Raw genomic sequence first — 72,089 nt, 5'->3', positions numbered from 1 at the left:
GGGGATTATAGGAGCCCACTAGGAGAGGGTCTTGGGTGGGGAGGGGGATGTTCTTTCTGTCAAGTGCTATGGAAGCCTTCAAGCAATGCACTGGAGTGGGGAGGAGCAGAGGTTCCCTGGGGCAGCTCTGGGAATGAGGACATTGCACAATTAGAAACAAGGCAGAGAGTGAGGCCAGCCACCTTGAAAAGCTGCTTGGAGGATGATATTTTAAAAATCAATGTTCAGAGCCATCTGTTTTATATTCTGAAGGACATATACTGATTTAACATGGTTAATCTAGAAAAGGGCCTTTGAATCATCTTTCCTTATAAAAAGGTGTTCTGTCTTTTGTTCACTCAGGGTTTCGTGCCCTGCATTTTAGTTGCTAGATATTAGTGGTCAGTGGCCCACACTCGAAGAATGTTGATCACAGAACTCCATTGGATGCCTTCTCCTTGGTGTTTTACCAGGACCCATACCTGAGCAAGGATCATATATGATGCACAGTGAAGACAGAGCCCCTTTCTGCCCAGGCAGGAGATCCCTTGCACCACCAGAAAGGAGCAAAGAAGATGAGCTGGTCTTGCCCAACGTGACACGCTGCTTACCTTGAACAGAGCTTCGGGAGATGGCCGATCTAGATGAAGTGAATGACAGTCTCTGGTCCCATCCAGGCATGGATCCACGTGGAGAAAACCCTCAGTGCTGTGTGCCATGGGTGGGGTCAGGGCTGTTTGCCAGTGTCACTAACCTGACCGCTGTGTGAGTTTGGTTCACATTCCACTCTGGGAGTCTTAAGGCGAGCAACAGCCAATAAATCCACGTTCCATACCTGCCTGTTGACATCCATATCGCCCCCATTTTTGCAAACTGCTCTTTTCCAACTTTTTCTGAAATGTAGTACCCTAAGTTCATGAGAACTTTTGATCCAGGTCCTACAGTAAAGATTTAAAAAAAAAAAGTTGATCCCTGTGTTTATAGAGATTATCTGTTCTGTTCTATTTTCCAAACTAGTAAAAATTGTCAGATCTATTTATAAATACTGGAGTAAAATTAGTTACTGGCTAATTCAGGCGGAGCTTTTAAGATTATTTAAATAGTAGGTGAAGATTTTGAGGCCAGATTAAATAAATAAAAAGACTTTTAGTTTAAAACATCACCTGAACCCCCGCTTGTTTTTCTTTATAGTAAACATGTGTTTGTAGCTACCAGCTCTATAACTTCCAGTTGTGTGAACACAAGTAAATTGTACTTGAACTTTTTAAGCCTTCATTTCTTCATAATTAAGTTGTGAAGAATAATAATAATCAAACACGGCTATGGTAAGAAAAAATATCTGATGGCATTATCACAGCTCTAGAAACCCAAGTTCCTTACCTCAAAAATACATTTGTCCTCAAATCTCAAAAATAGTCTCTTCTTTTTTTTTTCCATGAGTGAAAGATTTGTTTCATCTGTTATGGCACGTAATATTCAGACTTCTGTCTGTGAGCAGCAGTTTGGCAGCTTGCACAAAGACTTGAGTCATGGGCTGCACATGCTTGCCGGGGTCTGGATGGCTCTGCCATGCCTGTTTTATTAACAACTCTCTCTGTAAGGCACCATTACTGTCCTGGTCATGGGAGTTCCAATTAGCTTACCTTCTCACTGCTGCATCCAATGTTGCCAAGTGCAGTGGCCACTCTATTAAAACATTCTTAGACTTCTCTTTTCTTCTTTATTTTCACTATCTGGATGCTCATCGATTCATGAGTTTAGTTACTTTCTATTTGTAATTTTCCTTGATTATATTTCCTCTTGAGTCCTTTTTATGCATTGTTATGTATGCAATATATTATTATATATTTTATAAGAATTATTAAATATATGCATATTTTAAATTATGCAATATCTTAAGTCATCTCTTTAAAATGTTATGATCATGGTTCTTCCTGTTGCCCTTCACCTTGGTATTCTGGTAGATGTGGCCAGTCTGGCCAGCACTCTGCCTTCATTATACCAGCTTTGTATCAGTCTGCAATGCTTTTGGCTCAAGTGTCAGAGAAGCTTGGAACTAACTGCCTTCAGTAAGAGGGCAGCTTGCTATGTCATAGAACTTGGAGTCTGGAATGAGAAGGTACACATTTCTTTTGGGAATTCAACAATGGATTGAAGGTCCTTGGCTCCACCTTCTGTCATTGTCTGCCGTAGCTGGCCACCACAAGAGTGGCTGCACAGCTGTTAGCAAGCAGCTGACAGTTCCTGCCACCTACCTCTTCCCTATCCTGCACTCACTGTCATCTTTCTCAGACAGGCCTTTTGTACTTTTACTTGATGTAGAATCATCTCTTTACCTTTCTAGGCCACATACTCCTCCTTCAAGGCCAAATCATTGTCTCTGCTAAGCCTTCCTGTATTCATTACAGTCTCTTATTTTCTGTAGTCTTAATACTCTGGATTCAGGGGGTCCTCCTGACTGTGGAGAGAATTTCTAGAGTCAGCTAATTCCTACAGGTAGCAAACACTTCCCAAGAGTGTGCCTTTCGTATGCAAAGGGAACTAACGCAGAGCCCAATCTTGTTCATACACTCTAGCCAATCTTCTTCTGCCTTAATTACCTGAAGACCAGGGACCAGACAACTCAAGGCGAAGCCTGTACCTGAAACAGCTTAGCCTGCTTACTCTGCCTTGTCCATTTCTTTCCACAACAACCACAATAAAAGCTCGTACCCACCTTTTCTCCTCACTCTCTCTGTCTCCTGACGGACCCCATGCTTCCCCATGTGGCCCTAGTGGTGTGGCGTGCCCCCACTTGGGATTTGTAAGTACAAAATACTATCTTTTTAATGGAAGTCATCTCTACATCTGTTGGCCTCGCTTTACCTGAATCATAAAAAAACCTGCGTTTTAAAACACTTCCCAAGCTAGCTTTAGGATTTCTCTTTACCAGGGAAAGTGTCTTGCCTTTATGTCTGTGCAATCCTCCACCCAAAATAGGAAAGGAAGCTGATGGGCACAGTGGCTAAGGAAGACAGAGAGCTGTGGAGGAAGGCCAGACGGTCAAAAAGATGGCAGCATTCTCCTGTCATGAAGATGCCTGAAGAGAGAGAAGGGTGATGAAACCCACAGTTTGTTGCTAGGTAGAAACTAAAATTAATAAGACGAGAAAAATTAATTCAACTTACACTCAAGACATAAAATGAGAAGCTCCCCAGAAAGTCCATTCATCAGGCTTGAGAGGGGAGAGAGAAATGAGCAAATAACTTACTGTAATCTGATAATGTCAGAATGTGGTGCCAGAAACAGTGGCTCGGCCTTGGGAGTTGGATTTCCAAGATCCAGGCTCCTAGAGGAGTGGCTTGTTGACTAACAGGGAATTAGATGTTAAATCTGTTATCCAGATGCCACGTGGGCCAGACTAATGGGGAGACTGGTATAACTTTGTATTTCAAGATTTTTACAAAAGCCAGTCACTCCTCTTTTTCCCCACCAAGAACTTTTTCTCTGCTGAGGCACTGGCTCCAGGTTCCTGCCTCTGATAAGTTGTCTTTACCATGCCATGTCTTGTTCCGTCTCATCCTGAGAACCCCGGTGTGCACCACTCCTTCTATTGGTTGCTATGCACAGATTCGATCCCAGCAGGGCTAAAGCAGTTAGGACAGAGCTCAGCTGAGAATTAGAATGGCCAACATTATAGCAGCTTAAACCAGGGCTTCTCAGACTTTAATGTGCACAGGAAACACCCCATGATTGTGTTAAATGCAGATTTTATTACTGTGCACCTCAGCAGACTTGAGGAAGAGTGAGATTCTGAAACCTGAAAGCATCTGCTCAGTCAAGGATCACACTATAAGGGCATCAACAGCACAGACACTCAGTTCTGTTTCCCAGGAAAGGCCTGGTGCGGAGTCCTTGGGGACCTAGGTGACTTCCATATTGTTGCTCCATCATGGAGCCTGCATTCCCAAAGTCACCTCAGAGTACAAAATGGCTGCTGGGGATCCCACCATTGTGGGATCCAGCCTGCAGAGAGGAAGAGGGGTGAAGAGGCAGAGGCAAGGCGGCCACTCAGATGTCTCTTAAGAAAGGCTATAGGTAGCTGTTCCTTGACACATAGGGTTTCAAAAACTTTGCTCAGCTCTGTCAAAGGAAGCAGGGAAGACTGCCCGCGTGATAGGCGCTGTGTTCTCAGGTAATAGGTGGGGATCCTGTAACTCTGTAGACTCGGTGGATGGATACTGGGAAAGCCAGGCTTTTGTGTGTGTTTGTGAGGGTTCAGGAAGGTGTCAGACATTTATAAGAGGTGTATTACTATTATTACGTAAATAAATCTAACAACAACAGCACCAATAACGGGTAACAATAATATAGTAGGTACTCTGTGCCAGGTAATGTTCTAAGTGTTTTACAATTTTTGATTGATGTAGTCCTCAAAATAACCATATGGGAAAAGTGAGGCAGAAGAAGATGAAATGACTTGCTCAGGTCACACAGCCAGCAACTGACTGAGCTAGACCTTCAAGTGGCTGCTTCCAGACACTGTGCCCTTGACCCACTGGCTCACTGGTAGAAGTTTAATGACCCGCTCTCCAAACAAAAACGCTCTGGTTTGAAGCATTTGCCAAATCCCGTGATATAAATCCTTCAGGCTACCAATATGACATCACTGAGCAGAGTCCGGGAGGAATTAGAGTGCGTAATGTTACTATATAATACTTTATTATCATATTGTACAGTGTTTCCCCGGGACATACAGTATAGACTTCAGTAATCTCAAAAGCATAGGTTTACAATGTAGTGAAATTATTAGAAACTGATATGTTTTTAGTATTTATCTTCTTAAAAATGTGGTTTATTTAATTTAAAATGTATGTTGTTTAACCTTGAATAATTGCTAGGTTTAACGACTCCCCTGTAAAATTCCTGACAATTTAAAATTGGCTCTTGTGACCCAGTACACGCTGACTCCAGGCTCCACTGCCCCAACCAGGATGCCTTACAAAAAACTTAAAACTAAATATTACACATGTGTGCCCCTTAACAACTAATGACCTGTTGCCTCTTCAGCCAGCTGGAGCTTTGGCCTCCAGGGCAATGTCCTATCTTTCTGCTCCATTTCTGACTTCTCAGTTCCCAACATCTAAGAAGTAATAAATAAAATTGAACATACATTTTTTTAAAATCTCATGTTCCTAAGGAGAGTAATTCCTCCCTTTGCTTTCCCATTTCTTGCTGACTCGTTCCCTCTCTGACTCACTAGCTGTGCATATGAGTCAGAGTCACTAGCTGTGGAAATGGAGCCCCTTCCAAAAAGGCATTTTGATCCAGCTCTTAATGTTCCTCCTACATTGTTTTGGAGTGGTCCTTCTCAGGATAGCTGGTGGTAGGAGTAATTTTCTTTAATTTATGGAGCGGTATCTAAGTCACGTAGACTCACAGTGAAGAGAGTGTATGTCTCATAGCACAAGGGGATGCCCTTGCACTGGGGCTGCCTTGGACAAAAGAGGACGTGATGCTGCCAGATTTGGGAGAAAACTTTGAACTGAGACTGTGAGTTTGACAAGGAGATTATTCCAAAGGGAAGGACGGTGTTCTTCATCTCCACTCCTCAAATTCCCAGAGCCTCTCAGTTGTACTTACTGGGCATTCCAAGAAACTTGTGTTTGAAGCAGTTGTTTTGTTTCTTTATTTTATTTATTTATTTTGAGACGGGGTCTCACTCCCCTTGCCCAAGCTAGAGTGCAATGGCTTGATCACGGCTCACTACAGCCTCGACTTCCCTGGGCTCAGGTGATTCTCCCACCTAGGCCTCCCAAGTAGCTGGGACTACAGGTGCGCGCCACCATGCCAGGCTGTTTTTTTGTATTTTTTAGTAGAGATGGGTTTTTGCGAAGTTGTCCAGGCTGGTCTTGAACTCTTGGGCTCAAGTGATCCATCCGCCTGGGCCTCCCAAAGTTCTGGGATTACGGATGTGAGCCACCAGGCCTGGCCTGTTCTGTTTCTTTAAAAAAAAATTTGAAAAATCACTGATCTAGCAGATAAACGGGTGTATTTCACAAGTGCCGCTTTCTCTGCTCGAGACACCTGGTCCTTCTGATGAGCAAAGCTCTATTCTTCACCCTTCAGTTCACTTCATCCTGGGAAGCTTCTTTGCTGCTGAAGTCAGGGACCCGCAACCCTCCTGGGCTGTCACAGTGCTGAACATTCTTCTTTCATGGCCCTTATCTCATGCATCATAATGATCATTTGTGTCTTTCTCACTAGAGTATAAATTTTGTGATGGGCTGTGATGATGGACTTTATATCTCCTAAAAGGCCTGGCACCAAATAGGTGATCAGTCACTCATTATTTAACTAACTTGATGAATAGATACAATGCAGTGCATTATTTTATTAGCTATTACATTGGTGCAAAAGTAATTGCAGGTTTTGCCATTTACCATTAATGGCAAAATCCGCAATTACTTTTGCACCAACCTAATAATTATTAAAGCACAGGAGGGAAATCTTTCATAAAAACCAGAGTTGTCCAGAAGTCAAAAGTAAGTGGACCCTATTAGATTATAGAATTATGTTTCTTCTGGTCTGCTGTAGAAGGCAAGGCCAGGGTTAGTGCATGAAAGATTCAAGAAAGACAGGGCAGTGCAATCTATGCAAAAGCCTTCCTCATTTTACAGTGTCATAAAATGGACAGCGGTGATTCTGGCAGCTTTGAAGTTTATATACACTATTTTTCTGTAAAAATACAAAGTGATATGTAATATATTTACAAAACCTTACCTGGTGAATTGAAGAAAGGAAATCTCTGGATTCTGCAGGCAAGTGTTGAATTCAGGAGAATATCTTTGTGTTCCTCCAGAACCAGACCTGAGAGCAGATTCAATGCATGTAGTTTATTTGGGTCATGATCCTGGGATTGAACTATATAAACAGAATAAGTTTGGAGCAATCTAAAAATAGAATTGGAGTCATGGTAGGCTTTTCCCCTTTTGTTCCTACAGCCAGTATTTACTCCCAGACTAAAGGCAGAAATGCCTGCTTAGGAGAGAAGCTAGGGCTCCTAAAACAATAGAGGCCCTGAGATAGGGCGCAGTTTGGTATCTGATGCTTGAGTAGGCCTGCCAATTTCCCTTATCATTATTTATACCCTTAAAGAAGTCACTAGGTGATGATGTATCTTACCTGTACTCAGTCCTTGCAAGAAGCCCTCAGACCCTGGAAAAAGACCAAAAAATAAGAGTAATGGTAGAAGAAAACCTTGTGAACTCTCTGAATAAATCATCCGTATGATTTATTTATAAACTCATACTCCAAGAAAAAAAAATCAAAGGAAAAAGAAAGAAAAAAACCGGGTCTAGGAGGGAATGAACGGAATTGATCCCAGAAGAAACAAGGATAATCGGACAGGCATGGTGGTTCATGCCTGTAATCCTGGCACTTTGGGAGGCCGAGGCAGGTGGATCACCTGAGGTCAGGAGTTCAAGACTATCCTGGCCAACATGGTGAAATCACGTTTCTATTAAAAATAAAAAATTAGCCAGGCGTGGTGGTGCACGCCTGTAATCCCAGCTTCTCTGGAGGCTGAGACAGGAGGCCAGGAGTTCAATACAAGCCTGGGCAACTTAGTGAGAACTTGTAAGCAAACAAATAGAGAGATAAATAAATAAATTTTTAAAAGAATTTTTAAAAATTAGCCAGGTATGGTGGCTTACACCTGTAGTCCCAGCTACTTGGAAGGGTGGGGCAGAAGGATCACTTGAGCACAGGAATTCGAGGCTGCAGTGAGCTATGATTGCACTGCTGCACTACAGCCCCGGCAACAGAGCAAGTCCCCATCTCATAATAAAAATAATAAAATGGGGAGAAAGAACATAAATAAGAAACACTGTGAACTATTCTACAAGCTGTCATTAGCTCACCCCCAAGAGGTTTTCTCTCCCATGTTCATCTCTGCTCTCCCTACATCTCACAAGTCAGACAGGGTGGAATCGATAGGGTTGGCCAGACAACACCCACTGAGGAAATTTCCCTGAGAGAAATGTCAGGTTTCAGTTACCATGGATGCACACACAAAATGCCCCTACTTGATGGCATAAATGACCATTTGACTATACTTGCAGATTCTGTGGTTGGGAGTTCAGACACGTGCTGCAGAGATAGCTCGTCTCTGTTCCACGATGTCTAGGGCTTCAGCTGGGACAACCTGGAACTTTGTGGTTTGCTTGGCCAGCTAGAGGCTGGAACCATCTGGAAGCTTTCTCACTCACATGTCTGGTGCCCAGAATGCAATGATTCAAAGGTTGGAATCAGCTGGGGCTCTGTGCCTGCACATGGCATCTCCATGTGGCTTGAGCTTCTCACAGCCTGGAGGCTGAGCTCTGAAAAGGAGAGTTTCAAAAGGGTTCGTCCAGACAGCAAGTGTCCCAAGAGAACTGGGCTGAGGTCCATGCTTTCTGACCAAGTTCCTGAGGCCAGCCCAGCTTCAGCAGGGTGGCTTTAGTGGGGACTAGGATGGCCACATTGAAGAAGAGCATGGAGGATGAGATGTGTATAAATCTACTTGGGCTGCCATAACAAAATACTGTTGAGTTGGTAGCTTAAACAACAGAAATTTATTTTCACAGTTCTGGAGGTTGGAGGTCCAAGATCAAGGTTCTGGCCAATTTGGTTTCTAGGAAGGGCTCTCTTGTTCGTTTGCAGGCGGCTGTCTTCTCGCTGTATCCTTACATGGGGTGGCAATGGAGAGGAGAGAGATTTTCCTCTTCTTATAAGAAGGACACCAATTCTATCACATCAGGGGTCCATTTTTATGATCTCATTTCCTCATTTAGCCTTAATTACTTGAGGCCCCATCTCCAAATAAAACCACATTGGAAATTAGGGCTCTGGCATATTAATTTCAGGGGACCCAAATGTTCCATCATAACGGGATATTGTTGGGTCTGTCATTGATAAATACAGTCTTCCCAAGCCAGTGCCATTAAAAGTAAAAAGGAGAAGAAGAAGAAGGAGAAGAAAGGGCCAAAAATCTTTTCTTTTTTTTTTTTTTTTGAGACAGAGTCTTGTGCTGGCTCCCAGGCTGGAGTGCAGTGGCACGATCTCATCTCACTGCAACCTCCACCTCCTGGGTTCAAGCAATTCTCTGCCTCAGCCTCCTGAGTAGCTGGGATTACAGGTGCCCGCCACAATGCCTGGCTAATTTTTTGTATTTTTAGTAGAGACAGGGTTTCACCATCTTGGCCAGACTAGTCTTGAACTCCTGACCTTGTGATCCACCCACCTCAGCTTCCCAAAGGCAAAATCTTATAGAATAATGCATTAGTCCATTTTCTCTTGCTTATAACTGGATACCTGAAATTGGTGGTTTATACCGAAAAGGCATTTGCTTCTTATGGAAGCTTGGAAGTCCAAGATCAAGAGGGAGCATCTGGTGAGAGACTTTTTGCTGGTAATGTCTCTCTGCAGAGTCCTGAGGCAGTGCAGGCATCACATGGTGAGGGGGCGGAGTGTGCCAGCTGAGGTCTCTCTTCCTCTTCTTATAAATCTGCCAGTTCCCCTCCCACCATAACCCATTGACCTATTAACCCATGAATGGAATAATTCTTTCATGAGGGAAGAGCTCTCATGACCCAATCACCTCCTAAATGTCCCACCGCTCAGTACTGCCACACTGGGGATAAAGTTTCAACATGAATTTTGGAGGAGACATTCAAACCACAGCAAATATATAGTGCTGAATTACCTTTGAATTACAAAAAGAAAAATGCAGTCAATGAAGAACAGTTACCTGGGGAAAAGTTAGAGCATGCTTTGGTGGGGGAAGAAAATCTCTGAATTAAGTTTCACTGGATTCCACCAGCTTGACTACTAATTGTGAGACATTCTGCAATCATTTGACAGAATTTTCTTGTCTACAAAATAAAAGGTGCCTGGGCAATTACCATGAGCCCTGCTGTCTCCAAAATTATAGCTTCCTGCCTCCAACAGCTCGACTTCTTCTCCCATAGCTCATGCTATATTTCCCTATAATTCTCTGCTTCCTTCATCCTCCTGCCACAAAAATTAACCTTTATGCTTTCTTTTGACACCACTCAAATATCATGCTCTCAAGGAAATTGTTGATTTCCTTTATAAAATGTAATACAGCTTGTGCCTATGTGTGCAGCACCGTTTATTTTATGCAGCTGGTATGATCTTTCTCTGGACTCATGGTGATGGCATTTGGGTTAAAGGAAAGAGCATGCTTTTTTTTTTGGTTAATAGTAAAAACAAAAACTTGTTTTTTACCCAAAATTCGAATATCTTCCAGTTTAACTAGTCTCTCACCAATAAATAGAAACATACAATTTTAACTTGCTTGTCAAAGCTATTGATTGCTTCTCTCCAAGTTTCCCGTCTCCTTCCACCTTCCGAAGTGGCAAGAGAAGATTCCACAGCCCAGAAAGTGAGCCCTGAATGACAGGAGCTTCTGGATGACACCAGGGTTCTGGCCTGGTAGAGCTGATGGTCTGGTCCCTGGGCAGCATGGACCAGACCACTGAAGTGTGATAAGATCATCTGCCCCTCTTGATGCTGTGCTGGTCCCACTGATGAAGGGTGTGACTCTGGGGAAGCATCCTCCACTGTGCAGCATGAGCCCCAATCTCACGTGATTCTCAGGTTCTCTTAGCTCTTTCTGGTCCCCTACCTACTACCACAAGAGGTGAAACAAAAAACCCCTCAGGTAACCAGTTTATTGAATGAAGAGGACTCAGATCAGGAAAATACCAGAGAAGCTTTATTGTGTCTAATCCCTGCATGCAAAATTCACTCTGTGAACCTGTTTCTTTTCTGCTTACCTCTCAATTAACATCTTGGATAGGTACCGTGGCTTTCTGGTGCCTTTGGTTATAGGAACAGTCTCATCTCAGTCATTGTGTTGGTCAATCCAATGTAATGATCAAACTCCAATTATTATTACATTAAAATTGATTTCTGGCTGGGCATGGGGTGGCTCACGCCTGTAATCCCAGAACTTTGGGAGGCCGAGGTGGGCGGACACGAGGTCAGCAGATCAAGACCATCCTGGCCAACATGGCGAAACCCTGTCTCTACTAAAAATACAAAAATTAGCCGGGAGTGGTGGTGTACACCTGTAGTTCCAGCTACTCAGGAGGCTGAGGCAGGAGAATTGCTTGAATCCAGGAGGTAGAGGCTGCAGTGAGCCGAGATCTTGCCACTGCACTCAAGCCTGGGCAACAGAGCGAGTCAAAAAAAAAGAAAGTTTTCTTTGCCAGCTTGGGCTTGTTTCAGGACTAAAAAGTTGCAAGGGAATTGAGACAAGTGTGGGTCGGTCCTTTTTCTCCATGCACTGTCTCCTGCAGGCTAGTGAGGCCCGAAATCAGAAAAGGAGCAGTTTGCTCCAAAGATTGCTGTCTTTACCCTTGTGTGCTGGGCATAATCAGCCACAATTTCTGACCTCTGTGCTTTTTCCAGACAAGTCTCAGAAACCAGGTCTCGTGGCTCTCAAGTTCCAGGAGGGACAGCCAGTGTCTCTCAGTGGTGTCTGGAAGCCCCCTAGCTTGATGGGAAGGGTGATGCGAGCACCCTCCTCATCCTTATGGAGAGGGCATAGTGGCACAGCGACAGCTTCTGAAGAATTATGCCTGACTATGCCAGCCTTTTTCATCATTTACACCCTGCAAGTGGGTGACCGGCCAATCCTGACTATCTTAGTTTCAAATTCACAAACCTTAGCTGGCTGTCCACAGTTAATGTAACTCCTTGCTTTAGTGTTTGGCATTGATTTCAATGTTCTAGACTGTGATGACTACTGTGGTACCACTAGCCACATGTGGCTTTTCAAAACTTAACATGCGGTTAGTCCTAACTGAGCTGTGCTGTCATTTAGAAAATACCAATTGTAATAATTTGGTAAGATAAAAATGTAAAAAAAATCATCAATACATTTTAGATTGGTTTTGTGTTAAAATAATAACACTTTGCATATATTAGATTAAATAAAATATAGCATTAAGATTACTTTCACCAGTTTGTGTCTATATTTTTAAAATATGACCACTAGGAAATTTGAAACTACCTACGTGGTGTGTTTATACTTGTATTGTGTGGGCAACTGCTTTATCAGATCCAGCCAGAGTCCCATTTAAACAGGAAATTTTATCACCCAACCACCTTGAGGATCAGGGGACTAGTTCAGCCTATCTGATTAAAATATCCGTTAGTAGGCTGGATGTGGTAGCTCATGCCTGTAATCCAAGCACTTTGGGAAGCCAAGGCAGGCGGCTTATGAGGTCAGGAGTTTGAGACCAGCCTGACCAACATGGCGAAACCCTGTCTCTACTAAAAAAAAAATACAAAAGATAGCTGGGCATGGAGGCAGGCGCCTGTAATCCCAGCTACTCAGGAGGCTGAGGCAGGAGAATCGCTTGAACCCAGGAGGCTGAGGTTGCAGTGAGCCGAGATTGCACCATTGCACTCCAGCCTGGGTGGCAGAGAGAGATAATGTCTCAAAAAAAAAAAAATCCATCAGTAATTTCTAAACTACTCCCTGTGCTGACATCATGATGTTGTAGCACCAAGTTGAACTTCTATAGATGCTTACAAGTTTCAGGAACTTACAACCAGGAAGGACCTTGGTAAACACCCTAGGTTTTGGTTGGAACTCAGAAGTCTCCACCTTAGGAGTGAGAATGCCCTGGAAACAGCCCTCTCCAAAGGTTCAGGTTCCTGAATTCCTGGTTCTCTAATTGGATGAAGGTAATGCAGGAGTGCTAATGCTTCTTTTTCTAGCTTCCTGACAGAAGCAATATCTTCCTGCAGGAAGATTTTATCCTCTAGAGACCAGAATGAGCACTACAATTTTCTATCACGTGTTTCTCACTCAATCAAAAATAATTGGGCATTCAAGGAGAGAAAATCTGACCCAACAAGAAAAGAAAAGAAACAATGAAAAGAGATCCACAGAACATTCAAATGATGAAGTTATCAAGCAGGGACATTAAAACAAATACAATTAATATGTTGGAGGCATTAAAAGACAGGATTGAATGCTTTAGCAGAGGACAAAATATAAAAAAATAGAGTACACATACTGGAAATAAAAAATACAGCAGCTGAAACTGAAAGAAATTAGTGGGTGAGTTTAACAGCCATTAGAGAGAGTGAAAGCATGAACTAATGAAGTAGAAGGGAGTTTTTTTTTCTCTGCCATTTTGTCAGAAAACGAAGTCATTACTAGAGATTTCTTTTTTTAAACTGGAAGCTTTATACCAAAATATGCTTTATACCGAAATATACCGAAAGGATATACTTTCTCCCCTCTGTTCTGTCAAAAAAGTTCTATTTTTTCTCATAATAGGTCCTTGTACATGTGCTATTGTGTTCTTACTAAGTATTTGATAGGATTTTTGCTACTTGCTATCACGAATGAGACATTCTTAGTAAATTATTCTAAGATGTATTCAATTGATTCTCTTGAACTGTTAAAGTAAAATCTTGGGGGCAAATCAGGATATGTAGTCTTGTTCTTTCCAACAAACATAACTGCTTCTTAATTTACAGATATGATCCCATTTCTAGATTAAACACTTGTGGTAAATATTTTTTAAATAATTATTAAATTTGATATCTGCTGCAGATTTTGGTATATATATTTTATTGGGTTCAGAGGTTTTATTTTATCCTAAATTTCCTTGTTTGATTGTATAACAATGAGAATCAATGTCAAATTTTACCCATTGCTTTCTTTTCAGGAGATTTATTAAGATGTTCTAATTGCTTAATATAGTGGATTTTATCAATAAAATTTCTAATAATGAGCCACTTTCTATTCCCAAGATAGTCCTTTAGGTCATGAGATATGATTGTTTCACTATGCTGCTGTTTTTTGCTTGTAGTTGCATCTGTGGTAGCATTATTGCATCTATTTTAAGAAGTAGAGTTTTTCTGTACGTTTTGTTTTGTGTGCTATTCTCATCTACTTTTGATATCCAAATTATGATAGCCTCATAGAATAATGAACTTGAAGTCTTTCCTCGCTCTGGAGAAAATCTGGAAGAAACAGAAGCCAACATTAAAATCATGTGTGCTGGATCTCTTTTAAAAAACAGACCTTTCACATGACTCTCTTCTTTTTCATTTTTCTATCTTAAAAATCCTCTCTAGCTTTCTATAACTTCTTAATGCTAACATTGCCAATTTAACCATCTTTAGGAAATAACTCATTCCATTTCAGTTTTCAAATATGTTGGCAAACACTTCAATATCCTTCCCCAAATTTGTAAACATTATGTATCTGTAATATAATGTGTGCGTGTGTTGAGAGAGAGATTAGATTTACTGAAATCTAAGTTGCTCTTGATTAAAAGACATATAATTATTTTATGAATTGCAAAGAAATAATAAAAGTTGCTGGCTGCCAGTTTACCTATAACAAATGCATTTTGATCATTTAGAATATTTACTTTAACATAGTTGATAGAGATCTCTTACTTAGTCTTCTTTAGATGTGTAGAGTTCTGGTGCAATGGTATGGTCATACACACATAAAAGGGAAAATATGCTGGCTAAAATGTCCCTAACGCACCCTTACAGCAGGGGCCTCTGCTCTGAATCACTTCTGGAGCTGCCTCCTCCATTATCTCCCCGGCTCTTCTCTTGGCTCCATCCTTCCCCTCCTCTGGAACTTCTCTCCGCCACTGGGCTTTTCTCAGAAGGACATCTGGTGCTGGGGTCCAGAGCCCCACAGGCACTGTGCCCCAGGGCAGATGTGCCGAGTTCCAGGAGGAAAACTTCAAAGATCCCTTTTTTATGTTTCCCTCCTATGAGGGTCTGGCTGCCAAAGTCACCAGCCCTGTGCAAGCAAGCTGAAGACAGAACCTGTCACCTCAAGGGATTCTCACAGTGTCCTTTCAGGTTTGATGTTTTCCCTGATAGGGAGGGAACCACAAGTCAGGCTCCTTTGGAGGCTTTTCACAAAGCCTCTCCTATGATAACCTTTGGTTTCATAGAAGCAACTTCGAATTGTAAAATGGTGGAGTTCAAATAACAAGCAACTTTAAAAGGCAATAAAATACCAAGATTATACCCTTAATGGAAGTGGCAGACCTAATTTTGAGGACTACTTTAAAGAAGGGTTATTTTGTTCTTAACAGATAACATGGAGACAGTGTAATACTTTCTTAATGTGCAATGACTTAAATTTATTGCTGGAGAAAAAGCACCATCTTAAACGTTGATCTGAAGCATCTTATCTCACATGCTGGAGGTCTTGGAGTTGTGTGTCTTCTGTTGTTCTGTGTAATTACTGACATGGCTTGAGGGGAAAGTGGGACTGCTCTAGTGGGGAGAACAGATGCAGAACCTGTTCTGGAGAACTTCACATACATTGAAGGTGCTGCTTTAAGAAAGTCCTGGCTGGGCGCGGTGGCTCACACCTGTAATCCCAGCATTTTGGGAGGCCAAGGCGGGTGGATCATTTGAGGTCAGAGTTTGAGACCAGCCTGGTCAACATGGTGAAACCCTGTCTCTACTAAAAATATAAAAAATTAGCCAGGTGTGGTGGTGGGCACCTGTAATCCCAGCTACTCAGGAGGCCAAGGCAGGAGAATTGCTTGAACCCAGGAGGCAGAGGTTGCAGTGAGCTGAGATAGTGCCATTGCACTCCAGCCTGGGTGAGAAGAGTGAAACCATCTCAAAAATTACAAAAAAAAAAAAAGGACAGAAAGAAAAGAAAAGAAAGTCCTGTGCTGAATGCCAGGAAAAGGAACCAGCACTGAGAAGTGCTAGCATGAGCCATAGGAGGGAGTCAATACCTAATGTTTGACTGCCAGTGAGGCTAACAGCAGTACTGATTTTAGAGGATAATTTGGAGCATTAAATTAGGCTAATGTAAAATTGTCAGCTTGTCTGTTTCAATATTTTCACGCTCTTCTCATGTTTTTTTTTATCTTGGCTTATGCACTGATCACCCCCTCCCCACCCCATGATGGGGGTGGGGATACACTACTGTCAGTTTATAAAGATGAAGGAAGGCCAAATACCATCTGTGTCAATCCTACCAAGCTGAAAGGTTGCAGGATGGGGTGGTTGTGCCTACAGAGGAGAGCCTTGGGCATCAAGAAATCATAGCCAATCACTTCTCCCCAGACTATGAAGTGCTTCACCACGGGAGAGGCATTGGGTAACAGTCCAATACATGTTAGCTGCATTGCTGTGTTGTTGTTATTGTCATGAATGTTTGCTCATGTGTAATAGCTACATCCCTTTGATATCAGCTTATATTAAACCCACAATTACCCTAACAAGTTCTCATGTAATTTTGGGAAGAGTGTTAAACATCTGGTTCCAGGGACCTAAATAATATGATTATCTCCTCATCTTTATAAATGGAGACCAACAGTTTCTAAAGATTTTGTATCCCTCAAAGCAAATTCCTTCAGTTTTCTTAATGCAGATGAGTAAAGAAAACAATCTCTTAGGAGTTTAGAAACAGGGAGTTTATGTTTATTCATGTATTTATTTACTTATTTATTTTTTTGAGACAAGGTCTCATTCTGTTGCCTTGATTGGAATGTAAGAACATAATCATGACTCACTGTAGCCTTGAGCTCCTGGGCTCAACAGATTCTCCCATCTCAGCCTCAGAGTAACTGGGATTACAAGTGCACACCACCATGCCCAGTTAATCTGTAAACATTTTTCTTTTTGTAGAGATGAGGTCTCACTATATCAATCAGGCTAGTTTCGAACTCCTGTCCTCAAGTGATCCTCCCACCTCAGCCTCCCAAAGTGCTGGGATGACAGACGTGAGCCATCTCACCCAGCCAATCTTCATTTTTCATTTAGCTTTAAAAAAAACAGCTCACGCTTGCTTGAATTTTGTTAACTTGATAAGTTGCCTCAAGCAGCAACAGAGTCTAAAATGTACAGACAAACCCAGCAATGAAAATCACTGATGAGGAAGATTGTAACAGCTTGAACCTGGCAAACGGTAAATAAGACTGGGCCATTTTCACCCTTTTACACCTGTCTGGTGGTGGTGGTTAGTTTTCTAAAAGGGTATAGTACTCCAAAGTTTCTGCGGTCTGGTAAATTTTGGGTCTGTGGTTACATGACTGATTTTAATCACATCTCTACTCTGGGATACCCCAATACCTGAGGGTTAACTGTCTGGGTACCCAGTAATATCACTGAATCTTCAAATCCTGGACAGAAAACTCAGCTGAAGTGGTTAGTCACCGTATCATGGCTGGACAGTTAATGGGTGCTTCATTCTAGCTGAGCTGAATTCAAGTCAAAGACCTAACCAAAAGGGGAGGGCACAGAAGTAAGGGCCTTTTTTTTTTTAATGAACTTCCCCTTTGACAGCCAAGGGCTCACAGATTTCAGGGTGGGGAATTTCTAGGACCCTGCCTGGTAGAGGGGGAAGACTTCTCAGCACTAGGACAGGGAGTGGGACACTCTTCCTTCATAACCACCTTGGGGAGTTCACAACTGCTTTTCCCCTAGAGAAGAGGCAGACTATAAAAACAGAATGAAACCAGAATGTTTTCTCTAATAGGGAAAATTATTTTTTCTCCTCCTCCTTTTTCACTTGACTTGCTTTTGGGCTAAACAAGGTTCCTGTTCTTCCCCCACCAAGTTATTTCTGTACTGACACAGTGAATACTGGATCTTCCACCTTCCCAAGAGAAAGATGAAGGAAATTGGTGGTCTTTTAAAAAGGCAAATAAAAATGCATTCTTGCCAGGTTCTTTTATTTTTCCACATCATTTTCCCTAATATTAGAATATCTTCCCCAGCTACTCAGATTCAGTTGAAAACAAAGCTGAAGTACAATAGTTTTGATCTCAGTGTTGGCGGAAGCCCTCCCTACTGCCAGCTCTCCTTTGGGGAAGGTGGGAGACAGAGAACATTGGTTTTCAGAGGCTGGAGTCCCTCTCAGCTCCCCTACTACAGGGGGTCCATGAAGACCCTGTCCCCTATTCCCCTCCTTCTCTCCTCCTGAAGTCCTGAAACCCAAAGCCAATACATTTGCTTCTGTATTCAGCAAATGCCTAGGATTATCATTTACATTTAGCAAAATGCTAATGAGGACCTAATTATAATTCCACATTTAAAACCATCAGACCACAAGAGACTGTATTATTCACTCACCCACCCCCCAGTTGTTTTTTAAGTGTGAGGAAGAAAGGCAGAAAGAGGTACTTCTCTGGTCTAAGTGGCTTAAGTAAAAGCCATCCTCAGGCCCAGAAAAACAGAATTGCAAAGGCACTTAGGTTTCAGAATTTGAGCTGGAAGATGTAACCACACAGGGGGCCAGGAGCAAGGTGACTGGAAATGCATCCCACCTGCCCAATGGTGCGGCTTGTGCACAAGTGTCGGGGGTGGGCAGCCAGCAGCTTCTTCTTCACACAGAGGCCCCCACCTCCCAGCTGCCTGGCTCTGCCTGCCTGAGTGTCCAACAGCGCGTTGATACAACTCTTTTCATGGTGGCCTGAGCTCACTCTAACCCTCTTGAGCAGGGCATTTGGGAAAGCAGGTTTAAAAACTCAACCACTTCTTCCTTCTGAATGGCTGCAGCAGCCCGATTTTCATCTGGCCTAGAACATTCTGCCAGGCTTTTCCACAGCAGTGAAGCCAAAGGCCTCATGCTCCGAGATAAGCTGGCAGGGCAGTGAGAGGCAGCTTCTGCTGAGCCTGTTTGCACTCCGTCATCCACACGGTGCAGCATGCCTGACACCTGTGAAAGGAAAATAAGAGCTCAGGACCCCAGTTCGCAATGCCAAAAGGAAAAACATGAGCAGAAAGCTGAGGCATGCAAGAAGCTGCCTTTCCTTTTGTTCCTCAGCAGACAGCTACAGATCAAGGTGAAACATCTCCACAGGTAGCTGCTCTATGTTCACCATATCTTATGTAAAGTGCTGACTTACTGAGCCCAAGATTAACATGTCATGGACTATTCCTCTGCCTGCTCCTTTTCTCTTGCCACATGTGAATTCTGTTATGTGACCATACCCTCCCTCTTCCCCCTCCAGCCTGCTTGTCCCCTTTAAATACTCAAAAGCCCACAAAAGCATCTTTGGAAAAAGACATAGACCAAACTGTTTCTATGATTCCGTGTTTGTTTCTTCCAGGCGTGTTCTTAACATTGGCAAAATACACTTTTAAACTGATGGGGAGCTGTCTCAGATGCTTTTTTGTTTACACACCCAACCTGCCAGGTGCCACCTGGCCTGCTATATGGGGAAGAAGTAGTCTCTATTGCTGATGTCATAAGGCCTCCACGGGTCCCTGGCATCTGGTTGGCCGTGGCTGGGAGTGGTGCCCATTCCAAGGCTGCTGGGGGACACTGAAGGGAGACGAGAGGAACAAGCACTGGGGTGGGTCTAGGTCTCTCTGTGACCAGCCACCCCAGAGAACACAACCAGTGCATGCTGATCTTATCTTCTTTCAGACCCTGCAACTTCCATGTCTTCTTTAACCCAGGAAGCTTGTTGCATTTGCAGAATCTCTGGGGAGAATATTATCATCATCTTTATTAGTAGTAGGTATTTGCATGGAGGTGGTCTCAGCTGGAGGACTCCTGGAGTCTGCCCAAAGGGTGCCCATGACCTCTGGGGTCTATTTACTTCACAAGCCTTGCCCCAGCTCCTCCTGGGCCTGAAGCTGTGTCTGATGCCTCATGCCTTTCCAGGTGATGTTGGAGATCCTTGGCCATCCATGTTATGAACATCTTTGCTATTTAGCCAGGTATCAAAGCTCAAACCATAGTCTGTAGAAATATAAGTTCCAGGAGTGGGGGTCTTGCTAGGTGACGTTGAGCCAGCAGGGCTTTCTGGCCACAGCAATGACTGTGATGTTGACAGGTGGGTCGTACTGCAGGATTCCATAACCCTCCAATATTTGGGCTTTGCTGAACTTGCTCCCAACACTGTTGGTAACACACAGGGACACTGTGTAGAAAGAGTAATCTCCCTCTGGCACTGCCAACTGGCAGAACTTCTGGGACTCCTGAGAATACTGGCATGGCTCCTGGAAGAGTTCTGCCTGACAGTTCTGAAACTTCCTCGCCAATAGCACAGCTTTGACTCAGAACCTTGACTCCGAGGACTCTATTCACAACCAATGTCACTGAGGGGGCTCTTCCAGAAGCAGGAGAGCTGGGGCTCCTCAGGAGAAACATCCACCAGCAAAGCACAGACCTGCTGGGCTGCCAGCCCGGCAGCAAGAATAGTTTCCAGAGTCGCAGAGCTGCATGGATCTCAGAAGCAGCCTCCTTCCCACATCAGCCCATCTGCTGGGGCATGAGCCTACACCGGGAGTCCTGTGCAACCAGTGGACAGTGGCATGATTTTCAGGTTCTCCCTCTGGACAGGTCAGGGGAATGCAGTATCCTGGTCAGCACATCACTCACTACCTTCAGCGTAGGGCAGCCTCCTGTGCTAGCACTGCCCACAGTGTGGCCAGCAGCACTCAGCGGATGGCCAGCATGCTTCCTCCTTGGCTAATACCCAGTGGTCCCAAAGAGGTGGACGGACTGGTGGGAACCAGGAGGCAGAGGCAGGGTGACAGGTGGGCAGGTGGGCTCAGGACAGGGGGCAGCCCCCGTGTGGCTCCCTCTGGCCCCGCCCAGCCTGGCTCAGTAGGGGTCAGTGTGATTTCCCACTCCCATAACTTGGAGCAGTGACGGGTACTGACAATGCAAGAAAACATCTTGAAATTCACTTTGTAAAGTGACTTGGCTAGACCAATTTATTTTCCCATCAATAGTGAAAAAAAGGACCTGTTTCTTCCCAGTCTTGACCTATTAGTGAGGTATGAAATTTTGAATTTTTGCCAGTCTAACAGGTATAATTTTAATTTGCATTCTTTCATAATGATATTCTAGTATTTTCTGAACAATCTAAGTTCTTCATTTAATGAAGTAGAACATTTTAAATATTTTTATGAGTTTGTAAAATTTGAGTCTGGTATAAAGAGCTTTCTCATCCCCAAGCTGTTACAGATAACTTCCATCATCATCTAATAGTTTATAATTTTGCCTGTTATAATTGCTTACAATACTTTTATACTTTTTTTACCTTGCTTTTTAGTTAATGTTCGAGGCTCCTTTCAATGTTCTCAACTCTTCAAACAAGTGTTGTTTCTGGAAAAGGTATTATTCCATTTTAAATTTTATCAGTTTTTCTGCCTGCAGTTGGGAATACCATGCTGAGTACTCTGCCTGGTAAAGTCAATGTATATTATACTCTTTAGCACAGCTATAAGATTATTGCGTAACAAAGACATACTTTGCCTTCTAATCTCATAACAAAATGATCTACACTCCATTCTGCCTTGAAAGTGTGACTTTTGGAGTCCGCTTTTCTCCTCCTCTCTTGGCAAATGTAAGAAGATGCACTGAAATTAAATGAATAAAATGCCATAGTATGGCATTGCATGCAGCGCTGGAAGGCCGTCACTGCAATTTGTAGTGCACCAGAGTGCAAGGCAAGGAGAATGCACACCTGGTCTTGGCCACAGCTGCTCAGCCCTGTTGTTCGCATTGCCCTGGGCGAGCAGCCATGAACAGTACACAAGTGAATGAACAAGGCTCTGTGTGCCAATAAAACTTTACTTATCGTTCACCAAATTTGAATTCCACGTAATTCTCACATGTCATAAAATGTTATTCTCATTTTGATTTTTTTAAAAAAACCATTTGAAAATGCACAAATGGTTGTTCGCTGGAGAGGATACAAAAGCAGGCAATTGCGCTATAGTTTGCCAACCTCTGCTGCAGGATAGCTTTTCCTACAAGAGATTTGTGCAATTATGCCTGCATCAATTATAAAGTATATTATGCTTTTTATACTAAGTGCAACTTCATTAATTCATTGGATAAAAATGTGTTCAGTGTCTGGCAAATGACAAGGAATAGACCAGACATAGGGATATTGCAGGAGTGAGGCGCTCAGCATGGCTGCCTTCACAAGGCTTTCAGTCCATGCTCAGTGCTATTTATGCATAAAGTTCCAGAAATAAAGGATTTAGCTTTGGACTTCCACTGAAATTAGTGGGTAAAATCAACAATTAGCCATTTCCAAAATGATAAGTTAAGTATTGAGATAGAGGTAAGCACCACACCTTATATAAGCACATGAGAAACATTCTAACTTAGAATGAGATAATAGAACCGTGAACATTTATCCTAGAACTGAATATTGAGCTGCCTCTTGAAGTATAAGAAATATGTGTCAAATAATGGAGGAAGGAGCATGGTGGGAAGTAGCATTTGTAAAGAGAGATCAAACAGATAACAATATCAACCTAAATGTGGGATTGTAGCATCCATTTTCTTATGGGATTCCTCAGGATCAAGTGCAAGTTCAATCAGAACCCCAGTCTCTGGTTACATTTCTTTTCCAAGGAGATGGGGCAGCTCTGAGGACGGATGATTTTAGACCATACAGTAGGATAAATATCTAAGACTTATTAGGAAGAATAGAAATAAAATAATGTGTTTTGGGTGTGGGGTTGGAGGTTCTAATTATTATTATTATTATTTTTTTTTGTTGTTGTTGTTTTTTTGAGACAGAGTCTCACTCTGTCGCCCAGTGCGATGGCACAACCTCGGCTCACTGCAACCTCTGCCTCCCGGGTTCAAGCGATTCTCCTGCCTCAGCCTCCCGAGTAGCTGGGATTACAGCGCCACCACACCCGGCTAATTTTTGTATTTTTGTAGAGACAGGGTTTTACCATGTTGGGCAGGCTGGTCTTGAACTCCTGACCTCAAGTGATCCACCCACCTTGGCCTCCCAAAGTGCTGGGATTACAGGCATGAGCCACTGCGCCGGGCAGGTTCTGACTATCTTAAGCACTGTCCTGCCTCCTGCTGCTTTATAACCTCAACAAGCCACCTCATTGCCGACAGATGGTGACAGAGCAGTTTAGATTACAGAACAAGTGGTAACGAGGGCAGTTTGTAGCAAGTACAGTTGTGTATAGCAAGTACAGTGAGTTGCATGTAGCTCATTTTCAAAATAGCTCTCAGACTATTGATGAGAAAATGTACATCAATTTTGATACCTAAGTTTATTTTTGTTGCAGGAAAACAGTCACTAAATAATCAAATTATTTACAACTTTAAGCCACCGTCTTATTTTGGTTAATCTGGAATGTCAAACGGTTTGCTGAGGGTAAATATTAGCATTCCTACTGACTGTATGTTTGGAGTTTTTTCACTATAAAATTTGAGACATTCTTCCAAAGTGAATCCATGCATTTGTTATTATTTAGGATTAAAATGATGAAGGGCAATGATTTCTTGGTGTAATTACTCTGAGTAAATAATTGATAAAATAGCATATATCTTGAAGGATATTAAGGAAAATGCCCTCCAGACTCTATTTTCATAATGGCTAAAATATTGGTAAATGCAAGGACCTCCCAATAAGCGAGTTGTAAAGTTGAGACTCAAATGTTAAAACATTGCCCAATGCTTAAGAATACCGCAAATATTTTGAAAGAGATATATTTGAAGAATGATCTCCAAATCTAGCAATTCTCGTAACTGTTTCACATGACTCTCTTTTCAGACTGAAGTTTATTAGACCCTCCTCTGGTCTAGTTATAAACGCCATAAGTTGATAGGAATACAGTGGACACAAATGAGTTGCAGGCATGGTGGGCTGGAAACAGCCGACCCTTGCATACTGGAAGTACCTTGTGTGCATGCACTGTGCTTCTGAAGGGTCTTCCTGTCCCACAGTGGCCCACGTCCTGGGCTTTCCTTTATTGAATGGGCAATGCACCCTGCCTTACGTGGGATTTGCACTGCCATTGGCTATTCGTGGTGGAGATAAAGAGGTTTAACAACAGGGCTGGGTGATCTGACCCTAGTCTTTTTGTTCCCAATGTCTCAAACAGTTTTTGCATGTGCTGTGTTCACTAACTCCAATTGTATTTTGCCCAGATTATTTTCCTCTTAGTCTTTTCAATCCATCTGTGTTTTATGAGCAAATGGTTTTGGTTTGTTTCTCCTTAACATTTGTCAAAGTGTGAGTTTGGTATCTGTGCAGTGTTTGATGTTTGAGAGCACCCTGGAACCCTTTGCTAACAATAAGAATTCACATGTTGATGAGGGTAAGCCAGGTCACTAAGGAAGTGTTTTTGCATTTTGCACTGATTTCAGCCAAGCTTCCTCTTGCCTTGCTGCTTTGCACACACAGCAAGCACAATATTGCTCAACGGCCCAGCAGGGCCCAGCCATGCATTCTGTGATGGGCTCCTGTGCTTCATCTCTCTTTACCCCATAAGTCATTCTAGCCCATATGGTACTGGGGTGGCAGCCTGGCCCAGCGGGGGTGTGCCTCCTCATCCTGTCCCTAGAGTCCTCAGTCAGGGTGGGAGGGGTGGTCTTTTGAGAGCAAAGCCTTTCACTCCCTGTCCTGGGTAAAGAAAGGTAATTAATTTTCAACTAAATTAATTAGGCTGATTTTCTTATTGTGGTATGCTATAATTAGAGGGCTGTCTCTTGTCTTAGAAAAGAAAGGAGGCCAAAACTAATCATTCAGATTTAGAATCATGTTCTTTGAACCCAAAGGATTCAACATTGCTTATGTAAGAGTCAGTTCTAGGAGGTTGTCAGACAGCAATAAACTGACTTACTTGATTAACACACTCACACAGACACACACCACAAATTTCATTGTTAGGAAAGGAAAGACTGGCTGGGCATGATGGCTCACACCTGTAATCCCAGCAGTTTGGTAGGTGGAGGCAGGTAGACCACATGAAGCCAGGAGATCAAGACCAGCCTTGGCAACATGATGAAACCCCACCCCATTTCTACTAAAAATGCAAAAATTAGTGGGACATGGTGGGGCAAGCCTGCAATCCTAGCTACTCAAGAGGCTGAGGCACGAGAATTGTTTGAACTCAGGAGGCAGAGGTTGCAATGAGGCAAGACTGAGCCGCAGCCCTCCATCCTGGGCAACAGAGCAAGACTGCATCTCAAAAAAAAAGAAAGAGAAAGAAAAGGAAAGAGAAAGAAAGAAAGAAGGAAGGAAAGAAAGAAAGAAAGAGAGAAAGAAAGAAAGAAGAAAGAAAGAAAGAAAGAAGAGAAGGAAGGAAGGAAGGAAAAGGGAGAGAGAGAGAAAGAGAGAGGGAGAGAGGGAGGGAGGGAAAGAGGGAGGGAGGGATGGAAGGAGGAAGGAAGGAAGGAGAGAGAAAAGGAGGGAAGGAAGGAAGGAAGAAAGGAAGGAAGAAAGGAAGGAAGAAAGGAAGGAAAAAGAAAGAAAAGGAAGGAAGGAAGGAGGGAAGGAAGGAAAGAAGGAAGGGCTGTAGGCATAATATGGAAAAATTTTATAAATGTTCTGCCAACTTTCGTCTTGGGCTTACTGAGAAATTCTAAAGAAAGTGCTTGCATTAACTCATCTCTATTTTTGTGTGTAGTGTGCAGTGTGTGTGAACCACTTTAGATAGAATGGGCTAGATAGACTCTGTAATACCCATTAATTTTCTGCTTATAACTCCACTGAGTCCCATCACGGGTTCCTAAAATTATACCTGAGATACCAGGAGAAAGGCCCCAGAAGTTACCATTATTCAACCCTGCTGGCTAATAGTGAGAAAATGACACCTAGAAAAGTTGAGGTCTTTATCCAGAGACACAGTTTGCAGTAAAGCTCAAACTAGAGCCAGGTCTCCTGTGTTCCTGTATCCTTTCCATTATAGATATGATGTCAATGACTGTCTACACTCAGTAATCTTTTGGGGAGGAAGAGGAAAGACAGTATCTTGATAAATCCTAGAATCACCAATGAAACTTTAATTTTATTTATTTATTTATTTTGAGACGGAGTCTCACTCTGTTGCCCAGGCTGGAGTGCAGTGGCGAGATCTCGGCTCCCTGCAACCTTTGCCTCCTGGGTTCAAGCGATTCTCGTGCCTCAGCCTCCCAAGTAGCTAGGACTACAGGCATTTGCCACCACGCCTGGCTTATTTTTTGTCTTTTTAGTAGACACGGGGTTTCACCATGTTAACCAGGATGATCTCCATCTCCTGACCTCGTGATCTGCCCACCTCGGCCTCCCGGAGTGCTGGGATTACAGGCGTGAGCCACCATGCCCAGCTTACCAATGAATGCTTTTCCAGGTCATCCGAGCTGTCTCTTCCCTCCCCCAACCCTGACTGCCCTCCTCTGCCCCCGTAGTCTTCTACAAGGTTATTTCTACATGAAATTCATATAGATGAAACTGATGGTCAAACTTGAAGCAACGCTTATGTCAAGATGGCAGCAGTCCTCTCCTGCAGTTTGGTTTTTATCTTGATGAGTGAGGGCGTCTCTCTACTAGCCGGCAGGGTGCATCTGCTCCTTGCTGTGGATGGATTGCTTTGACTGAGATGTGGAGATGAAATCAGAAGGAAAAAAACATGAAGACACCAAGACTAAACTGAAAACCCCAACAGCAGTTTCAGGAGTCCACAACCATCCTGTTTTGATCTGTAATCAGCTCAAGTTGACAGGTGCCTCCAGTTGGACCTGATTCTTTTCCAGCCAAGAAAATGTCTACAGATTGCATTTGTGCTGTTGGAACTCACTGCTGTGGAGGGGGCCGTGGTCCAGCCCTGATTCAGCTTTGTGGTGGACAGAAACCTGTCCCTCCACCTTCATTTTCTCTCACCCATCACCAGAGGCACAGTTGTCAGCCTTTGCCACAGAGCCACACAAAAGGGGTCAGGCCTACCTGGTCTCACAGAGGAGCATCTGGAACCAGCCTTTGGGCTTTCTCATGCGGAAGTCTGGCCTCATGCAGGCAATTACTTTTTATTACTTGTCAAAACCTCCATAAGGCCAGTGGTTCCTTCTCTTTTTATGTAGCTTTTTTGTTTTGAAATAATTTCAAATTTACAAAAGGGTTACAAGATAGTGCTGAGAATTTCTGGTCCTTCCCAAGCTCCCTCTAATGTCAACATCTCACAAAACCACGGTGCACTTATCATTGGTACAACACAATTCACTAAACTACAGACTATTCAGATTTCACCAGATTTTCGCTCTGGCCTTTTCCTCTTCCTGGGTCCCATCCAGAATATTATACCACATTTAGTCGTCATGTCTCTTCAGTCACTTGGAATTGGTGACAGTTCCTCAGGGTTTTTTATGACCTTGATACTTTTGAATAATGCTCATCAAGTATTTTGTAGACTTTCCCTCATATTGGGGTTGTCTGTTGTTTTCTCGTGGTGCCACAGAAGTCGTGAATCTTGAGGGAGAATTCCATAGGGGGGCTGTATCTGTCTGCCTCATCTCATCATAGATGAAGGGGGGAATGATATCAACCACCTGTGATGTTAATATCATGTTCACCCCTTCACTTGTTTGCCTGTTCACCCTTATCACTTGGTTAAGGTGGTGTCAGCCACTTAAAAGTCACTATTCTCCACTGAAAAGTCACTATTTTTCCCTTACCATGCTTTGTTCCTTAGGGGAGGGAAACTAAGTTTCAGTTCCAGAAAAGAAGAATGCTAAAGTATTTGTGGAGATATTTTTAAACTACCACAGTAATTAGGAAATATTTGGGGGTAAATACTATGAGCCTGTGGAAATATCAAGCATTCATCAGTGGGTCTTCCCTGCTGCAATTATTGCTGTGGGATTCTCATGGTGATTTCCATTTCTCTCAATCCTCTTGCATTTATTAATTGGAATTATTCAATAGGAAAAATGTGTTTCTTCTCTCCCATCTTATTTATGTAGTCATTTATTTATATCAACATGAACTCATGGCTATTTATTTTATTCTTTGGGTTACAGTCAAATACAATAATCATTTCTTTTTCTTGCTAAAATTGTTGCAGCTATGACCATTGGTAGCTCCTTCAGGTTTGTTCCTTTTGAAATACTCCTATGACCACCTCCAACCTCCAACTGTTTTAAATCACTTGCTCACTTTCTGGTACAATAAGATGCTCCAAGCTCACCTTCTATTTTCCCTTCCCTAGCCCTAGCATCAGACATTGTCTGTGGAGTCCTGGTTCTTTTTATTGGAGAATGATTTTAGACACCAAATTCTAGGTGCTTGTGTGTGCTTATTGCTACTAGGATGTCACAGTTTCTAAATCCTCTCAGCAGGCAGAAATAGAAAAAAAAAAGTGTGTGTATATTAACCCATGTGTAAACATACATATGTATTTATTTCTGTATATTCATTTGTAGACACATTAAAATAAACAGAATTCATATTAATATCTCCAACTGCAAACCAGAAGAATAGAGTTTATCCTAGCATTGTTCCCCCTCTTGCTTACTTGTAACTTCTTTCTCTGTGGGTAAGAATCCTGGGTCTCATGATCTATAATTTATTTACTCACCTGTTTAATTCTAGTACACAGGTAAAGTCGTTTCAGAATTGCTAATCTCTACTCCTGTGAGAAACAAATGTATTCACTAAAGTACAGTCCTTATGTAATTAAAACTTCTTGTCTTTAGCCTTACAGTATCCAGTCAAAATTTTCCCTTTAAAAATAACAACCTCCAAATAACTGCCTCATTCTACCACCTTATCTTCCCATTCCTAATTCCCTTTAACTTGCTCAATGTTTTTCATTAAAGTTACCACCTTTTAGTGTACTGTGTAAATTTGCATAGATATTAAACTCTGTCTGTCTCCCTGATGAGGATGCAGGCAAGGGTCTTTGTGGGAACATTATGGTCCTCAACACACGTTCATTAAATCAAGTGACCATAGGTAGCTGAGGGTGAATATCCATGTAAATTCAGAAGTGGACCCCCAAAGAAGACCTTAATACTTCCACAAGTAATCTGGGGATCTGGTCAGAATTCCTCTGTTTTACCTATTTGCAGCATATCAGCTTCTTCAAGGCAGGCCTCCTGAACTCCACTGCAGCCCCGAGGAAACCCGCTGACCTCTCATAGCTGTGAAATCACCTGAGGCACGAGCTCCCCATCTGGGCTGTACATTGGAGCCTGGTACCTGGGATCTGTTTCCAGGAATCAAATTAATCTGGGGTAGGGACTAAACATTAGGTTTTCAAAAATTGTGGTAAAATACACAAAACATAAAATTTGCCATTTTAACTATTTTTAGGTGTACAGTTCAGTGACATTAAGTGCATTCACATTGTTGTGAAACTGTCACCACAATCCGTGTCTGGAACAATTTTTATCTTGCAAAACTAAACTCTATACCCATTGGAAACTCTATATCCATTAAATAACAAATCCTGATCCTCCTCTCCCCCTAGACTCTGGCAACCTCCATTATACTTTCTCTCTCTATAAATTTGATTACTCTAGGTATCTCATATGAGTAAAATCATATAATATTCGTCTCTTTGTGACTGGTTTATTTCATTTAACATAATGTCCTCAAGGATCATCCATGTTGTAGGATGTGTCAGAATTTCCTTCCTTTTTAAGGTTGAATAACATTTCATCGTATGAACAGACTACATTTTGTTTATCCCTTCATTGATCTATGGACACCTGAGTTGCATTCACCTTTTATTCATTGTAGATAATGCTGCTATGAACATGGGTGTACAAATATTTGTTCAAGTCCCTGCTTTCAATTGTTAAGGGCAGGCCAGGCGCAGTGGCTCATGCCTGTAATCTCAGCACTTTGGGAGGCCGAGGCCGGCAGATCACCTAAGGTCAGGAGTTTGAGACCAGCCTGGCCAACGGTGGTGCAACCCCATCTCTACTAAAAATACAAAAGTTAGCCACCCGTGATGGTGGTTGCCTGTAATCTCAGATACTCAGGAGGTTGAGGCAGGAGAATCACTAGAACCTGGGAGGCAGAGGTTGCAGTGAGCTGAGATCGCGCCATTGCGCTCCAGCCTGGGCGACATGTGCAAAACTCCATCTCAAAAAAAAAAATTATTTAGGGCAATACCCAGAGGTAAGATTACCTAAACATTGGGAATTTTAGGTGGCTTTCTATGTGGTTCTGACGTACCACCAAGGTTGTAAGCCGATGTCCTAATGTTTTCATCACACTGCTAATGAGGGAGGTTGCTGGAATTACAAGGGTTAACACCACTCCATTCATATTATTGAATGGATGGATTCATAAAGTATTCTTGGGCGCCATGCAAAAAAATTCAGATTCATTTTTTAAGAAAAAAAGTGGAGTTGGATGTTAAAACTGAAGGGATTTTGACGATGGGGTTTCAGAAAGTAGTTGTAATACCAGTGTGTCACCTGCAGCCCCGAAAGCAAAGTCTGGTTTTAGCTTAACTCCCATCTCAAAGTCTAAGTCAATTGCCAGTTTAGCTAACATACACTCTGATGGGATGAGAAAAGGAAAATGCAAGTTCTAAGATGTGACTTTAACTTATTCAGATCATTTTTAAAATGCTTAATGTAAGTCCATCACAGTTTAGTAAGTTTCTCCCCAAAATATTTCTCAGAATGCCTTTGCAATGAAAATATATTGAGTAAGATCTTTTGTCTTCAGATAAATATCAATTTATTTCTTTTGAACTCCAACTGCCAAAAGAAAAAAAAAGAATAGAAAGGAAATAAAAATGAATAAAAGGAAAACAAGATATGTATTTCCCCCTCTGTCTAGACATCCTGCTTCCCCCAGGCTTCTGGTAGAAACCACAAAGGGAGAAACCTCAAACCCCTGAAAAGCATCACCCTGGAGTGGGGAGGAACATCTTAGCAGGTCTCCTGCCACCATCTTCAAGGTGCTAGGTTTCCGCAGCAGTCGTAAAACACAGCTTGCCCTGAGCTGTGAGCAAGGTGCTACAGAAGCAGCTGCTTAGCTGCTCACCTGGATGCTGTCCTGCCCAGCAGCCCAGCCTAGGGGAGCTGGCCAAGGTCGGGTATCAGCTGCATTCTCTGGAAAGCAGGCTTCCCTTCCAGCATCTCAGGCCAGATAGATGGTCATAGTTCTTAGGAATAAGGCCTGGGGAGTTGCACCATGGACCAGCAGCAGAGGAGGAGGGAGGAAGCTTCTGCCCAAATGACCATGGTCTGTTCCATGGCTCCAAGCCCAGCTGACTCCACTGTACCAACAGGAGAGGGACGACTTCCCTGGAAGTGAAGGGAAGGGAGTGGCAGAGCGGCAGCTCCAGCAGTATGTCCACGCTGGATGGCTGCTGGCCCACCAAGAGGAGAGTGGGACATGTATTAAATCCTTGTGGCTCCTGCTCCCAGGAGTCAAGGTCATTGTTCAGTGGAATGAAGGCCAGTGTGCTGTGACAGCTGAGCCTGCATCCCCAGCTGTGCAGGGCTGGGGTGGGGGGAGGGGCTGAAGCCACCGCCCAGGGGCAGTCACTATTTCTGAGAGTGTTGGCAACACAGGGTCTTTAGTTAATTAGATGGACTCATGCCCCTGCAGCCCAGTGACCCTTCATCTCAGGCTGTCACCCATCCATCCATTCCATTTTTTGTCTGTTCAGGCCACTCATATTTGCTTTTTCTTCGAACACTAAGACAGGTGATGCAGCACTAGTTGGAATTCCCCATGCAGCCCTAGCTAAGAATTCCCTGGCCTCCTTCACGTACACTCACACCTCTCACATGTCTCTCTGTCTCTCTCTCACACACACACACACACACTCTCTCTCTCTCTCTCTCATACAACATTACCTCCCGATGTCCTCTGAGTTTTGGACTCTTTTCTAACTACCTGCATGGTAGGATGCTATGGCAAGAAGGTAAGTAAGGCGGGTACCCCATTCCCTCTTCTTTATCCATAAGCTGCCCACTAGCACTCCCAGTTCCTCGCTCTGGGGCCCCCTGTGGTCCCACCGGCCCTTCAGGGGCTGACTGGGTACATGTGGTGTGCCGGCCCATGACTTCTTTTCCACAGAGCCGAGAAACAGCCACTCTGCATGCCGAGGTAATGATCTACACCCTGACCCAATGAAGATGACTCCTCCCTCCGTTTCACTGTACCTACCGTTAACACTGATGCCAGAGGGACAGAGGTGGTCACCCTGAGTTTCTGAGGGACAGATGAAAGGACAAAGAAGGAAAGAGACAAATATTTATTGTCCACCTAATGCAATATTTTTCCATTTTTGGGGTCTACAGCCCCAAGTAAGAACTACATTTGTGTATGAGATACAACGGAAACAAAAGTATCATGAAAAGCTTAGCTTCACTATGTATGATAAAGAAAAACCATAACAAAGTTAACATCAAATATGACACAGAAGATTTAAATACAAACCCCCAGTAAATCATTTAGAATCAACAACAACAAATCAATTTGAACCATGACCTACTGGATTGATTTTCCTTTCCACTAATGGGTGGCAACCCACATTCTCAAAACCGCAGCATCAGCCTGGGCCAGATGCTACCTGCAGCACGTCTCATTTAACGCCCGCAAAATGTATTTGAAAGCGGTATTAATAGCTCCATTTTACAGATGAAGAACCTAAAAGCTCAGTCAGTATAACCGACTAGGAGAAACACTTCACCTAATAAAAGCCAATTTGGCATATAGCGCCATGTCATTCTTGTCCCTCTCTCGACTTCCAAGGCAGTGGGCATGTCCCCTGCTTGGGGTGGGGTTGTGGGGCAGCGGGGCCGGGGGGCGGGGAGCGGGTAGCAGGAGCTTCCTGACGCTGGGTCAGCTCAGGGCCTCCACTGGACCCTTACATAAGTAAGAAAAAAGGTCAGGTTCACTTGGGAGCAGCCAAGAAGCATTGCAGAGTAAGGCAGTCCCCTCTTTCAAGCCTTGGTTTTGTGTCCAGCTAATGGGGACATGCTGCGTCCCCAGGGCTAAACCAAAGCCTGTGCCTGAGAACGGCCTGCAGCCTCTGCAGCAGGACTCCGATGCTGCAGGGCTGGTGATGAAAGTCTCACCAATCCAACCTAGAGCACTGATTCTGCAACAATTTCTTCAGTAACTATTTGGGGTTTTTATTTGCTGGCTTTCTGGTGTTTTTTTTCTTTGCTCCACTTTTCTAATTAGCAAGATCCATAGCACTGTAGGTTTAATCTTGTTTTATTAATAAAAGGAATATTCCCAAATTCAAGACTGAGCTGAAGTGAGTCCTTTACTTCTTTCCAGAGTTTGCTGTTCTAGGGGTCTTGCAGGGGCAGGCGCTGGTCCTGCTGCTGAGTGTGGAAAATAACCTCCGCTACCAGATGTTCTCTTTCTGGGATTTAATACAATGTTTGAGGATTTAATACAATCTGAAATAAGTTTGAGGAGTGAAGCTGAAATTATTTCGCAGAGTCCCTTTCCTTCTACAGCCCCTCTAAAAATTCCACTTGGATCACATTTTGTGTCCAACAATACACTGGGCCTAAGAAATCAGGGTGGAAAGGAGGAGATCACACACTTCTGGTCCTTAAGTGGATAATGAGCTTGTTCAGTGCTTCTCAAACCTCAGCTCATCTGGGAATCCTCTGAGAGGTTTGTTCCAACACAGATTGAGGGATCCACCCGAGTTTCCCACCCACCAGGTGTGGAGTGGCTGGAATTCACACATCTGACAGGTTTCCTGGGGCTGCTCCCCATCTGGGGACCCACTTGGAGAACCATAGATCTAGTGAAGAGTTTTCCCCTCATGAAATGACTTAGGACTGATCTGAAGCTGAGCCCGGGGCTCCAGGCGCTCCTGCAAGGTGAGGGGATCACTGTGGGCCACGGCCAGCCTGTGTGGAACTGTGCTTCTGCAGCTAACCTTGCCTTCTCCCGGGCTTGTTCCCTCCCGGAAGCTGGAAGCCAGTGATTGACAGGTCCAAGTGCACCCCCACCCTTGCCGAGGCCAGCCCATCTGTTGAAGCATATGCTCTGAAACCCACAGGCTTCTACCAGGAGCTCATTATCTACAAATTACTAAGCTAGCAGCCGTGAACAGCTCCTCTCTGCCCGCGACAGTAAACCGCGCCGGCTGCCGCTCTGTCGCTGCTGAGACACAAGTCTGACAGGTGCTACCCAGCACCTGCCCCGAGGTCCTCTTCCTCCCTAGCTGTGTCCCACTGCCTGTGGACACTTGCAAAGAAGTGTTTCACAAAGACACTTCTGATCTTAGTATAACTCTCAGGAAATTTGGCACTGACACGTCTCTCTGTTTTGGTAGCAATTATTGGTGACAATGAGGACTACATCCTGCACACTGTTGATTTTCTTATGTAGAGCCTATTTAACATTGAACAGGGGTGTCTCAGAAAAAGTCAAACCTGCAGATGCCCTCCAAGCCCTGGATAGGTGCGAGGCCCCCAGGGGGGCTGTGACTCAGGACGCTGCCACCTCGCAGAATCAGAGGACATCCTGGAGCAGCCTTGGGGAAGGCAGCAGTTGCTCGGCTGGCGAGCTTGGGGTACACCTGTCCACCTTTCTCCCTTTTGCTTGAGTTTCTTTGCTGGAGTTAGGTCACACAAACACTACTGTTATTAATATATTATTATCGTTTGAATGTGTGGGAAAAAAGCTGAATGAGAGGGGAAGAAAATTATCTTTTTCTGTTCAATATGCAAACAAGTTCAGTGTGATTTGTCCAAAAGAGCTCACATGGTTTACAAACAGGCCTGTGTGTGCACTGGGGCCACACAGTTACCTACACCCCAGGCAAGACACCTCAGAGGAGTGAAATTCTCCTGCACCTCATTTTATATCAACCATGGCTCCAAGCAGGTCCAGTGCCTTCCAGACGATTGCTTTTGCCTGGTTGAGCAGGGAAGAGGGCATGGTCTGTGCTCGAGAGTTGTATGGTTGAAGATAGCACCTTGAAGGAGACGTGAATCCCTCCAATGATGCATACCCAGGTAGTTTTTCTAGATGCCCTGTTGGTCTCCGGAACTTGAAGTTATGGGAACTGCTCTTTGGCTCCTGATGGGGTGGAGAAGTTGAGTAACCACAGTTCTGTAGACAGGTGTCTGTCTTGAAAAGAAACCTTGGCGGCAGACCTGAATGTCTTGGCATGCTTGGCAGCCCCTCAGAGGGCAGCGAGAAGTCAAGAGCTGCCTTTCTGGGAGAACAAGTTCCCTTCCGTGATAAATAGTGTCTAGAGTCTAACAAACGTGTTCAGTGTATCTATATGTGTCCAAGCCAGGGCATCTCACCTGCGGCCTGACCCTGGAGTAAGAGGAAACCGGATATGTATGGACTGTGACACAAATAAGTAAGGAAAAAGGCCAGGGTCACTTGGGAGCAGCCAAGAAGCCTTGCAGAGTAAGGCAGTCCCTTCTTTCAAGTCTTGGTTTTGTGTCCAGCTAATGGGGACATGCTGCGTCCCCCGGGGCTAAACGAAAGGAACAATGGCACCAGCAGGCTTGTTCCGAGGTAAAGGGTAACATTGGCACAATGTGCCCAGGCCCAGAATATGGGTGAACGAGCACAGCGCTTGCTGTCTCCCAGGCTCCAAAATAAACAAATGCACACCAGGGATGGAACTGAGAGGCCACTCAGGGGCAAGTTTCTCAGTGTTCCTATTAGAACAGTTAAGTGTTGACACCCCAGCTCTGCAGAGCTGCCATGGCTTATGCTGTCTCACTTTCCACAAGACCAAGGGGCCATGCCAGCAGCCAGGAGCCTGCAGAGTAACTCCTGCAAGACTGGACGATGGAATGGGGGGCCGTTGGCATAGGGGGCTGGCGGGGGGTGGGCCCTCATGCACTGTGCCCTCCAACTGGCAGAAATGCCAGATTCCCTGGGTTGCAGGCTGTCCAATAGCTCTGACAGGCTATTGGAAGGTGAGGAGGAAAGAGTAGGCATCAGCCCGGATGAGGGGGTGCTGGAGCAACAGCGGTTCCCAGAAAACACTGTCCATGCCGGCAGCATCAGCAGACACTGCTTTAGCTTAGAAAGCCTTCCCAGGCACATGATCTCACTCAATTCTCCTCATGCTCTTGGGGTAGGTAAGGCAATGTGGCCACTTTATAGAGGAGGAAGTGGGGCTCCCAGAGACCCATACAGCAATAAGCAAAATGTGTTCTTGGGCATTGTAACCCCTCCAGGCCACAAAGGCACCTAGGTGTTTGTGGGTGTATCCTTCCTTTCTTCCAATGCCTTGTTTTTCTGTAAACCAAATCACATTTATATCTGGAAGAACTTCATTATCAACCTGTCCCAGAACCTTCTTATCAGATGCCCCAGGCTAAAGGATTGGGGCCAGATTTTTCCATTGTCCTTTCCAAAGAAGATCAGCACAGTAATAATTACCCGCCACCACCAGCAGAGAGGTTACATCAGGGCAGCTGGCAGTAGAACCCTGAAAGAGTGCGGCTGCACATTAACCTGTCCACAGGTGAGAGCGGAGAGCGGTGCCACATACTCAGCTAGCTTTCCCCAGTCAGTGGGAGTTCATAAAAACAGACTTAAAGGCAAGACACATTGCTTTCTCGCTGGCCAGTGACAATGACAGAAAGCACAGGAGCTTAGAGGAGAAAGGCCCTCCAGCCCTGCGAGGAGCTTCCATAGAAACCCACACCAGCCCAGCTCCTCTCCATTTGATGGTGACCCAGATGGGAAGGTTGGAAGTGAAAGGCTGGGCGGCGATGATGCCAGACAACTGTCGCTGCCCAGGGTTCGGGCCTCTCCGTGCTGTTGCTGAGAAGCATGGGCCCTGGTCTCCAGGGGCCGGACTCACTGAGGGCTGAGTCTGCTGTTCTCGCTTGAGTGCTGAGGCCAGGCAGGCACTGCTTCCTAATCCAGCCGCTCCTCTCCTCCCTGTGGTGTCTGTGAGGCAAGGGCTCCCTAGAACACCTGTGCTTCACCCACACACACCACATCACACACAGCACACATCACATTACACCACACACCACACACACCTCACATCACACCACATACCCCACATCACACCATACACCACACATCCCACATCACACCACACACCACACTCACACACCACATCACACCACACACCCCACATACATGCAGCACACATACCACATCACACCACACACCCCACATACATGAACCACACACATCACATCACACATATCATATCACACCACACACCCCCCATATATATGTGCACCACACACACATCACACCACCCACCACACACACACCACATCACAGCACACACCACATACACACCCTACACCCCACACACCACATACACATCACATACCATCATACACCATACCATACCACACACACAAACCACGCCACACACAACACAACACACATAACACACCACACACTGTTGTGTGCAAGTATGTATGTGTATGTATACACCACATACATACTTGGCATACACACATACACTTGTATGTGGTGTATACATACTTGCACACAACACACGCCAAACACATCACATCACACACATGCACCACATACACCACATACATGCACCATATACCACACAAACAACACACACCACACACATCAAACACATCACACCATACATATAGGTACCACACACACACCAAAACACAGAGCACGCACACGCACACATGACGTACTGCACTACACACACCACACAGATACACACACACCACACACACAACACAGCACACACCACAAACCACTCATTTAAAGAGCAGCATTTGAACTGTGAGTTTCCACTGCCACCTAAGGGTTCAAATGTGAGAGAGCCAGTTCAAAGGAAAACAACTCAGACCGAGCTTGTCTGACTTTGAATGTGGCCCAACACAAATCCATACACTTTCTTTAAACTTTATGAAATTCTTTTGCGATTTTTTTATAACTCACCAGCTGTCATTAGTGTTAGTGTATTTTATGTGTGGCCCAAGACAATTCTTCAAATGTGGTCCAGAGATGCCAAAAGATTGCACACCCCTGCTTTAGATGTTAAAATAAATATGATCTGGGTCAAGGAACAACTGCTTATTTTTTAAGCTCAAGGGCCCAGGAGGATTCAATGAGGGGAAGGAGATGTGTGTAATTTAGGTAAGAAGCTCATGATCTTAAATTAATAGAATCCTCTTTCCACTTTTTTGAGCTTCAGAGATCACACAAGCGGTGTGTGTGTAAATATATATGCATGTGTGTTTGCAGGTTTATATGTACACGTGTGTGTACACGTGCATGTTTGAGAGATGGTGTGTTTTGAGTGTGCACATCTTTGCACATCTGTCGGAGGAGGGTAGGCAGCAAAGGGTGTTCCCTGGGAAGGCATTGTTGTAGTAAGAATCCCACAAAGGAAATATTCAGAAGCCAAGGGTGGTGGGAAGAGGGCCAAGAGGAGGGCTGGGCAACTTGAAGTTAACACTTACTCATCTGGTTCTCCCGACAAGTAGCCTGTTCTGCTGGGCTGCTTAGATCCATCTGCAGGCCAGTGCTGCCCTCCACAGGGCAATCGATCAACTTTCATGGGCTTCCAGATCAAAACTGACCAATTAGTATAAAGCCTTCTCTGAAAGGCCTGCCCATCAGTTCTTTTAAATACTCTCAGAACGATTGCATTGTCCAGCCAGGGTTGAAGCCCACGGTCTATAACAGGGGTCAACCAATGTTTTTCCGTAAAAGCTCAGATAGCAAATATCTTCAGGTTGGTAGGCCATATGGTCTCTATCACAACTACGCTACTCTGCCCTTACAGCCTGAAACCAGCCATAGATAATCTGCAAAGATATAAACATGACTGAGTCCCAACAAAACTTTAAGGATACTGAAATTTGAATGTCATTTATTTTTCATTCGTCATAAAGTATATTTGTTCTTTTCATGTGTTTTCATTCACTGAAAGTCCAGAGAGCATCTTGGCTCACAGGCTGTATACACAAGTAGGCTGTGTTGGATTTGGATGTGGGGGCTAGAGCTTGCCTCCCTTGATCTTGATCACGGACTGGCATGTAGCTCAATGTCTACTGTAAGGTCAGGCAGGATTTTTAACCACCACTGGACATGAGTGTCCTGTAATATTGTCAATAAGTTTATTGATATCTTATTGATATTTTACACGTACATAGGATTCATTCTTATTCTTGATAGCATGTCTACTGGGTAACTATTTACGTATTTATTATTTTCACCAAGGAGCATAGTGAAGCCAGCAATCTGAAGTTTGAATTCAAGCTTTTTTGATGATCTCATCTCTAATTTGAAGCCATAGACCTCCAGACAGCAGCAACCTTTAATCTGACAGCCAGAGAAGGGATTAGAGTGACAGTTTGAAGATGGGTTACTCGTGGTCTTGTTTTTTTTTTTTCCTTTTGTAATAGAGCATTGTTGCTTTGAAGATTTATAGGTCAAGAATGTTGTAGAGACAGTCACATGCTGCTATTTGCCTGTAGGTAAAGTGAGAATCAAATTTAGTGGTGTTCAGACGTGGCTGATATGCCAGGCTGCCAGAGACAAATATGTGAGTGCTTGCTTAAGTTTGGGGCTTAAGAACCATGTTAGTTTCATTTATTTCTGTAGGTATTTTAGGATTTTCAGTTTTGAGTATCTTAGTCAACTTCTTATGATGATAGTTAATTGCACATTTCATATATCCAACTCAAAAATGTGGAAATAAGTAGATGATCTTTAAAATATAGTTTTCCCTGTTTATCTCAATAAATTTTTTTTTTTTTTTTTGAGAGTGAGTCTCGCTCTGTCGCCCAGGCTGGAGTGCAGTGGCCCGATCTCGGCTCACTGCAAGCTCCACCTCCCGGGTTCATGCCATTCTCCTGCCTCAGCCTCCCGAGTAGCTGGGACTACAGGCGCCTGCCAGTAGTCCTAATCACCAGTGTCGTGGTATCAGGAGGTGGGGTCTTTGGGAGGTAATTCAGGCAGACTCTTTCCTCATGAATGGGGTGTGTACCATTGTTAGAGAGGCCCCAGAGAGTTGCCTTGCTCCTTCCACCATGTGAAGGTGCAGGAAGAAAGCACAGTCTATGAACCAGGAGGTGGGTCCTGAGCAGACACCAAATCTCCAGGTACCTTGATTTTGGACTTCCTAGCTTCAAGAACTGTGAGAAATAATTGTGTGTGTGTGTGTGTGTGTGTTTGTGTTTGTGTGTATAAGACAAAGTCTTGCTCTGTCGCCCAGGCTGGAAAGCAGTGGAGCCATCTCAGCCTACTGCAACCTCTGCCCACACCCCTCCCCACTACCCCCTTTCCCTGCCCCCACCCCAGGTTCAGGCAATCCTCATGCCTCAGCCTCCTCAGTAGCTGGGACTACAGGCACGTGCCACCATGCCTGGCTAATTTTTGTATTTTTAGTAGAGATGGGGTTTCGCCATGATGGCCACGCTGGTCTCGAAATCCTGGCCTCAAGTGATCCACCCACCTTGGCCTCCCAAAGTGCTGGGATTATAGGCATGAGCCACCGCACCTGGCTGAAAGTGTTTTTTATAAGCACCCAGCTTATGATCGTTTGTTGTAACAGCCCAAATGGATTAAGATAATTACATGGTGAAAAGAACTTTGCAGATGTGATTTGGTTAAGGATCTTGTGATGGGGAGGTTATCCTGATCACCTGGTGGGTACTAAATGAAATCACAAGGATTGCTTATAAGAGGGAGGCAGGCAGTTAAGAGCCAGAGAAGATGTGAAGATGGAAGCAGAGATCAGAGTCATGTGAGGTCTGAGTCAAGGAATGTAGATGACCTCTAAAAACTGAGAAAAGCAAAGACATTGATTCTCCTCTAGATCCTCCAGAAGTAATGCAGCCTGCCAACACTTTGATTTTAGTCCACTGAAACTAATTTTGAACTTCTGACCTTCAGAACCGCAAGATCATAAATCTGTTATTTTAAACCACTAAGTTTATGATAATTTGTTACAGTGGCAACAGGAAATGAATACAACTGAGACTTCAGCATAGACCATGTAGACCAGAATCTCTGGTCCTCTTTCCTCCCTGCTTCTCCCATTAAGAAACAACTTAGTTTATGACAGTCTAGTTTGAGTTAACGCCAAATTAATTTCACAGGTATACAAAAATTTTGCTTCTATGATCTTTGGTCCTCCCTCCCACCTTCATGCTGCTATTGTTACAGATTACATCTTTATACATTGTGTGCCCATCACTCAAGATTTATAATTACCGTTTTATGTAGTGGTCTTTTAAATCAGACACAAAAAAAGAAAGAAATGGCTGGGCGTGGTGGCTCACGCCTATAATCCCAGCACTTTCGGAGGCCGAGGTGGGTGGATCACCTGAGGCCAGGAGATCAAGGCCAGCCTGGCTAACATGGCGAAACCCTGTCTCTACTAAAAATACAAAAACTACCTGGGCACACTGGTGTGCGCCTGTAATCCCAGCTACTCAGGAGGCTGAGGCCAGAAGAATCGCTTGAACCCAGGAGGCAGAGGTTGCAGTGAGCCAAGATCACACCACTGCACTCCAGCCTGGGTAACAGAGCAAGATTCCATCTAAAAAAAAAAAAAGGAAAAAAGAAAGAAGTTATGAACAAAAAGTGTATTTATACTGTTTTTTACTTTTACCTATGTTGTTACATTAACAGGGCCTTTTATTTGTTAGTGTGGATTTGATTTACTACCTAATTTCCTTCCATTTCAACATGACGTGTTCCCTTTAGCATTTCTTGGGAGAAGGTCAGCTAGTGACAAATTCTCTCAGCTCACCTTTTCTTTTTAAAATTATAGCATGTCTTACTTTCTCCTTTGAAGGATGGATTTGCTGGATGTAGAATTCGCCATTGACAGTTTTTTCTTTCTTTCCACACTCTGAGTATGCCAGCTCACCTCCGCAGTTATGCACAGTCAGCCATTAGGCTTACTGAGGCTCCTTTGTGCGTGGGGACTCATCTGTCAGTGAGGTGTGAAATTGCCAGCATTTCTTTATTTCTCACTCTTGAGTTTGCAGGTGGGCTGTGGCAGTTCTACTGCAGGCCGCAGGTGGGAAGGGCAGAGATCTGATTCTCCTGAATTTCCAGGCGGAAGGCACAACCACTCTCTGGGACGCATGGCTCTGATGAGATAAGAGCACACAGAGTGAGCCCAATGCACCATGTGTGTTTGGCTCTTAGCTTGGACAGGCAAATCCACAACGACTCACATTCCAACACACCAAAGCAAGTCACCAAGCCCATTGCTTCTGGGACAGGGATGTACATTCCTCCTGGGGGTGGGGGTGTGGGTACCGCAAGGGGAATAAATTTTTCCTGAGTTACGATACAATCTCCAGCCAAAAGTCATACAGCCATTTAGTTAACAACTTTTCTTGAATAGTTCAGTTATCATCAATGATCCACATATTGATAAACATGACTTGGCAATAATAACAATGTTAGCATTTTACACTATTTTCTAGAAGTTTCACTATGCTTCATTTATTCTCAGAAATTCTCTCTAGGGTAACTTCACAGGCAGAAAGAAGAATGAATGAAAGCCGCGTAAAAAGGGCTGTAAAAGCCAGTAAAAAGCCAGTAAAAAGGGCTGGAATAAATGGGACAAATTATCATCCTTTTCTATACCCTTATTTCATCTGTGTGAACAAATTTGCTTTCTGATTTATAATCAGAACGTGTGGCCAAAGAAAAAACTGTCTGTCATCTTAGCTCCAGAAAGCTACTGTCATCTTACTGCATCCCAGGTGGCTTCTTTTGCAGGATTCCTGGAAGGATGATGTTAGCTCTGCTGTTTCACTGGAAGAGTGACTTCACTGGGCCAGCCCTGTATCTTTCCCACAAATGTGGTTCAGGATTTCATCCAACATAGCTCTTTACCATGGTGCTGCCTCTAATTTGGGTTTACCATTACCCCACTGGATGCAAAGAAATATTTACCCTATTTATATTTAGCACTTGAATCAGAGTGTTATGATATCAAAGTCCATGTAAACTGCTGAATAGAACTTTAAAACAGCATCCTGAATCAGAATGCATGCCCTATTTTGTTGTTGTATGAGTTTGTTTTCATTTATGAAAAGGTAATTTGAAAAAGGACCGCAAATTCCTCCTTCTCTTCTAGGCCTGCTACTGCAGCATCTCTGTTTTCACTGTCTAGATTTTGTGTCTAAACATTCCTTTGTATGACACCTTCAACTGAAATGCATTGCATGTGATTCCTCATTTCAATGACTAAATTGTGAATATATTTATGTAGAATAAAGTGAAAGGTTCTTAATGTAGTTATATTTAATATGTTACTTCTTCATTAAAGAGCTTCCTCTGGGCCGGGCGAGGTGGCTCACGCCTGTAATCCCAGCACTTTGGGAGGCCAAGGTGGGCGGATCACGAGGTCAGGAGATCGAGACCATTTTGGCTAACATGGTAAAAACCCATTTCTACTAAAAATACAAAAAATTAACCAGGCGTGGTGGTGGGCACCTGTAGTCCCAGCTAATCAGGAGGCTGAGGCAGGAGAATGGCATGAACCTGGGAAGCGGAGCTTGCAGTGAGCCAAGATCAGGCCACTGCACTCCAGCCTGGGCAACACAGCAAGACTCTGTCTCGAAAAAAAAAAAAAAAAAAAGAGAGCTTCCTCTGAGGAAGTTACCTACTTTTGGTAAAGTGGGTACTTTGAGTGGCATAACTGGCATGAGCAGCATGTCAGTGCAAATGCACTAACACTATGAATTAAAAAGGAAATAAGAAAGGTCTTGTGTTTGATCAAATCTTTATCCATTAATATAGAAATTCTCCTTGGAACCCTGGTTGGTGCTATTGCTTTTAACAGTAATGAAAAGAAAGAAGCAAACCTATCAGAGAATCTCCAAATTCCAAGCAAAGGTGATCCCAGAAGCCTTGTTCTCTTCCCAGCTTGCTTTTATTCCGTTAAGTGCCTTTGTGGCCAAGTCACAGTCCTGGCAGCTAATGGCATGACTCATGCAATGAACACACCTGCTCCGGCTGGATTCGAATCAGGAAATATTGGACACTCTCCTTGGAACTATATTTATAGCAAATGGAAGCTGTCAAAACAAAACTGTTTATTAGCAACATAGCATGGGTCTCCTAGAAAACAAATTTAAAAGTAGTGCTCCTCAGGCCTCTGTTTCTCTTGAAGTAAGAATAACTTCATTCTCAACCAACATGACAAAGATTTCCATGATAGCACTGGCTAGTCTGATACACCATACTTATTTTTTCCAGTTAACATGTTAAACATCTCTATACTCAGGCAAGGAGCTGTAATAACAGATTTACATTTGACAACAGAGCTGTCAATGTGAATACCTTTTGCTTTCTTCTTCTTTTCTCATTTCAGACTCTGGGACTTTGTACATAGCCAGGATTTCAGTTACCATGGGATATTTCCAAATTTAATCTCCAGCCAAAGTGTGGATATTTATGCGTATTTCATAATTCAGGTAGCTTACCAGACATAACCATTTAGTTTTAACACAGATGCCTATGTCCAAAACTTAATTTTTTTTTATTTCTTTAAACTTACTTCTTTCTCCATAGTCTCTAGTTTGGTTAGAAATAGCACTACCTAATTAAGCAAGACTTTTAATAATCATCCTTTCTTCCTCTTCCTCCTTGTCATTCTCATTTCCACATGCCCACTAGTTGCACTCTTCCATGCAGACACCTCCTAAACCCTTTGGCATTGGTTTCCCTGCCTCCCTTTCCCAGGCCTGCCATCCCACTAGAGGCTACGCCCTCTCTCACTGGACAATTACAACAACCTACTGCAGTGACTCAGCCCTCGGAACATGGACTCTGGGTTGGTTGGTTTGTGTATAAAAAACCCACTCCCAGGAGAGTCTTTGCTTATCCTTCTTCCAACTGATCTTCTACTCAGGAAAACTGTTATGTGTATATGATTACTTTGCTGATTTTTGTTGTTGTTATTGATGATGACCCATTTTTGCTCAGGCAGGAAGTCCATCTAGGGAAGCCACTGTCTTCGTGAAAACTTCACACTGCAGCATATGGGACCAGGATCCTGGACACAGCAAATGTCAGCCCTAACCCCCATGTCCCCCAGATCTGTATTTCCAGCATAAACACAGGCTGGTTGGAGGAAACAGGCTGCATTTAGACACATCAAAGGAACTCGAATGCCAGAAAGAAAATAGAGTCCTATGGCTATTAGAGAGGGAAGACATCCAAGAAAATTGTCATCAGAGACTGTATCCACTTGAGCAAACTCGTCTTTCAACTTAGTAAGGGTAATTACTATGCAAGTGTGTGTACTTACCAAGAATAAAATCTCCAGGGACACAGAGGAGACATTCCGGGTCTCTTGCCCTGGCCCCCTATGGCTCTTTGCACTGTATCTTCTGTGTTAAAATGTACCTGAAATTTGTCTTAAGCAGGTATGGTAGGGCAAACAACACAGAAATGACTGATACGGACGAAGAAGTTTTTGCTCATAGTTCCCTAGAAACAGGAAGCACTCTATGCAGGGCCACATGGGGAGGCACGAGGCTTGGCCAGGAGGCAGAGAGGATAGAGGGAAAAACATGGGAAAGTGCTTTTATTGTGGTTTTCACAGGAAGAAATGGGCAAGGCAGAATAAGCAGCCTAGAATTTTCTAGCTTAATTCCCATGAACTCTGAGCATAAGAGATGTCTCTAGTTGTCTGCTGCTGGCCCTGGGATGACTAGGGAAGAGGAACATTGCTTCCTGTAGTGTAACAGTCAGACAGAAGAGGTGGTATGGAATGTGGGCTCTGGGTTCATTGGTTTGTGTATAAAAAGCCCATTTCCAGGAGAGTCTGCTGTCTGTGAGAACTGGTTGGTCCTGGGAGCCGCAGTCTCTCCCCAGTCATGAGCCCCTATCTTAGTCCATTTTGTATTGCTATAACAGAATGCCACACACAGGGGAATTTATAAAGAATAGAGGTTCACTTAGCTCATAATTCTGGTGGCTGGAAAGTCCAAGATTGGGCAGCTGCATCTGCTGAGGGCCTTCTTGCTGCATTATCCCATGGTATGCCATGGTGGAAGGGTGGATGGGCAAGTGAGCACTTGCAAAAGAGAACCAGGCCAGACTCACTTGATAACAACCCACTCTTGACTAACCACTCCCAAGATTAACCATCCATGAGAGCAGAGCCCTCATAACCCAATCACCTCTGATTAGGCCCCATCTCCCAACACTGTTGCATTGTGAATTAAATTTCCAACACATGAGCTTTTGGGGAACACATTCAAACCATAGCAGTTCCCACCTGTCGAAGTATGATAAAGAAGAAAATAAACAACAGCATTTCCAAGTTTATCTTAGGCTGCTCTGACCAACCCCAGAGAATGATCTGTGAACACACTTGCCTTGTTTGCACCTCAGTGGCTCACGTTTTGTAGCAGAATCTGCTCTTGCCCTGCCCAAATTTTTCAAGCATTATTTAGAATGCTCTAGTGACTTCTGACCGCCAGTATCTGTGTATTTGGGCCTTTAGGAATTCTCCAAAGCCAAGTCAAAACTACACTGCCCTTCTAATGAAAGGCCAGGTATGACCAACACCAATGGGCTGCAGTATATAACTGTATAAATACCCCAGCTCCCTCTCCTCTAGGTGTGTGCTCTTCACCATTTCCCAATTTCCCTGTGAAATTAGGTTCCAAATGCTCACTTTGCTTGCTAACTTTATGCTGTATATTTTCTCCAGTTGCCTTTCTTTTCTTCGACATTTTCTCATTTACCTACCTGTGTTCCCTACAGTCCCATATAAACTACTTGCACATCCTTGTACTGGAATCTGTTTCTAGGGAGTACAAACTGAGTCATGCCCTCCTTTCCGTCTGCCTAGAATGTTGCTCCATTCTTCTTGGCCTGAAAAACTGCTAGAGAGCTTTCAAATTGTATCTAAAAGTGTGACATCTTTAGGAAGTCTTATCTGTTACTTGATGCTGGCTTTCCCACTCCTTTGTCTGTATTCTCACAGCATTTTCTGTATACCATCACTTAATATGTTGTGATTTATTACAACATATTTTTCTCCTTTCTAGGACTGGAAGTTCCATGAAGGACAGCAATTGTCTAATTCTTTTCCTTTGCGCCCAAAAGAGCCTGGCACATGGTAAGTGACATATAAATTCTGGGCAAATGAAAGAATCTCTAAAATCAAATATACATTTTTTTACACTTTCCAGAGATTCACTTCTGTCTTAAAATCTGCAATAATTTGCCTCTCTCTGCACCTTACTCTGATTATTTTTATTGTAAAAAGATATAAGTTTGGGCACCAAGAGACAAAAATCACTATTATGTATTTTTAAATATTGTCTCTTTATTGCCTGCAAACATTGCCAGATTATATGCAAACATTGCCTGATTTTTGGTTACAACCCTTGCCAAAAGGCGAGGATTATCAATTGTCCAATGGCTCCAGGCCCTTGATCTGGCTGTCTTTACTACTTTGGGGATATGTTATGGCTTCAATGCATGTATCTCCAAAATTCATATGTTGGAACTTAATTCCCAAGTTGGCAATATTAATAGGTGGGGCCCTTGGAGGTGATAAGACCCTGAGGGCTCCACCCTTGTGGATGGGAATAGTGCCCTTATAAAAGGGCTTGAGAGAGAGTATTTGTCCCTTTTCTTGATCTGTCCTTCCACCAGGGGAGGACACAGCAACTAGGCACCATCTTGAAGTAGTATCCCTCAGCAGATATCAAACTGCTGGTATCTTGATCTTGGACTCCCCAGCCTCCAGAACTGAGAAATCAATCTATTGTTTATAAATTATCCCATCTAAGGTGTTTTTGTTATAACAGCAAGAAGGGACCAAGGGTAGATGACAGAGCCTATGCTAAAAGTCTTAACACTCCAATCTCATTGAGGACTCTAAGAATTGGCTTTATGAAAACATGTAAAAGCAAGCAAGCATCATTTCAAGAGAAAGCGGAGCTTCTAGCAGAGAATTTGCAAATATTCCGTGTTCTTATCATCTGCTGTTTATACAAGAACCAGACTTTTGATGTTCCTTTCTCATTCCCAGCAGCTGGTCAATGTGCTGAAGAGAAGGAAAGATAGTCTTTCAGGACTATACAGAGAATTTCCTCAAGGTTCGTCCATGAGTGAAAGGCTCCTGGCTTCAGGAAAGAATTTTCTCTTTTTTTTTTTTTTTTTTTTGAGAAGGAGTCTCTCTCTTTCAGCACACACTTTTTACTACCAAATCCTCAGATACTCATAAACAATAAACACTAAAGCTCACTCTAATTTTTTTTATTTTTCTAAAATTAAAAACACTATGCAGTGCCCTTAATTCTCTCCTTGTGTCTGGAGGGACCACTGGTTTACTAGGGCTTGAGACTGGGCCACATGTGATGCAATGGCCACAAGGCTGAGACGGGGCTGGGAGAACAGGGATGGGGCCAGGCTCTGAGGGGATGTGGCCTCCTCTCTGCTGAAGCTGAAGTCACACATCAGGCTGAGAATTCTTTTTGGGGGGCCAGGTGCAGGGGGATCTCAACTATGCCTAGAAGAGCTCAATGAGAATCTAAATGGCCACCCCAGAACTACACAGGGCTGCTGTGTGGACACACAGGTGTTTCCAGGTGCCTTTTACAAGGCTGGTACAGACTTGCCTTAGAATGTCAATATTTTAATCCATCCATTTAAAAAGTATAACACACGTCCCATGTTTTTGCCCTTGTTTCATGAGTAACTTCTTTTAAAATGCTTGTATCTTAGCTATTTCGAGAAGTCGATTCTGACAGCTCTTTTGCTTCCACAAACAGTAATTGCTTCTTTCCTTATCTTGGTTGTGTTTGTTGGGCAGGCTGTTATTATCAGAGTCTTGAGAAAATTCAGATTTGTCTTTTTCAAACCATGTTTTAGGGAGCCTTATTCTCTTCTAGATGCTTCATTTAAAAATTAAATAAAAGGTCTCCATAGCTAAGTGAATTTGGATAATTTTGTATTTACCATGTCAATCTGTTGGAGATTCACAAAGTTCTCAATGAAGCAATCTATTTTAACTTCATGGAACTTGACATTTCTCAACCTGTCTAACCATTGCACACTTTTCTTGGTAACATCTACTGACATCACTCAGGGGAGAGGAACCTACTTTTAGAATTACTCCTCTTGATTCTGCCAGAAGGACCCTCCCAAGGTCTCCATCTTCTCCCCGTTCTCTGTCAGGAAACACAGTAAAGCTGTCTTAGGAGAATAAATGACCTAAGAGAAGGTTCCCCATCTCTTCGCTGTGCCTCCAGACCTGGCTGCAGCTAGGACATTTTTGTCCTCGGTAGCTTTTGCTGTTTTGATCCAAAGTGAGATCTAAATGTACTGGCAACAAATATATTTTTTTTTTGCCGAAAATAAAAACAGCAAGCAAACAAACAAAACTCCTATGTATATATCATCCGTTAAATTTCATGCAAATTACTTCTAGGAATTGCATATTTGTTTAGTTACAAAGAGAGACATTACTTTCATGGTCTTCTCATCAGGTTTGGACTAATTTCCAAGTGCAGAAGAAGTGGCTTTCCAGACAGTATATGTCTCTATAAAGCTGAGGTAGAGCTTCGGCATGTGCTCAGTGTTTCTCCAATCACTGTAAAGTGTTCGGTGCTCTAAGTCTTAGTCATCATGGAAATAACATAAGTGATGAGACCTTGAGTGTGTGTGTTAGCATCCAGATGAGATGCCTTTGTGCTAAGCAACACAGTTAGAAACAAGAGAATGCTACATTGGAGATATCATTTCTATCCTGAGTTTGGACATCTCAGATGCTTGGCCAAGAAATTAACACCCTTCGTTGGCTATTAGGACTTTTATGCTGTTGAGTCATCTTGTTATTATTTACAGATCCAACCTCCTGAGTATAGCAAAAGGAGGCGGGAATTCTCTTTTCTGAACTTGCTGTTGCAAATGAGAGTGATCCCGTGTGTTATTTTATCTGAATGCCCCAGTCCAGCATAGTTTTGAAGCCATCTCAGAGTAATACAGCAAGTAACTAACCAGTCTTATAGAATACCATCCTGGAGCAGAGAAACACGTGTTGAATATCCCCTCTGTCACTGTAGACCCTTTTCCACTCTCTCTGAGTACCAGGGTCTCCTCCGTCTTCTGGCTCCAGTCAGCTGTGGCCATGGGGAGTTGCTCTGAGAAACTCCAATGGCTGGAGCTGAGTTTTTCACTGCTGGGTTGCTGCAGGCTGGCAATTCCCACTCCTGGAAGCCACAAGCCCTGTCTGATAGTCTTCTCCAAACAGCCACCGTCATTGGGGTACCAGGTGATGGTAGCTACTCCCTCCTGTTGCCTCTTTAGGCTGGGGCTGATAGCCCAAGGGTGCTCCACTCTTCTGTGCTGATTTTTCAAAATCAAGCCTGCATATTTGTCGAAAGCACTTCATCAAATTTTTAAAAATTACTGCTTGAGAATGCCACCTCTTTTCAGCCTAAACCCTAACAGATACAGACAGCAACATCCCTTTCTCTGACACATTCTCAATTGTTTCCTTTGTCACCTGGTGCCAAAAGAGACTTGCATAGTTTCTGGTATAACCATCGATCACCAAGAATACACCCATGCTTATGTTAGTCTGCATGCATGACGTATGCATGCATGTGGGTATGTTAAAAGAAAGAAAGAGAGAGGGAGAGAGAAATTTCTATATACATATTCCTTGAATGCCACCTACTGAAGCTGACATCAAGATCGGAGAGACTGATGCTAACAGATTAAAGAGAAGCTTTAACACCTCATGAATCTACATCATCCAAGATAATTATTAGCATTTCCACTAAATAAATGACACCTCCCTAAATCCAGTGAAAGCATTAGACAAGAAAGCATAAACACTGTAAGATACTTGTGGGAGAACAAAGAATAAGAAGGTTGACATATGTCTTTCTAAATAAAGATTCAAACTGGAAGCAAGATAAATCCAGCAAATGTTCAGCAACCCCATTGATTTGTTATGCATTTGCAGTGTTTTCAGGGAATGAGCAAAATAACAGTTAACAATCACTGGGCGTAAGTTTTGCTTGCCATCCCAGTTAAGAGAATCACAAGCACTTCCACTAGGCCAGCAGACATGCCTGGAACACTGTCAATGGTTGGACCTGCTCTCTGTATGTGCAGGTCTCAGAAAGGACAGCTTCTAAGTGAACTTTGACATCATTGATAAGCACAGAGAAAGTAGAAAGTAGTAGAGACGTTCCCTGTTAGCTGACTCAACTGGGAATGGGGAATGAGGCCTTTAAAATGGACAATTAACATTGACGTATTGCCTTTGGCCAAGCAGTCTTGGAACAATTAGCACTTTGTTTTCAGAGATCACTGCAAAGGCCCCGATTTATTTATTTATTTATTTTAGCATTGGAAAAGAGATTGGACGACTGGTCCTCCCTTGTCCATGGTTTCGCTTTCTGTGGTTTCAGTTACCAGCAGTCAACTGAAGTCCAGAAACATGAAATAGAAAATTCCAGAAATGAACAATTTATAAGTTTTAAATTGAATGTTGTTCTGAGCAGCATGATGAATTTCACATTAACCTGCTCCATCCTGCCTAGGACATGAATCATCCCTTTGTGAAGTGTTCCAATGCTGTCTGTATAATACACCCATTAGTCACTTTGTAGCTATCTCAGTTATCAGATCAAAGAAACATTATATATATATATATATATATATACACACACAGACACACACACACATACATACATACACACGTACATGGGTCAGCACTATCCTAGGTTTCAGGCACTTACTGAGTATCTTGGAACAGATCCCTCATGTATAAAGGGGGAATACTGTGTTATACTTTTTGACTTACCAGTTTCCTAGAACAGAAAATACATGTTTACAGAAGGCTGAATCGATAAATGTGTGCATGATTTCTTGTGCATAAGTAGTTTAGATCAGTGGTTCAAAATGTAGTCTGAAGTACAATCGTGGTACTGAGTGTTCCACCAGCAAGTGTCCCTTAGCTTGGCTATTTGAAACTTGGCCAAACCTACCCTCTTATTCATTCCCTGAATTGTTCATTTGTTGGCCTTGAGTTTAATTTAAAGTCCAGACATTGCAGGCATTGCATGCGTATGGGTTCAGCCAGGATTATCTTGGGGTTCCCATTAATTCTGGTCAACCATCATGTCCTAAGAGTGATTGAGAGGGGTTTCGGCTTAAGAGAGAGCCACTGGCATTAAGATGACTTTGGGGTGGCTAGAGCATGATTCTTGGCTCTGATGATACACTTTAAAGGAGAGCAGAGGACAGAAGACCTCAGGGCTAGTTGTGTCTCCCAGGGGGAAGAAGGATTGCCCCATTGCAAATTCCAAATATTTGACACTCGGAGACTTTACATTAGACTCTAAGGAAGATATATCATAGACAATGCACCAAGCAAATGCATGCTTTATATCACAAGCTGGGCATTTCTACTCACTGAGTCAGCTGAACTGGAGTTTCTGTGGACCCCAGGCCACCCTTGGTCCCTTTAGCTTAGGACCCAGTCTAGAGGCGTAGGACCCAGTTTAGAAACATTGCTGAATGTTCTCTCTTTACCTTCCCAACATAGCCTCCACCTTGGTTGTCATTCATTCCCAGTTCCTCCTCTGGCCACAATACTGCCCACCATATGGTCTAATTTCACAAAAGAAGCCACAGTTAGAACTGCTGGTCCACATACACCCAACAGATTAGTCTTATTAGTTCCGTGATGCTTTGCAGCCCTGGACATCTCAGCCACCATCCCTAGACCAACATTGCAATGGTCAGGGGCCTCACTCATTCCCCAGACTCTTCCATGTCTGCAGAAACCACAGAAGTGAAGCTGCAACCTCTGCTCTAAATGGGTCTCTCACTAACTAACTAACTGAAAACTGTTTCTTCCTTACGGGCTTTGCTTTTCCTGTGGTCATCTCAAGTGGTGGTTATTTGCCTCACACTTCTTTTTCCCTGGGCCCAGAAGTGGAAAATATGTCTATTCTTCTTTATTAAGACTCCATGACTATCATCACTCCTCCCTCACTACCCACCCTCTGACTTTGAAGCCCAGAGCCTCTGGCCCTTATTTTGGTAATTATTAGCATATTGCTCCCTGTTATTCCTTAAAGAGCTTAGTATCTGGCTTTCTGTCTTCTCTCTATCATGCGGTCATTATAATTGGCAACTTCAGCATTCATGTAGACAAAAGCGTCTTACACTCACACCCCTTCATTTCTGCATCTTCTCCCTTGTGATGCTCTTTCCTGCCACCTCATCTCAGAAACACAGTCCCATGGTTAAATTCGAGACCTGATTATTGTCAATAGCAGCATTTCCTCCAAACTATTAAATGTAAGCTTCTTACTCTTTGACCACAACCTCTCAGTTTTCCAGACCACTTTCTCTAGTTCAACCACTGCAAACAATTTTTCCCCATGGAACCCACCAAGCCATTGACCATTATTGATCTATTATCTTGCTCACGTATACACTTTCCTGACTAAATGTTCTGGTGCCACCCAATAATCATTCCTTTGAAAATAATCTGAATGCTCTTGCCTCTTTCTCCCTGTGGTATACTTGCCCATGAAATCCCCAGCACTGGTTAAACAATCTGCTTAATCTGTGACAGGATCCCATGAGATGAACATGATAGTAGCCAGCACACAGCCATGACATTTAGCCACATTTTAACTTCGTGTTCACCAACATCAAGCAGATTTCTCAGCACTGCCTGGCTAGGCTGCCTGAAATTCTTTATCTGTCTTCTCTGTCTCTCAGACAACTCATCCTTCTTACTCCCCAGATCTTCAAAACTCTCTGGTATGGTTTGAATATGTCCCCTCCAAAACTCAGGTATTGACAATGTGATAGTATTAAGAGAAAGGGCCTTTAAGAGATGATTACACCATGAGGGCTCCTCCCTAATAATGGATTAGGTGCCCTTATAAAAGGGCTTCAGTGAGGGATTTTGTCTGCTCTTGGACCTTGTCACCTTCTACTATGTAAGAATGCAGCAAGAAGGCCCACGCAAGATGCCAGCACCTTGACTGTGGACTTCTCACCCTCCAGAACTGTGAGAAAATAGATTTCTGTTATTTTTAAATTATTCAGTCTTAGGTATTTTGTTAAAGAGCACAAAACAGATGAGAACACTCCCCTTCCTGCTCTCTCTAAGTTTCCTTACTTTATCTCTAAAAAATGAAGTAAAATCATATCTACTTTTGGACACAGAAACATGTTGTAATATATCCTATCAAATTAATTAATAAATATAGACCCCCAGAAAGCCCAATGTCCTTTCTCTCTCCTAGCTACTTCTCCAGTTACCAAATCTTGATTATAAAAATGAAGTAGAAAAAGTCGTTCTTTTTTTAACCCAATACAATCAGACTTGTTTGTTAAATCACCATCCCATAAGAATTGCTTTTGTTAAGTTCACAACAATCTAGTTCCCACATTATGAATTCCAAAGGTTTTTGTTCAGTCATCACCTGATGATCTCTTAGCAACATTTGGCTCATCTGGTCAACCGCTCCTTTATGAAATGCTGCAGTCTGAGGTCCTCACCTTCCTGGATTTGCTCCTGCATTCCTGAAAAAGCCTTTCCAGTCTCTTGTGCTAATTTCTCCTTTTGGAATCTTCCAAATTTTGGAGTTCCCTGAGCTTGGATTTTAGCCTTTTCCTCATCTCTATTTTCACTCATTCTCTAGAATATTTGTTTTCCAACTTTTTGTAACACAACACTTACATAAAGTAATGGTACGTTTATGACACACTGTGAAAAAATGGTCAAAGATGCATTCAGTGGAGTCAACTGGCCAAGGGTCTCCTGCAGTCATAGGCTTCATCTAGCAGCCACAGAGGTTAAAGTCATCAATATTTCTCAAACTTATTATGTAGGCAATTATAGGAATGTATCATTTAATACAGGGACATTTTTGAAATTGAAAGAGATGAGTTCAATGCTAAACAAGATGGGAGATGTGGTCACCGTACCTATCATCTTTTTGTGGTTCTTGATATCTTGTCCTCTACCCAGCTCTTCCCAAATTTGTATCTTGAGTCCTAGCTTTTCCTGGAACTCTTTCGTGAGTTCCAGACACACACATAGATCCGCCTATTTGACAAATCCACCTGGAGGTCTGTTAAACACTAACAGATATGTCAAACTTAACATGTTAAAAGCAGATTTCTTGACCCTTCCCACTCTTAATTCACTCCTTCTCCATCTCAGTAAATGACTCTACCATTTATTGCATTGTCCAGACAAAAACATAGGATTAATTTTTATTCTTCTCTTTTCCTCACCTTAAAATCTACTATCAGAATATTCTACTGACTTCACTTTCAGAATATATGAAAAAAATCTATCCATTTCGTATCATCTTTTGCACCCCTCCTAGTCGATATCATTTCTCAGCTACATAGTTATTTTGTTACTTTCTAACAGGTTCCAGCTCTGATTATTGCTCTAGTATAATCTATTTTCTACCTAGTAGAGTGATCTTTAAAAATATACATTCCCTACAAAGACATTTCTAGGTCATAAGGTAGACATAAGTTTCGCTTGATAGCTATTGACAGTGTCTCAAAGTGTTTTTAATAGTTTCCTCTCCCGCCAGAAATTCTTGAGATTTCCAGTTGTTGGACAGTTTTTTTCTTTTTAAAAATTTTGGCCATTCTGCTGAGTGGATAATAGTATCTTACTGTGGTTTTAATTTGCGTTTGTCTAATAACCGTGGTGTTAAGTATGTTTTCCTTTGCTTAACTATTTTTTTTTTTTTGAGACGGAGTCTTGCTCTGTTGCCCAGGCTGGAGTGCAGTGGCGCCATCTTGGCTCACTGCAAGCTCCACCTCCCCGGTTCACGCCATTCTCCTGCCTCAGCCTCCAGAGTAGCTGGGATTACAGGCACCCGCCACCAAGCCAGGCTAATTTTTTGTATTTTTAGTAGAGACGGGGTTTCACCATGTTAGCCAGGGTGGTCTTGATCTCCTGACCTGGTGATCTGCCAGCCTTGGCCTCCCAAAGTGCTGGGATTACAGGTGTGAGTCACCACATTCAGCCAACTATTTAAATATTCTCTTTTAAAAGTGTCTTTTTAGGCTTTTGCCAATTTTGGAGGGTAGCTTGTCTTTTGTGTATTGATTTTTGAGAGCTTAAAAATATATTCTGTATAAATTATTTGTCAGATACATATATCCTTAATATCCTCTCCCACTCTGTAGCTTGCCTTTTTTACTCACTTAATTTCTCTTAATTCCAGCAATGCTACTTCTAGGTAACCAAGATAAATTAGTGCATATCTTCATACACACAAAATGTCCAAGTCTGTTCATAGCAGTTTTATTTATGATAGCTGAAAACCAGAAACAACATGAATGTCTATTTATATTAGAATGGATAAATTAGTTGTGGCATATTACAATGTAATACTACAGAGTAATAAAAGGAATGGACTGTTGATATGTACAATAGCATGAATGAGCCCCACAGACATAATGAGGAGTGGGAAATCAAAGTCACATATTTATGGCTCCATTTCTATGAAGTTCCAGAACAAGCAGAATTCGTTGATGGTGACAAAGGTCTAAATTGTAGTTGCCTCCCTGAGTTGTAGTTGCTCAGGGAATCTCAGAGATGTTAGGGACATCTTATATGTTGACTTGAGATGTGTGTATAGGTAAAAATCCATTGAAATACCATCCAAAATACCATCCACACTTCCTCCAGAGCCTGCAAGGCCCCACATCTAGCCTCTGCCTCCCTGTCTGACCTCATCTACTATCAATTTCTGGCTTACCTTGCTGGGGTGCTGGTGACTAACTGTTGTTGTATGAACATCGCAAACCTGCTTCTTCCTCAAAGTCTTTATCCTTGCTGTTTTCTGCACTCAAACTGTTCTTCTCCCAGACACCCACTTGGTTTACAGCTTTGTGTCATCTACGCCTGTTCAAGTGTCACCTCTAAAGCTTCCCCTAACTTCCTTGTCCAAAATTTGCACAACCTTCACCTACCATCCTCTTACTCTGCTTCCCTCACCATGTAATGTTTATCACCATTAGAAATTATAATAAATATTTACTTATTTATCGTTTATCAGCTGACTTTCAAATATGTGAGAATATAAACTCCATGAAAACAATCTTTGATTTGTTTATACCAGTATTTACTGTGCCTAGTTGACAGTAGATAATAAATATTTTTTGAGAAAATAAATGAACAAGTATAGGAAGCTCAATTTTGATATCATTTATTTCTAAATACTCTATAATTTCTGTTGCAATTTCCTTTTTATTTCCTGATTCCCTTAAACACTTATCTTATTATCTAAATATAGATTTTTAAAAGGCTATTTTTGTATTGTTAATTTCTGATTTAATTGCATTATAATACGAAAGATATCAATTCTTTGAAATTTAGTGAAATTTCCTTTGTAAACTAGTACATGGCCACTTTTGGCAAATATTTCATGTTGAAAAGATAAGTATTCTCCATGAGATAAGGGCAGGTTTCTACAAGTTTATATATTCTCCATGAATATATATCAGATTCATTATTTGTGTTGATATAGCTTACCTCTTTATAAAATATAGTGTATTTGATCTATCAGCTTATGATTTATTTGAACTAACCTCTCCTTTGATGACTGTGGATTTATTAAATTCACCTTGCAGTTCTATTTTTCTTTTTGTATTTTGAAACTTTGATGCATACCAGTTCTTCTTGGTATATTTTGATGAATTTATTTTTGTTTGCTTTTGTGTACTGTCCCTTTTTAATAATTTGGGCCTTTAATTTTGTATTGTCTGATATAAATAGATGCACAACAGCTTTATTTCTATAAGAATTTGCTGACATTTTGCTTTTTTTAAAATATTCAATTATCTGGGCCGGGTGCAATGGCTCAGGCCTGTAATCCCAGCCCTTTGGGAGGCTGAGGCGGGCAGATAACGAGGTCAGGAGATTGAGACCATCCTTGCTAACACGGTGAAACCCCGTCTCTACTAAAAAAATAGAAAAAAATTAGTCGGGCATGGTGGCATGTGCCTGTAGTCCCAGCTACTCGGGTGGCTGAGGCAGGAGAATGGTGTGAACCCGGGGCTTGTAGTGAGCCAAGATCATCCCACTGCACTCCAGCCTGGGCGACAGAGCGAGACTCCATCTCAAAAAAAAAAAAAAAACTTCAGTTATCTGTGTCACTATATCCAGTCTAAGAGTAACTGTCCTGTCTTAAAGTAGATTAACCTAGTCTTCTTAGCTTTATTGTGATCACTGATAATATTTTTATATTTTAAAACTTTTTCACTATTGTTTTGCTTTTCTTCATTTTCTTCCTTGCCTTCCATTGGATATTTAAAGTCTTCTTTATTCTGTTTTTTTTTTTTTTTCATTCTGGTTTGGAAGTTATCAAATATACTTCTTGCGTATGTGTGATTATCTTTAAAATTTTAACTTGCACTCCAACACCCAGGCTGGAGTTCAGTGGTGTGACCTCAGCTCATGGCAACTTCCCCTCCCAGGTTCAAGTGATTCTCATGGCTCAGCCTCCCAAGTAGCTGAGACTACTTTGTATGGGCATTACCCACTCATATTAGTAAGCCAAAAACCAAATGTACTTCATGAAAATGCTGACTATGAACCTAGTTCCATTACTTTTCTGATCATTGACACATTATACTAGTTTTCTATTTGCTTTTGTAACAGATTATTACAAACTTGGTGGCTTAAATAATATAAATTTACCATCTTACAGTCTGGAATGCAGCAGTATAAAATGAGTTTCAGTGGGTTAAATCCAAGGCGTTGACAGGACTGTGTTTCCTTCTAGAGGCCCTGGAAGAGAATGTTTTCTTGACTTTTCCAGCTTCTAGAGGCCACCCACGTGCCCTGGCTCATGGCTTCTTCTTCCTTCCTTTCCTGCACTACTGTCTTCTTTTGTGTTTAGCTACATATTTTCTTGTAGTGAATTAAATTTACTTCTCGTTTGCTTTTGTGTATATTCTTTAAACAATTTTTCAGTTATCATGTGACTACATTTAACATCCTAAAGTTGTAATACTCTAATTCGAACTTATACTATCTTAAGTTAAATAATGTACAAAAATATGTTCTTTTAACAGCTTTGTCTACACTCTTTTTAGTTGTTAATGTCACAAAATTATTACTTTATACATTGTCCAAAAACATAAACTAATAATTTGTATGCATTACTTTCTGAAATTATTTAGAAAACTATGTGAAGTTACAAATCAAGGCGACCATAATACTATCTTTTAGGATAATAATTATTTTTTAAATGTATTAGTCTTCTAAATCATGTAGAAAACAAAAAGTGGAGTTAAATAACTAGCTTTTGTAATTGCTCTTGCACTTACTTTTACTGAGATCTTTATTTATTTATTTATTTTGAGATGGAGACTCGCTCTGTCACCCAGGCTGGAGTGCAGTGGCACGATCTTGACTCATTGCAAGCTTGGCCTCCCGGGTTCTTGCCATTCTCCTGCCTCAGCCTCTGGAGTAGCTGGGACTACGGGTGCCTTCCACCATGCCCGGCTAATTTTTTGTATTTTTAGTAGAGACAGGGTTTCACCATATTAGCCAGGATGGTCTTGATCTCCTGACTGCATGATCTGCCCAACTTGGCCTCCCAAAGTGCCGGGATTACAGGCGTGAGCCACTGTGCCCAACTGAGAACTTTGTTTCTTTATATGGCTTTGAGCTACTATTCAGTGTGCTTTCATTTCAGCCTCTGGGACTCCCTCTATCATTTCTTTTAGAGGTGGTATAGTCATAACAAACTCTCTCAGCTTTTGTTTTTTTTGCAACTTCTTAATTTTTCCATTATTCTTATTCTTCTTGTTTTATTTTGTTTCTATTTTTTGTGTAAGAGTCTTGCTGTGTCACCCAGGCTGGAGTTCAGTGGTGCAATCTCAGCTCACTGCAACTTCCACCTCCCAGGTTCAAGTGATTCTCACACCTCAGCCTCCCGAGTAGCTGAGACTACAGGTGCACACCACCACACCCAGCTAATTTTTGTATTTTTAGTAGAGACGGAGTTTCACCATGTTGGCCAGGCTGATCTTGAACTCCTGGCCTCAGGTGATCCACCTGCCTCTGCCTCCCCAAATGCTGGAATTACAGGCATGAGCCACTGCACCCGACCAGTTTTTCCTTTATTTTTGAAGGACAATTTTTCTGGATATACAATTTCTAGTTGACAGCTTTTTTGTGGGGGTTGTTGCCATTGTTCATTTCAAGCACTTTAAATATACTAGCCCATTGTTTTCTGTCTACCAAAGTTTCTGATGTAAAATATGATGGTTTTATTGAGGTCCCCTTATATATAATTAGTCACCTTTCTTGCCACTTTCAAAATTCTCTTTGTCTTTGTCTTCTGATGATTTGATTACAATGTGTCTTGGGGGTTCTTCGAGTTCATCCAATTTGTGTTTTCTGAGCTTCTTAGATATTTATATTAATGTGTTTCATCAAATATGGAAAGCTGTGGACCATTATTTTTTCAAATATTCTCTCTGACCCTTTCTCTCTGACCGTTTCTCTCTCTTTTCCCCTTCTAGGCTTCCCACAATGCATATGTGGTCTGCTTGATGGTATCCTACAGGTTCTTTAGGCTTCATTCACTTTTCTTGAATATTCTCTTTCTGTTCCTCAGACTGGATAATTTCCATTGTTCTGTCTTTATGTTCACAGATTCTTTCCCTACCTGCTCAAATCTGCCCTCTAGTAAATGTTTTATTTGAGTTATTACACTTTTCAGCTCCGAATTTCTTTTTGGCTTCTTTTTAGGTTTTCAATCTCTGTATTAATATTTCCATTTTGCTCATACATTGTTTTCTTGACCATCATATGTCCTACTTTAGTTCTTTGAGACTCTCTAGTACAAATGTTTTGAAGTTTTTCTTGTAGCTCTGCCATCAGGTCTTTCTCAGGGACAATTTCTGTTGGCTCACTTTTTTTTAATCTTTGAGTGGACCATATTATCCTGCTTCTTTGTATACTTTGTGATTTTTTTGTCAAAATTGCATATTTGAATCTAATAATGTGTTAACTCTGAAAATCAGATTCTCACCCTTCCGCAGGCTTTGCTACTTTAAAAAATTGGTGTAGCTTGTGTCTTTGCTAAGGATTATCTTGACATATCAACTTAAGGTCTTCTTGGGTCTTTTCTGAGCTTTCATCTTCCTCTGGAGATTTGTGGTGATTCCCTAATTTCCCTCATATAATCGGAGACTTTTTAATTTCCTAATCTTCAGTATCTGTCTACCAAAAGAGGAAATAAAGAGGTACAAGGGGACTTGGTCTTTTAAATTCCCAGAAAGTCACTTCAGCCATAGAGAAAAATGACCCAAATCATGAAGGTGCAACAACCATGGCCACTGGACTCTTTGTCTGCACTTTGGTAATCAGAAGCAGCAACTAGTGATCAGATCATAGATTCTTAATCTTATTATTTGGAGGACAGGGTCCTTTTTGGCCACACTGGCTTCTGCAAGCTGTGTGCAAATTGGTAGAGAAACACTTGGACAGCTGTGGGGTGGAGGATGGGCAGCTGCTACAGTGCTAAGAGCTACAGTTGACATAAATTAACTGCAAGTTACCATCCAAGCCTTCCCCTGGAAGCTGCAAGCCTCTAATTGATTCCAGAGTTGCAAGATAGTTACATCAGACAGATTCTGCCAGTGAAATTGTTGTCTAGTGAGAAGACAGATTTCTGGCACTTCCTACTCTTCCATCTTCTCCAAATTTTCCTTTTCATTATTTCCATTCGGTAAAAGTATAAGATGTTACACTTCAACTAAAACCACTAGTGAGTGTCCTAAAGCAAAGTGCACACACAAACACACACACACACACACATCCAATAAATAATGAAGTTGGTGTTAAGATGCAAAATTGTTAAAGTATTGCTTTTGGATTGCTAATTAATATGATAATTAGCAAACAGTTGCTTTGAATTCAGCATTATGTCTTTGCTTGGCATTTGCAACATCTCTAGTGCACATTGAAGGGTTTTTAAAACGGCTAAAGATGACTATCATGTTAGACCAACTGTATTTGGAAGGGAACCCATGCTTTTGCTATATATCATTTTGGTTAATATACTCTGTTGAATTTAGGGAATCTAAATACAAGTTTTATTCATATAAACATTAACCAAAGTATGAGATATATATCTGTATAGATACAGTTAGATATTCATTCTATTAAATTTAAATATTCTACCTAGAAAACAGTCACTGATGAGATTTTAAGGCATGCCTAAATGGGGAAACATATTTTTATTTTAGATCCTTGATCCTTCTTCTGAACAAACAAGGAACTTTATGTGCTTTTACTATCCACTGAATCTTCTGTTCCCATCTTTCTTATTACTTCATAAAATTTTAATTTTACTGTTTCTTCAAAACAAAATTGCTGTTATTACTATTTTTTTAAACTATGATGAGCTCATTAGATGTTATAAAAAGGTTTACAAAATATTTTCTTTCTTATGTTACCTATATTTCACTCATTTCTCTGGAACTGTCTATGCTCTCTTTAGGAAGGTTTTCTGGATGTTAATCTACTTTGTATCTTTCTATGTTTGAAAATGTTTCTACTTCATCCTCATTCTTGAAAGATAGTTTAAGTAGGTATAGGGTTAACAATGACACTCTCTATGTCTGTATTTCTTGACAAACCCTGACCCTAGGATACAATTCAAACAACAGGCTACTTGCATTGTTCTGAATCCTCCACAAAGCCCCAGGAGAGAAGCAGCTGAATTTTCCTATCCCTGAGCCCTGAAGTTTCTGTCTAAACATGAAGCAGGTGAGCAAGCACTGAGAATCAATTACCCCTTTTGCCACATACATTATATCATTTCCTTATGATCTCCTTCTGGGTTTACGATATGAACGTCTTCCAAATTAGACCTTTTTCCAGAGTGCTGCTTAATTCCCAAGTATTGTTTGGTTCATTTTCATGTGGATATATTATTATTATAATGCTTTTATAGTAAGGTGCAGGGTCAAGCTACAAAGTCAAAAGGCGCATGAATATGTAATAAAGCTTCATGAGATGCTGTATGCTGTTGGGGGCCATCACTATAGTGATGGAAAGAATGAGAGGCACACTCCAGTTTCGCCTATTTTCCCTCCTTGTTTTTTTCTCCCTTTCCTAGATTAGCTTCTCTTGAATTTATGTATTTTAATTCTCAGTTTCTCTTCTCTAATGCTGATGCATTTTCCCTTCTCCTGTTCAACAGATTTTTCTCTGGTTAATGCTTTCTATTCGACATACAGAATTCTAGATTGGAAGTGGTGATTTAAAGACTGAAATGATTTTATCGTTTTCTGGGATCTGTTGCCACTAATGACAAATCTGCTAATTGTCAGTCCTTTGTGGGTCTTTTTTCTCTGGTAGTTTTAAAAACTTTTTTTTTCTTTATTAGTCTTTTGCTTTACCCCAATATGACTAGGCTAATTTTTCTTTATCTTGTTATTCATTTCTTCCTCCAGTGTGAAAAATTGTCAGTGAGTTTTTCAAACATGAGTTTACATCTTCAACTGTTTTCTCTTTCTGTGCTGTGTTCTAGGTAGAAATTATTTAGTTTATCTTCTTATTTACTGAATATTCCCTTCCTTCCTTCCTTCCTTCCTTCCTTCCTTCCTTCCTTCCTTCCTTCCTTCCTTCTTTCCTTCCTTCCTTCCTCTCTCTCTCTCTTTCTCTCTCTCTCTCTCTCTTTCTTTCCCTCAGATGGAGTCTCTCTCTGTTGCCCAGGCTGGAGTTCAGTGGCCCGATCTCGGCTCACTGTAAGCTCCACCTCCTGGATTCAGGCCATTCTCCTGCTTCAGCCTCCGAGTAGCTGGGACTACAGGTGCCCGCCACCATGCCCAGCTAATTTTTTGAATTTTTAGTAGAGACGGGGTTTCACCATGTTAGCCAGGAAGGTCTCGATCTCCTGACCTCGTGATCCGCCCACCTTGGCCTCCCAAAGTGCTGGGATTACAGGAGTAAGCCACTGCACCTGGCCTGAATATTCTCTTTTAAAGAGAAAAATGATAGATAATGTTTATACTGTCTTTCAAGAGTTTTTTAAATTTCATCGACTCTATTTGCCATTTCTAACATTTCTAATTGATTACTTTTTAGGTATACATGTTCCCCTTGCTTTCCTTCATAACGTTTTTCAATGCAGATATATCCTTCTTTTGTCTTTCAGAAGATATGAAAAAATTATATTACAGCTGTGTTGGGCTACTTCACTAGTCCTGAGTGAATACTTTCCTGTATTTGCTGCCTGCTTAGTATTGGTTTCTGCTGTGTGGTCAGAATTTTATTTTGCAAATGCATCTTGAAGAAGAAGTTTTAGTTTTTTTCTCTATAATCACCCCAGATGTTTTAAAAGCTTAGTTATTGCTCTCATCACCTTATCCTTATGGCTTCATAAAGGCCACAGTTCCTGTATGGACAGCCTGAGCTTCCTGTCCTGGAGTGACACTCAGTACATCTGAGATCAAGTTCTTGAGGCAGCAATGGCTTGGCCAGGTCCTGGCACTATGCATGTGTCTGTTGAGCAGCCTGTGCCCTCTGACCCTCGGGTATGGCCCATGTCACCAGTGCTAGCTTCTGCAGCCTTATGCAGTATGCCTGGTTCTCATCCTCCACACAGTGTGCTTTCAGTGTGGCTGTCTCTCGGGAGTGTAAGAGATCACACCTCTGTCTCTTTCCACTTCTGAAGGCTATGAGGCTGCAGCTTGCAGTCTCAGGCCTCAAGCTTCCCTCTGTGTTTCTGACCCATTTCTGATCCATGAAACTGTGTGTGCCTGTTTTTACCTTATTTTTTGTGTTACCTATGATTTCTATGTGGGTGAGGGATCTCACAGTGCCATTCTGGGAGGTTTTCAGCCTCTCTATTCTGAATGAGTTTAGCAGCCTCCCCATCGCCCAGCACACATGAAAGGAGGGGGCCCAGAGGGTCCCTTAGCTCCTCAGTGCCAAGGGTTTGGGTGTGATGAAGTACATGATTCCGGTCAGTGCCTCAATCACAAACAGGACAGGGCAAGAGGGTGCACAAAGTTTGGTGTGACCTGTCTCCATAAATGGAGAAGCAACTCAAATCCTACATCCTGCCCTAAGGCATGAAGAGCTAGGTGGGAAGGCAGCCCTTCTCCTCTCCTGGAGGAGGCTCCTCAGTGCCAGCCACAGGATGCTCTGTCCCTGGTATTGACTGCTGTTCCCACTGCCCATGTACATAGTAAGCCGTGTGCTATAAAAAGCAACCCACATAAACAGTCACTGAATCGCTTGTTGAATCGGGAACATTCCTGCTGATTAACCCAAAAGCTTTTTCCTATTGAAGATTGGCATAGGGATTGAAAAAATAGAATGTATTCAGTTTTACATCGATTACAGTACTCTAAAAACATCCCTTTAAAAATGTCTTCAGGCGTGCTGCGTTTTGGAGCACACAATAAACAGCAGATAAAAAGGACAGTATTTCCCAGGAAATTGAAGTTGACATATTTGTTTTCAGTTGCTATTTATGACAGGTTAGGAATCGTTCTTCTTTATTTGTGGTTGTATAACAACCCACAATCTAGTTCTCTCACTCTGACCTAATTCCAGAGGTCTGCATGTCCTTCTGCAAGAAGGGCTGGACCCCTCCCGTCTGACCACTACCTGGCCTTGATTAGTGTGACTTCTTTTGTAGCTAGGGGCCAGCCATGTGGGGTTGACCCTTATTAGTGGCCATCTCAGGCCATAGAGGGCATGTATTTGTTCATTCCTCAGGACTGATTTTCTGGGAATATGAAGGTCTTTCAAAGTTATGCTCCAGATGGAATAGAACCTGGACCAAGTTCTTTCTGCAGTAATAACTAGTAAGGGAGTGGTAAACTGTGTGCAAATGGATGGAATCTAGTATCATGGAGGTCCTTATGCATGAACAGCTTGATAACACAGATTAGCAAACACAGAGACCATTCGTCTTATGGTCAGCAGTAAAGTGGACATTGTGCCAATGGAAGTGATCTTCTGGCTTCCATATCTGAAGGACAGATGGCTCACCTCTGGAAACAGAAGAGCAGAGGGCATGTTTGCTGAGAGAAAAGAGGCTGGCATTGCTGGGGAGTGGCCCATTCAATGCAAGGTGGATTCATGGAGAGGAGGGTGTGTGAGCTGGTGGCACTCTGGCACATCCAGATGATTAAACCAACAGGAACGTTCTGGCTGGGTGCTCAGGAGTGAAATCCAGGGAAAGGCAGGGATTTGGCAGGATTCCATTAGAGAATATTCAGGAAATGAGGGAAAGAGGCTTTGGGGACCATGCAATAAGAAGACCAAAAGAGGCAGCAGGTCAAGAAAGGAGGCAGAAAGAATGGAGGAGAACCCACAAAACAGAGATCTGTGGAGGCTGCGTGTGTGCCTAGTCACCAAAGGAGGGAAGGAGCAGGAGGGCTGGGAAAGTTCTGCCCTTGTTGAGGTTTCTGCCCAATTCTGGAAGAAGAATTTCAATCAAACTGCAGAGCTGGAGGACAGATTGGGAGGAAGCTGAAATGAATGCAGATAATTACTTTAATATTTGGACAGGAAGGAGAGGCCAGGAAGCTGTCAGGAGACAGGCACCAGGACGTGAAAAATGTTCACTTTAGCACAGCTTTCATGGCCTTTTAGAACAGTCCTAAGCATAATTTACACAGGAGACACCAATGCACAATGGAGAAGGAGAAACCCAAGATGAAGATAACATATGAAGGAAGAGAGGAAAGGGAGGCAGCCTGGCCTGACACATTAGCACCCAGGATTGAGAGGCCAGAAATAAGTAGCATGAGCATGTATGCCAACCTTGGAAAAGCAAGGGGGGATGAAAAACAAATGAATGAGTGCAAAGTAGTTTTATTATTATTATTTTTATACTTTAAGTTCTGGGGTACATGTGCAGAACGTGCAGGTTTGTTACATAGGTATACACGTGCCATGGTAGTTTGCTGCACCCATCAACCTGTCATCTACATTAGGTATTTCTCCTAATGCTATCCCTCCTCTAGCTCCCCCACCCCCGACAGGCCCTGGTGTGTGATGCTCCCCTCCCTGTTTCCATGTGTTCTCATTGTTCAACTCCCACTTATGAGTGAGAACATGTGGTATTTGGTTTTCTGTTCCTGTGTTAGTTTGCTGAGAATGATGGTTTCCAGCTTCATCCATGTCCCTGCAAAGGACATGAACTCATCCTTTTTATGGCTGTACAGTATTCCACAGTGCACATAGGCAGTTTTAAATTAGAAAAGAGAAATGAGGACAGCTAGGTGACTTCTGAACATCCCTGGAATGATAAAGAAGCCCACAGATTTACAGCAGTGCTATCCAGTGTAACTTTGTGGGGTGATGGAAATGTCCCTTCTGCACTGCCCAGTGTGGTAGCCACTAGCACCGTGTGCTGCTAGTGAGTGCTCAACATGAGGCTAGTGAGACAGAGGATTGAAATTATTTTAAATGTGAGGTGGTTTATGCCTGCAATCCCAGTGTTTTGGGAGGCCGAGGTGGAAAGATTGCTTGAATCCAGGAGTTCAAGCCCAGCTTGGGCAGCATAGTGAGACCCTGTCTCTACAAAATGACCAAAATTAGCCGAGTGTGGTGGCATGCATTTATAGTCCCAGTCACCCAGGAGGCTGAGGTGGGAGGATTGCATGAGTATGGGAGGTCAAGGCTGCAGTGAGCCGAGATTGTGTCACTTCACTCCTGCCTGGATGACAGAGCTAGAACTTGTCTCAAAAAAAAAAAAGAAAAGGAAAAAAAAAGTAAAAAAACAAATGTAGTGAGTGGCTGTCACATTGTACAATGTAGGTGAGGTATCAAAATTGCTTCATTCCAGGGTGGTGGCTCTTGAGAGCCATTAACTCTTCTCTGCAGGATGCAAGTGTCCACGGCAGCCCTCCTGCTCCCAGTTGCCTCCCTGGTCTGCCTAAGGAGGAGAGGAGGGCCATCCCAGTGAGAAGACCTCGCTGCTCCAACCTCAGACTTCCACCTTCTCAAAATGAGGCTTCTGAGACTAATTGCATCTTTCACCTCAGTCCCCACCACAAATCTAAACCTTGGGGGTCACCTTTATCACCACTGAGAACTTAACCTACTCTATTCTGAAATACGGTCATCAGACTTCATGCCCCACCCTTCCCTGCCACCTGCTATGCTGCTGTACAGCCTGGAATTCCACGTGGTCCACAACGGCTATCTGGTATCCTCAGTTTCTTTTCAGATTTTCCTTTTCACGTCAGCTGAAACTGTAGCGTCCCCTCAAGCAAGTGGAGATATTTTTTGCTATTCCACCCCACATCCCTCCAGTCACAGAGGCAGGTAAGTGTCCACAATTTCCTCCTCCGCACCCCTTCACATGACAGCTTCCTTGACACACACATCCCCTCCCACTCTCTTTCCTCACGCACACACAGCCCGGTCACTGCTCACCACACAAGGAAGACGTTGGAATCAGCGTCTTCCTCTCTGTTCAGCTGTGGCCACCATGCTTCATAAGCTCAGTGTCCCCAGGCTTCAGTCACCCACACAATAATTTCCCAGTGCTTCTTCCCCGGCCCACATCAGTTCCTCACTCCAGTATGACAACTCACACCATCACATCACCACTCCTGAGATCAGAGCTCCAATCCCCTTCTGTTACCTTTTCTCCTAGTCTCCAGCTCACTTTCCCTCATACTTCCACCAGCAGTTCCCAGACCTCATTTCCATCTCCAGCCCTTGGAGATGGAGATCTAAGTGGGATGATGGCTAGGCTTTATTATCTCTAGCCTCATCAAGATATTCACTTCTTCCTTACTCAGATCAGTCTATGGTACTGTCCTTAATCTACTCCTGAAAAACTCCTTTAACCTCCTCCCTCCACTCTCCTTCTGTCATATTTGTTGACTAACTATTGCAGATATACACCCAACGACCCGGACTTTTTGGGAAAAAATAAATCAGTAGTCGATGGTTTGATTTTCAAATTTTTTACTTCAAATTTAAGTAAGTTCTCAGACTGCCAAGCCATTCTGCTACAAACCCTAGGGTGCTCATTCACCCAGTTTCCAAAACAACTTTCCACACCCCTCTGTTCCTCTATCCTTCAACACCACCTTCCTTCCGCTGCTGATTCTGGGCTGATAACTTTGCCTTATTTATGTAGGAGAAATATGAAGCAATAAGATAAAACTCCCTCTACTTGCACTGTTCATCCACCAACCTATCTGCATCAGTGCCTGCCATGCCTTCTCACTTATTTCCTGTGATGATGGATCCATCTCTGCTCCTTTCTGAACGCACACTTACATCTTGGCTGCCCTACATCCTCAGCTTCTCAAGTGAGACTCTACAAACAATTATCTGCTGTTTGCCCTACATCATCCATTTCTGCTCCTCTACTGGGTTAAGTATTGTTCATTGTAACAACAAATCTTCCTTGACCCCTTCTTCCTCCACAGCTGCTGCCAACAGCCTATCCCGCATCTCATGTGTCTGCCTGGGGGCATCTAGACAAAATAGAACTCTTGATGTCCAGCCTTCTCAGCTTTTCCTTTCTCAGCTTTCTCATTTCGGCTCAATTCTGGCTCCATGTTTGCTCAATCACCCCAATAACAAGTTAAGTCTAATGGTCTCTTTTCCCCATGTTTTTGCTAATACAATAGTTAGCTTTCTTGTGGTGTGATATCAAGCAGATAAGCTTTGAAACTGCAAAGAATAGAATCCAAGTCTCACTCTCACTTTATCATCCGTGTTATCTTGGGCATGTTTCTTAATCCCTCCCAGACTTGTTTCTTATCTGTAACTATTTAATGATAATTTTAATCCTGCAGAGTTTTTACGTGCAAAAGAACAAAGATTCTGGTAGTAATTCCACCAGCACAGTGGTCAGTGTTCTCTCTCTTTCCTTTGGAGTTTTACATTTTAACAGATAAAGGCATTAACTCTTCCGGAAGTATCACATTAAAAGTTTCTTGGTCATGTAATCCCAAAGCACAGAGGTGTTCTGACTTTATACCCTGGAATAGAGGAGTTTTAAGAGAATGAGGCTTTAGTGGTTGAAATGCTGAGCCCTCACTTTCTTTTCTAAAAAAGAAACAATCACTGCTTTTCTATGAATTATATATCGAGGTTTTGCTTACATTTTTGTTTGTTTGTTTGTTTGTTTGAGACGGAGTCTGGCTCTTGTCACCCAGGCTGGAGCGCAGTGGCGCGATCTCGGCTCACTGCAAGCTCCGCCTCCCGGGTTCACGCCATTCTCCTGCCTCAGCCTCCCGTGTAGCTGGGACTACAGGCGCCCGCCACCACGCCCGGCTAATTTTTCTGTATTTTTAGTAGAGACGGGGTTTCACCGTGTTAGCCAGGATGGTCTCGATCTCCTGACCACGTGATCCGCCCGCCTCGGCCTCCCAAAGTGCTGGGATTACAGGCTTGAGCCACCGTGCCCGGCCTTGCTTACATTTTTTAAAAGGTCTGTGTTACTTTGAAAAACTTTAAAAACTACTTCTTTAAGGGCAACATCATACATTTACTTTTTCATCTTTTCTTTTCTTTTTTGAGACGGAGTCTCGCTCTGTCACCCAGGCTGGAGTGCAGTGGCGCAATCTCGGCTCACTGCAAGCTCCGCCTCCCGGGTTCACGCCATTCTCCTGCCTCAGCCTCTCTGAGTAGCTGCGACTACAGGCGCCCGGCACCACGCCCGGCTAATTTTTTGTATTTTTAGTAGAGACGGGGTTTCACCGTGGTCTCGATCTCCTGACCTCGTGATCCGCCCGCCTCGGCCTCCCAAAGTGTTGGGATTACAAGCGTGAGCCACCACGCCCGGCTTTTTTTTTTTTTTTTTTTTTGAGACGGAGTCTTGCTCTGTCACCCAGGCTGGAGTGCAGTGGTGCGATCTTGGCTCATTGCAACCTCCGACTCCCTGATTCAAGCGATTCTCCTGCCTCAGCCTCCCGAGTAGCTGGGATTACAAGCATGCACCACCATGCCCAGCTAATTTTTGTATTTTTAGTAGAGATGTGGTTTCACCATTTTGGCCAGGATGGTCTCAATCTCCTGACCTCGTGATCCACCTGCCCTGGCCTCCCAAAGTGCTGGGATTACAGGTGTGAGCCATGGTGCCCAGCCAACATCATACATTTTCGTTGAAATTTTAGGCATGTTGACAAACTTCTGGAGGAGCTATTACAGGAACAAAGGGAGATAATTCACAGATTACTCTTATTCTTTCAATGTATAATGAGTAATGTGGTCTTGATATCCGTTAATACAAAATGGTGTACAGCATTTTAAAATACTTAACGTGTTAATCTAAAGAGTTGGTTACTATCCTTAAGTCAGATTGTTTTCTTGGCTTGGGTTCCTACACAGGCTTTGAGACAATAATTCCAGTCAAGGGTTTGATTTGGTAGGTGATACCCGGAAAGTGCAGTAGGGGAGGGGTGAGACAAGGATGGGAGGGAAGCAGGTAACCCGGGCTCTTTCTCTTCCATTTTTTTTTTTTCGTGAGACGGAGTCTCCCTCTGTTGCCCAAGGCTGGAGTGCAGTGCCGCGATCTCGACTCACTGCAAGCTCCGCCTCCTGGGTTCACGTCATTCTCCTGCGTCAGCCTCCAGAGTAGCTGAGACTACAGACGCCCGCCACCACGCCCGGCTAATTTTTTGTATTTTTAGTAGAGACAGGGTTTCACCGTGTTAGCCAGGATGGTCTCCATCTCCTGACCTCGTGATCCACCCGCCTCGGCCTCTGAGTGTGGTCAGCGTGGCCTGCGCCGGCCTGGGCTCTTTCTTGTTAGGTACTTCAGGGAGACTGTGGAGCACACCTGACGTGACCCACCCCTGGGACAAGGAAGCAGGAAGATCATCCTCCAACTCCCATACCACTGGCTGCGGGCTGCTGGCAAGGCTTCAGCTCTGTGGCTCTTCTGCTGTGCTCTGCCTGAAGGCCAAGAGGAAGCCCTCAGGGGTGGAGCTGCAGAGGCTCGAGGTGGAGTAGAGCGGGGATATAGGTGAGCATCATAGCTTCCTGTTACACATAACATATTAAGAAAATGCTTGTTTCATATAATTTAATTCACACATGGAGCGAATGCAGGGTAATGCTTGAGCTTTGAAGTTGGACAGATTTTAGTTGGAATTTCTCTCCTATTGGTACTAGCAGTGTGACATTAAACAAGCTATTTAGCTGCTTCATACATGGTAAAGCGTTCTTAGGATGTATAAATGAGTATACATTTATGAAACTCTAACTGAATTTCTGGCATATATTAGGCATTCAATTAGCATTAAGGTATATTACAAGCAATAAAATTGCTGTGGCTTAAGGTATTCAAATTTACAAGGTAATTCCATTTTTTTCCAACAATTCCAGTGGTTAAACAGATTTACATTACCACCAGAGGTTTATGGGAGTTTTGGTTGCTT

At 42.9% G+C, this 72,089-nt stretch overlaps 1 pseudogene; it reads right to left on the bottom strand.

Annotated features, from left to right (window-relative positions):
* Positions 1–19,202: 19,202 nt before the first annotated feature.
* Positions 19,203–35,726, bottom strand: LOC100589919 (annotated as a pseudogene).
* Positions 35,727–72,089: the final 36,363 nt, after the last annotated feature.

This window comes from Nomascus leucogenys, chromosome 1a (genome assembly GCF_006542625.1).
Source record: "Nomascus leucogenys isolate Asia chromosome 1a, Asia_NLE_v1, whole genome shotgun sequence".
Taxonomy (NCBI): domain Eukaryota; kingdom Metazoa; phylum Chordata; class Mammalia; order Primates; family Hylobatidae; genus Nomascus; species Nomascus leucogenys.
The sequence above is the reverse complement of the archived record's forward strand: the minus strand, read 5'-3'. Positions and strand labels throughout refer to the sequence as shown.